The sequence below is a fragment of the Amblyraja radiata genome, chromosome 29 (genome assembly GCF_010909765.2).
Source record: "Amblyraja radiata isolate CabotCenter1 chromosome 29, sAmbRad1.1.pri, whole genome shotgun sequence".
Taxonomy (NCBI): Eukaryota; Metazoa; Chordata; class Chondrichthyes; order Rajiformes; family Rajidae; genus Amblyraja; species Amblyraja radiata.
The window spans coordinates 27,213,841-27,285,929 of NC_045984.1; the positions used below are offsets into that span (position 1 = coordinate 27,213,841).

The 72,089-nt window shown below is 46.8% G+C and overlaps 1 protein-coding gene across 2 annotated transcripts; it reads right to left on the minus strand.

Moving 5' to 3' along the window:
- Window positions 1–1,765: 1,765 nt before the first annotated feature.
- Window positions 1,766–30,732, minus strand: LOC116989530 (cartilage oligomeric matrix protein). Of its 2 annotated transcripts, none has more exons than XM_033047001.1 (19): window positions 30,415–30,732; window positions 28,011–28,093; window positions 27,619–27,670; window positions 26,149–26,321; window positions 23,053–23,190; window positions 22,767–22,844; window positions 20,244–20,396; window positions 19,040–19,144; window positions 18,804–18,911; window positions 16,421–16,580; window positions 15,143–15,261; window positions 14,372–14,424; window positions 12,973–13,166; window positions 11,291–11,469; window positions 9,130–9,178; window positions 7,525–7,721; window positions 4,254–4,426; window positions 3,164–3,303; window positions 1,766–2,391 (listed from the first exon to the last, which is right to left on the minus strand). In XM_033047001.1, the coding sequence occupies exons 1-19, from the start codon at window positions 30,488–30,490 to the stop codon at window positions 2,342–2,344; spliced, it is 2,280 nt and encodes a 759-aa protein (XP_032902892.1). In that variant the 5' UTR covers window positions 30,491–30,732; the 3' UTR covers window positions 1,766–2,341. The 2 variants fall into 2 exon arrangements, with proteins under 2 accessions (XP_032902892.1, XP_032902893.1); XM_033047002.1 differs by lacking the exon at window positions 30,415–30,732 and adding an exon at window positions 29,581–29,602.
- Between the last annotated feature and the right edge of the window lie 41,357 nt (window positions 30,733–72,089).

Consider the following 72,089-nt stretch of genomic DNA (forward strand, 5'->3'; position numbering starts at 1 on the left):
CGCCAACGGCAGGTACTCGGGAAGACTCGCTAACGGCAGGTAAGCACGGGAAGACTCGTGAAGATTTTTCAACATGATGAAAAATGTCCACGAGAGCCCCGAGTACCGACGAGTGGCCATTACCGTAAATCTCCGAGTTCGAATCAGGGCAGACTCGGGAGAACTCTTGGAATGAACTCGTGCCGTGGGACAGGGGTTTAACTCAGTGGGTCAGGCAGAATCTCTGGAGAACATGGATGGGTGATGTTTTGGGTTGAGACACTTCTTGAGATTGATTATTGTAGGGGGGAGAAAGCTGGTAGGGAGGTGGGGGTGGGACAAAGCCTGGCAAGTGTTTGGTGGATACAGGTGGGGGGGGGGGGGGGGGGGGCGGGGGGGGGGACGGGGACGGGGGGGGGGGTGAATGGTTGGACAAAGGCCAGAGGAATATAGGTGGAAGGCACTGGGGTGAGGAGAAATGTGCGCAGGAGAGAGAGGGGAAAAGGGGGTGGGGGTTGTTTACTTCCATTTGGAGAATTTAATGTTCATATCGTTAGCTTGTAAGTAACCCAAGTGGAATACGAGGTGCCGTTCGTCCAGTTTGCGTGCGGCCACACTCAGGCAATGAAGAACAAGGTCAGTATCGCAACCATTTCTGTCCTGGGCCTCCTCCAATGCCAGTGAGGCATGAAACTGGAGGTCTATATGGTTGCTAACCATTTTAGCTCCCATTCCCATACTGATATTGCTGTCCGAGGCCACCTCCATTGCCAGAGTGAGGCCACACGCAAATTGGGGGAACAGCACCTCGTATTCCACTTGGGTGGCTTGCAACTCCACGGAATGAAAATTAAATTCTCCCCCCCCCCCCTTCATTGGGACCACCTGATAGTGCACCCATTTCTCCTCTTTGCCCTCCCCACCTATCATCCTTCATCTGGCTTCACATTCCACACTTCCTCTATCCCTTAACTTACATTCTGACGTTGGTCCGACCTGCTGCTAACCCCCTCCTCACCCACATCCACCTATCACTTCCCAGGCTTTGTCCCGCTCGCACCTATCTTTTCCAGCTTTGCCACTGCCCCCCTACTTCAGTCAGTCTGAAGAAGGGTCCCCACCCGATATGTCACCCATCCATCATCACCAGAGATACTGCCTGACCCACTGAAAAATGAGGTTAGCTAGTATACGCAGTTCCTTGTGTCTTCAACAGAGCAATGTTGCCAGGCAATGATGAGCTTCAGCTATGAGCAAAAATTGGAACCATACTCCATGTACCTCATATAGGAAATGTTTAAAAAATAGGTTTTGAGAATCCCATTGACTCTGGCCAGTAGATTGAAAGCCCAAGATCTAAAGTCATTACCAAAAGTGTCAGGCTGGAGATGTTTCTCATTTGGTTGTCAGAAACTGAAATCTCCCTGAAAATGTGGAAGCTGAATACAGAAATAATTTTAAAAGGGAGTTTACACTCTGGAGTTTAGAAGTATGAGAGGGGATCTCGTTGAAACATATAATATTGTTAAGGGTTTGGACACGCTAGAGGCAGGAAACATGTTCCCGATGTTGGGGGAGTCCAGAACCAGGGGCCACAGTTTAAGAATAAGGAGTAAGCCATTTAGAACGGAGACGAGGAAACACTTTTTCTCACAGAGAGCGGTGAGTCTGTGGAATTCTCTGCCTCAGAGGGCGGTGGAGGCAGGTTCTCTGGATGCTTTCAAGAGAGAGCTAGATAGGGCTCTTAAAAAATAGCGGAGTCAGGGGATATGGGGAGAAGGCAGGAACGGGGTACTGATTGGGGATGATCAGCCATGATTACATTGAGTGGCGGTGCTGGCTCGAAGGGCCGAATGGCCTACTCATGCGTCTATTGTCTATTGTTGGAAAGATGTGGGAACGAGTAGGTTACTGACCAAAAGCAGTGGTGTGGATTAAGCATCATTGCTGTCTTGAAGAGCCAGCACAGGTAAGTCGGGCACAATGGCCTCCACCTGCACTGTTAGTTTCTACAAATCCACTTTGGTATAATTGAGCAGAGTTCTGAAACTCTGGCTAAAATCTGTTTCTCTTTGCTCTGCCCTGCTCCTGCTTCACCCCACTGCTGCCAAAACATCTCTTGAGATGGTGTTGTGAATGTGATCACCTCAACACAGAGGAATCAACTGAAGAGAGAAGTCACGAGTCAGATCAGTCTTCATCCCGGGCCTGGTGTTTGCCACACTCCCAGGTCCAACTGATGCTGACTAAACCGTGGGGAAGGAGCAGAAAAAACATTGATTCAAGGCTGTGATGAGAGATTGCCACTTGTCAGGGTTCAAGGGTCAATGGTTCTTGAGGATCAGGAGTTCAGAGGTCACCTTCAAAACTGCGACTGTGGTTGTGCTGGGCGGAAATCTTCTGGAACCGTGTCTGAGGAGAAAAGGTGAAGCGGTTGGAGTGAGTTGAAGGTGTTTGTGAGAACATAGTCACAGATGTGGAAACAAGCCCTTCGACATCTCGTGCTCATGCCAACTAAACACGCCCCATCTACACTCGTCCCACCTGCTCACGTTTGGCCCATGACTCCCTAAACCTGTCCTATCTACGTACCTGTCCAGTTGTCTCTGAAATTGCACTTGTGCTAGGATTATGCAATTTTTAAGAAACAATTAGACTGGTACATAGATAGAACGGGTTTAGAGGGATATGGGTCAAACAAGCAGGTGGGACTAGTGTAGATGTTGGCCGGTGTAGGCAAGTTGGGTGGAAAGGCCTGCGCTTGGTCCATATCTCTCCAAATCTGTCCTATCCATGTACCTGTCTAACTGTATCTTAAACGTTGGGATAGTCCCAGCCTCAACTACCTCCTCTGGCAGCTTGTTCCATACGCCCACCACCGTTTGTGTGAAAAAGTTACCCCTCGGATTCCTATTAAATCTTTTCCCCTTCACCTTGAACCCATGTCCTCTGGTACTCGATTCCCCTCCCCCCACCCCTCCCCTCCCCCCCTCCCCCCACACCTCCACTTCATCACCATCCCTCCCCTCACCTCCCCTCCCCTCACTCCACACCTCTGGGCAAGAGACTCTGTGCATCTATACACCCTTACTCCCCCTCTGGTCCACCCACACACCGCCCCCCCCCCCCCCCCCCTCCATCACGTCAGATCACCGCCCCCCCCCCCCCCCAACCCTCCCCTCACCGTTGCAACGGTAGCGTAGATTTGCCCAAATGATATTCTCCTGGGAGAAGCAGAAGACTCCGAGTCTCCCTCCGCGCATGGTGGTGTCAATGATCACCCTGGAATCGGCCACAATCTCCGGCCCCTCGTACAGCCGCACCCTGTGAGGGGAGGGGGAGGGGGAGTGGGAGGGACAAAAACCGCAGATGAACTCGGCCATCGCCTGCTCTTGTAGTCTCCCTCACTGCCAACCCCAGGAGAGGTGGTGACCCACGGTGCCGGCGGAGACGAGACCCACTCGATGGCCCATGGAGGTCAACGGTCAATGGCGTTTTTTTATCCGAGTGCAAGACGACACGTGGCCCTCCCGACATCCCAAAGCTCGGAGGTGGGACCCACCAGATGTCCCACCTCCGGGAGAGACCTCACCATCCTGACATCCCAGCCCAGGGGAGATGTGACCTGCCCGGTGTCGGGGTGCGAGATGACACGCGACCCACCCAAGGTCCCAGCCCCCCGGGGCGCTGTGACCCACCGCATGTCCCAACTCCAGGGAGACATGACCCAACCACATGTCCCGCCCTGAAGGGAGACGCGAGACCCTCCGGATATCCCAGTCCCCGGGGAGATGCGACCCGCTGGATGCCCCAACCCCAGGAGACACGCGGCACCTGCCTGATGTTCCACCCCAGGCAGACAGGTGGCCCACCTTACGTCAGGGTGACCCACTCGATATCCCAACTGTGGGGAAACCCGATCCAGCTGATGTATCTGACCCCAGGGAGAAATGACCCACCTCATGTCCCAGCCCCGAGGGAAATGTGACCCATCTCAGGTACCAGGCCAGGGGGGAGGTGATCCACCTGCTGGTGGGGGTGGGGAGGATGTGGGGGTAATCTGGACCGCCTAGTGGACCCCTGCCCGGGCGTGGTGAGCAAACTGAAGGCGGGGAGGGAGAGGCGGGGGGGGGAAGGAGAGGTGTGGGGAGGAGGGGTGTGGGGGGAGGGGTGGGGAGGAAGTGGAGGTGTGGGGGGAGGGGAGGGGGGGGAGGATAGTGTGGGGGAGGGGAGATGTGGGGGGGGGGGGGGGGGGCTGGAATGTTCTGACCCACCTGATGTACCCGACCTGTGGCCGGTGCTGCATGAACCAGCGATACGACGTCTTGTCTTTCCAGCCGATGTTCCTGGGATCCTTCCACAGGAGCCGGACCTGGTCATTAGTGTCTCCCGTGTGCCAGAGAGCATTCCGCAAGTGTTGCCCCGGACCCGTCTGCGACTTCACTGCCTGTTTACGGGAGTGTCACACTTCAGTTAGTCAGGACCGAAACAGATGGGATTTACTGAGGAAGTTGATTCGGGGATTCATTACCTCTAGATTTTAGCGATATAGCAGGGAAACAGGCCCTTCGGCCCACCCAGTCCGTGCCGACCAACTTCCAATTTTTCCAAAGAGTACAAACCTGTACATCTTTGTAGTGTGGGAGGAAACCGGTGCACCCGGAGAAAATGGGATAGTATAGGATTATTGGAGTTGGGTACTTGATGGGTAGTGAGTTGACCATCAGTGGGAAGGGCCTGTTTCCCTGCTGTGACTCTTTCAATGCATTCAGGGTCGAAAGTTCATGTTCATAAGTGATAGGAGGAGAATTAGGCCGCTCGGCCCATCAAGTCCACTCCGCCATTCTGCCTGAAGGGTCTCGACCAGAAACGTCACCCATTCCTTCTCTCCAGAGATGCCTGCCTGTCCCGCTGAGATACTCCAGCATTTTGTGTCTGCCTGCCATTTTCAATCATGGCTGATCTATCTTTCCCTCCTAACCCCATTCTCCTGCCTTCTCCCCGTAACCCCTGACACCCGTACTAATCAAGAATCTATCCATCTCTGCCTGAAAAATATCCATTGTCGGCCTCCACAGCTTTCTGTGGCAATTAATTCCATTCCACAGATTCACCACACCTTTGGCTAAAGAAACTCATTCTCATCTCCTTCCTAAACTAACGTCCTTTAATTCTGAGGCTATGACCTCTGCTCCTAGACTCTCCCACTAGTGGAAACATCCTCTCCGCATCCATTCTACGCAGGCCTTTCACTGTTCAGTACGTTTCAGTGAGGTCCCCCTCATCGTTCTAGCGAGTATAGACCCAGTGCCCTCAAATGTTCATCAAATTAAAACCTACAGGGGTTTTCTCCGGGTGCTCCGGTTTCCTCCCACATTCCAAAGACATGCAGGTTTGTAGGTCAATTGGCTTCTGTGGATTGTCCCTCATGTGTGGGATAGAACTAGTGTGGGTAATCCCTGGGGCGGCGTGGACTCGGTGGGCCGAAGGGCCTGCGTCCACGCTGCATCTCTACACTAAACCATCTGACACGGCTGTGTTTAAGAAGGAACTGCAGATGCTGGAAAATCGAAGGTAGACAAAAGTGCTGGAGAAACTCAGCGGGTGCAGCAGCATCTATGGAGCGAAGGAAATAGGCAACGTTTCAGGCCGAAACCCCAAGGAAATAGGCAACGTTTCGGGCCGAAACCCCTTGGGTTTCGGCCCGAAACGTTGCCTATTTCCTTCGCTCCTTAGATGCTGCTGTCTATCTAGCATGGCCGTCAGTCTGAGGACAGGAAGGAAAGCCTCCTTTGCCAAATCTTAAAACACAGTCCACAGATTAATTCTTCTCCTGTAACCATGCCAGCAGTGGTCGTGGCCTCCTCATTAACTCTCCACGAGAAAAAAATAGAGTCAGACTATTTTAAACCAGTCAAGTGGCAGCCTGGAGTTGATGTGGGCTCTACAGGTTTGTTACTGAGGTCCAGAATGCATAACCTGATCCTTGCCGTTCCTCAATTGATCTGAACGTACTTGTTCTAGAATCTAATTAAACTTCATAAAGGAACGCTCTTCCTCAGGCTGATGGAAAAGAAATCAAGATGGCAGAAACTTACAAGATTCTTAAGGGTACACAAAATTGCTGGAGGAACTCAGCGGGTGCAGCAGCATCTATGGAGCGAAGGAAATAGGCGACGTTTCGGGCCGAAACCCTTCTTCAGACCCTGGGGTCTTGTTACAGACCCTGGGATTCTTAAGGGGTTGGACAGGCTAGATGCAGGAAGATTATTCCCGATGTTGGGGAAGTCCAGACCTAGGGGTCACAGTTTAAGGATAAGAGGGAAGTCATTTATGTCCGAGATGAGAAAATCATTTTTTACACAGAGAGTGGTGAATCTGTGGAATTCTCTGCCACAGAAGGTAGTTGAGGCCACAGTTAATTGGCTATATTTAAGAGGGAGTTAGATGTGGCCCTTGTGGCTAAAGGGATCAGGGGGTATGGAGAGAAGGCAGGGATGGGATACTGAGTTGGATGATCAGCCATGATCATATCGAATGGCGGTGCAGGCTTGAAGGGCCGAATGGCCTCTACTCCTGCACCTAATTTCTATGTTTCTATGATACTGCCCAGTGACCCTGTGATAATCAATATCTATGTACAAGTACTCTGCATAGAAAGAATTGTTTGAAGGAGGAGTATGAAGAAGGGTCTCGACCCGAAACGTCACCCATTCCTTCGCTCCATAGATGCTGCCTCACCCGCTGAGTTTCTCCAGCATTTTTGTCTACCTTCGATAGTTCCAGCATCTGCAGTTCCTTCTTAAAGAATTGTTTTGTTGTTTTTCTCACTGACCCTATTTTACTGAGGGGGGGGGGGGGGGGGGGGGGGGGGGAGAGCTTTCAGAGAATGGAGCAATTATAATGAATGATAGCTGATCCCTTACTAGGGCTGATGCCCTCTGATGTATGGTGGAATCCCATCTTTAATCGGACTTTACTTGACTTCATCCTATTCCCAATCTACTGTATCTGTGCGCTGTGGACGGCTTTTCCCGCTGACGGGACAGCACACAACCAAAAAAGCTTTTCACTGTACCTGGGGTACTGATTGGGGATGATCAGCCATGATCACATTGAATAGCAGTGCTGGCTCGAAGGGCCCAATGGCCTACTCCTGCACCTAGTGTCTATTGTCTCATTACACGTGACAATAAACTAAACTAACAAACTAATTAACCAACCAGCCAACTAATTAACTAATCAACAAACATAGCTAGAGTGATAGAAACATAGAAACATAGGTGCAGGAGTAGGCCATTTGGCCCTTCGAGCCTGCACCGCCATTCAATATGATCATGGCTGATCATCCAACTCAGTATCCTGTACCTGCCTTCTCTCCATACCCCCTGATCCCTTTAGCCACAAGGGCCACATCTAACTCCCTCTTAAATATAGCCAATGAACTGGCCTCAACTACCTTCTGTGGCAGAGAATTCCAGAGATTCACCACTCTCTGTGTGAAAAATGTTTTTCTCATCTCGGTGGAGGGTGGATGTTGCCTACCTTGAGCTGGATGCCAGGCTCAGCCACAGCGCGGAAGGGATTGGCCTGCCAGTAGGTTTGCTCCGTCTGTTTCCACATCACCACATAGAAGCTAGAGCTGTCCTGATAGCCGAAGATGAATCCAGCGTAATCATCATCTGTCACAGTGTTGACATGAAACGTTCCCTCAAAGTCCACACCATTGAAAGCCGTGTACCCTGCGGAGGAAGAACAGGCTGCTTATGAAGAGGAACAGGCAGCACGGCGAGGACACGGGCATTCACAGAGTCATACAGCACGGTAACATGCCCTTCGGCCCATCCCGTTCATGCCGACTGCACTAGTTCCACCTGCCCGCGTTTGGCCCATATCCCTCCTATCCAAACCTTTCCTATCCATGTACCAGTCCAAACACCTTTTAAATGTTCTCACAGTAACTGCCTCAACTTCCTCCTCTGGCAGCTCATTCCATATTACCCTCCATCTTCTGTGAAAACGTTGCCCCTCAGGTTTCTATTAAACCTTTCCCCCTCTCACCTTAAACCTATCTCCCCTGGTTCTTGAGACCCCTACCCTGGATAAAAGACTCTGTGCATGTACCCTGTAGATTGCCCTCATGACCTTATACACCTCTATAAGATCACCATTCATCCTCCTGTGCTCCAAGGAATAAAGTCGGAGCCTGCCCAACCTCTCCCCATAAGATTCAGATTCTCAGATTCAAACTTTATTGTCATTGTGCAGTGTACAGTACAGAGACAACGAAATGCAGTTAGCATCTCCCTATAAGAGCGACATAGAATATGAGCAATAAATAAATATATTTACGTGCATACAGTCATAGTAGTGCAATTATTTTTTTTCCTGGTGGAAGGAGTGTCCAGGGGGGGGGGGGGAGCATCATTCTCCTAAATCTCTGCGCTCTTTCCAGCTTACCAATGCCTTTCCTAATAACAGGGCGACCAAAACTGACCACAATATTCCAAATGCAGCTTCGCAAACGTCTTCTACAACTATAACATAACATTCCAACTTCTAGACAGAATATGGGCGGGAAGGAACTGCAGATGCTGGTTTAAACTGAAGATAGACACAAAAAGCTGGAGTAACTCAGCAGGACAGGCGGCATCTCTGGAGAGATGGAATGGGTAACGTTTCGGGTCAAGACCCCTCTTCAGTCACCCATTCCTTCTACATAAAATACCACGACTGATAGAAACATAGAAAATAGGTGCAGGAGTAGGCCATTCGGCCCTTCGAGCCTGCACCGCCATTCAATATGATCATGGCTGATCATCCAACTCAGTATCCTGTACCTGCCTTCTCTCCATACCCCTTGATCCCTTTAGCCACAAGGGCCACATCAACGCCCTCTTAAATATAGCCAATGAACTGGCCTCAACTACTGATGAAGGCCAATATAACAGAATGGCTTCTGGTTCACCCCATCTACCCGCAAAGTCACTTTCAATATATGGAGAGATAGAAGAACAAGAGTCAAGAGCGTTTTATTGTCCCAGAACATTGTCTTTCCGCAGACTGGTTAGCACGCAACACAAAAGCATTACACTGTACCTCGGTACACGTGGTAATAAACTAAACGGAACAGTGAACGTAATCACTTACCAACGGCGAGGCCTGGGTCACTGTTCATCGTCTGCACTATCTCCATCCCCTGCAACATTACATCAACCATGAGATACATCCCTTAAGCACCAACATGATGCATATTTTTGAAACTTTCAAAATGAAGTCTGTGGCACATCTGCAGTACAGGAACCACAACCCCAGCTGCACAAGTCTCAAAACCTCAAAGAAAGCAATTAGTAAACAGTTAAATATTTCACTATCTCGACACGATGAGGTGTGAGACACATCAGTGCAAAATCAGTTAAACAGGTCATAGAGTGATACAGTGTGGAAACAGGCCCTTCGGCCCAACACGCCCACACCGGCCAACAATGTACCAGCTACCCTAATCCCACTTGCCTGCCCTAGTCCAACAAACCTGTCCTGTACATGAACCTGTCCAACTGTTTCTTAAATGATGGGATAGTCCCAGCCTCAACTACCTCCTCTGGCAGCTTGTTCCATACACCCACCACCCATCTGTGTGGAAAAAGTCGCCCCTCGGATTCCTATTAAATCTTTTCCCCTTCACCTTGAACCAATGTCCTCTGGTCCTCGATTCCCCTACTCTGGGTAGAAGACTCTGTGCATCTACCCGATCTATTCCTCTATGAGCTCCACCACTGACAGAGGGGTCAAGAATCAGGGGGCAGTGAATGACTGGCAGATAAAACACAAGAGATGCGATGGAAGGTGCTGGGATCGTGTGTAGAACACAAAACGCCCGGTTACTCAGCGGGTCAGGCAGCATCTCTGGAGGACACGGGTAGGTGACATTTTGGGGTCAGGACCTTTCTTCAGACTGATTGTAGTGGGGGGGGGGGGGATGAAAGTTGGAAAAGAGGTAGGGGGCGGGATGTGAGGGAAGGGATTTTACACAGCGAGGAGTCTGTGTCTGAAATGCACAGCAGATTCATTCGGAGCATTCACTGAGAGGCAGCTGCGGGGCATTTGAAAGGTAAGGAGGGGAGAAGGTAGGGGGAGTGGGCGAGGTGGGTTGCTGTTACGTACAGCTATGGTGCGGCACGGTGGCACAGCGGTAGAGTTGCTGCTTCACGGCGCCCGAGACTCGGGTTCGATCCTGACTCCAAGCGCGGTCTGTGTGGAGTTTGCACATTCTCCTTGTGATCGCGTGGGGTTTCTCCAGGTGCTTTGGTCTTCTGAAGACGTACAGGTTTGTAGATGATTTGGCCTCTGTAAAGAGTAGTGTGCAGCACACAGAACTAGTTTACAGGTGACTACTGGTTGCCGTGGACTCAGTGGGCAGAAGTAGACTCTTGATTGACCAATTGATCCCTGGTCATTCACTAGTCTACTCCCTTTTGTAAAACTACAAATGCTCTCATACTGTTTATATGTTTCTTGCTACTGAACTCCCTCATTCTGTCTTGCCTTTGTTTTAAGTCAACTTATTGGTTGGCCTTTGCTACATTCTAAGAAAATAGACAATACACAATAGGTGCAGGAGTAGGCCATTCAGCCCTTCGAGCCAGCACCGCCATTCACTGTGATCATGGCTGATCATCCACATTCAGTATCCCGTTCCTGCCTTCTCCCCATATCCCCTGACTCCACTATCTATAAGAGCTCTATCTAACTCTCTCTTGAAAGCATCCAGAGAACTGGCCTCCACTGTTTTCTGAGGCAGAGAATTCCACAGATTCACAACTCTCTGGGTAAAAAGGCTTTTCCTCATCTCCGTTCTAAATGGCCTACCCCTTATTCTTATACTGTGGTCCCTGGTTCCGGACTCCCCAACATCGGTAACACGTTTCCTGCCTTTAGCGTGTCCAATCCCTTAATAATCTTATATGTTTCAATAAGATCTCCTCTCATCCTTCTAAATTCCAGAGTATACAAGCCCAGCCGCTACATTCTATCAACATATGACAGTCCACCATCCCGGGAATTAACCTCGTGAACCTACGCTGTATTCCCTCAATAGCAAGAATGTCCTTCCTCAAATTTGGAGACCAAACCTGCACAAAAGTTGCTCCCAATCCTCAGACCGACTGCTGTTTCTGACAACTTTATAAGCCTCTGGGGCCGATTTAACCTACAAACCTTCACTTCATTGAGTTATGGGAGGGAACTGGAGCCACAGTCACACCTCCGTGCCTGAAGACTCTATATGGCTTTGCATGGATAGATTACGCACCTGGTTTAAGACAATCCAGTTTGGGTCGATTTGTGCATCTCCCTCAGGGTCCAACACTATTGTCTGGAAGGCTCGGAAATCAGTGAGTGTAATCTGGGCGTTCTCCGGGCACACATCAATGACGTCAATCACTTTGTCATCGTCAAAATCTCCTTCACAGATGTCTCCAATCCCATTACCTGACAGATAGTTCACACAGTAGGTTTCTTGCAATAACTTCATGTTAACAGTGCTGCAACACCTTTCGTGATTACTCCAAACAGTTCAGGAGACCTACTGACCTTTAAACTTTAGAATATACAGTGCAGAAACAGGCCCTTCTGCCCACCAAGTCCGCGCTGACCAATGATCACACAAGCACTATCCTACACACCAGGGACAATTTACAATTTTACTAAAGCCAATTCACTTACAAACCTGCACTTCTTTGATGCATGGGAGGAAACCGGGGCACCCGGAGAAAACCCACGCAGTCACAGGGAGAACGTACACACTCCGTACAGACAGCACCCATAGTCAGGATCGAACCCAGGTCTCTGGCGTTGAAGGTAACTGCAGGTAGGCACTGACCAATGTTTCCAGCGTAGCGGGCCCGTTAAAACCCGCCGAAATTGTCAATTTTTACGCAGTAAATAATTATGGAAATCGGGATAAGCGTGAGAGACATTTGGCCTAATTCAGAATTCCAAAAGTCAGGAGAAATGACGGTAGATAGAAGCGAGAGCTGAAGGGACAACAACAGCCAGAGTGTTTGGCGAACATTGGTCGTTTGCTCACTGCATTTCATCAACAGCAAGGCATTATTTGTGTTTTTTCTTGATTCCATTGGCATCTAAAAAGTTTCAGAAGTGATAAATCTGGCTGTAAAATTTTAAAATCGCCCATGGTTCTCAAGTGGGTTTTGACATACAAAAGGAAAACGCATTTGAAGCAAAATTTACGGCCAGATTTATCACTTCTGAGACTTTTTAGATACCAAAGGAATCAAGAAAAACCACAAATAATGCCTTACTGTTTGATGAAATGCAGTGAGCAAACACGATCATTCCCAATATTTCCCATTTCCGATATCTGCACGGCCAATGTTTACCAGGCACTTTAGCTGTTGTTGTCCCTTCAGCTCTTGGTTCCCTTTACCTTCATTTCACTTCACATTTGGAATTCTGAAGTTGGGTATGACGTCTCTCACACTTACCCCAACTTCCACAATTTTTTACTGTGCAAAAATTCAACATTTTGGCCGTTTATAACAAGTAGGAAAGTACGCGTTTCTTGCATTAATAACATATGCCGGAAGTTACGGATGTCCTCCAGATGGATTGAGTGGCTCCGTGCGTCAAGCCCTTTGACCCGGTGACCTTACGTGCAACACCCCTATACAAGCAAGAAATCTCACTGTGCCTAGACATATGTGATTAAGTATTCCATCCCATTCTTCAGACGGATTCAAAAACCCACACTGCCCATTTCTCTCTCTCCCCCATGAGCCCTGCATCAATCACAAATTCAACTCTCGATCTGAAATATTGCAGCCTGCAATGTTAACTGTGTTTCTCTCTCCGCCTGTCGAGTGTTTCCAATAATTATATTAGGTTTCCGGAATCTGAACCATTTTGCTTCCCCAGCCCTCCCTCCCTCCATGGTCAGGCCATGCTCCAGTATTACTGGCAGTGCCAACTCACCATCCTGGTCCAGCTGGGTTGGATTGGCCACAAGCCGGCAGTTGTCTGGTCCTGGGGGCAGTTTGTCGGGAATTCCGTCATTGTCGTCATCATCATCACACTCGTCACCCAGCCCGTCCCCGTCTGTGTCCAGCTGGGCGCTGTTGATCACCATCGGGCAGTTGTCTCTGGTGTCCTGGTGCCCATCCCCATCACTGACGGAGCAGAGAGAGGGAGAAAGCTGCACATTTGCTGCACATGGCTCGATCCAGCTACATGGCCCATGGACCTACACACACACACACACACACAAACATTAACACACACGCTAACACACACGCAAACACACACACACACACACACACACACACACACACACGCACGCACGCACACACACACAAACATTAACACACACTCAAACACACACACACACACACACACACACACACACACACACACACACAAACATTAACACACACGCAAACACACACACACACACACACACACACACACACACACACACACACACACACACACACACACACACACACACACACTAAGGGCCTGTCCCACTGTACGAGCTAATTTAAGAGCTCTCCCGAGTTTAAAAAAAAAATCAAACTAGTGGTAAGCACGTAGAATGTACGTAGCGGGTACGTCGGAGCTCGGGACGTCTCTTAGCGGCTCGTAACGCTAACGGCAGGTACTCGGGAAACGCGGTAAGCTCGTGAAGACTCATGAAGATTTTTCAACATGTTGGAAAATGTCCACGAGAGCCCCGAGTACCTACGAGCGGCTATTACCGTAAATCTCCGAGTTCGAATCAGGGGAAACTCAGGAGAACTCTTGAATTAGCTCGTACAGTGGGACAGGCCCTTAACACACGAACATACAAACATTAACACACGCACACGCAAACACACACACACACACTCACAGACACACACACAGGTATGCACACACGCACACAGATACACACACATACAGACACACACACACACATACAGACACACAGGCACACGCAAACACACATAAACACACACAGATATGCACACACACAAATACACAAGCACATACAGACACACAACACACACATACAGACACACATACACACACACACACACACACACACACACACACACACACACACACACACATACCCACAACACACACGGTCAAACAGGTGCCCCATTCTTTTGCCCTATAGTCCTGTAAAAAAATCCCACTGTCCCGCTCTCCCAATGGCCTGATATCATTTCCAGCCTCATCCCACGTGGAATCACGAGCCGGTCAGCTTCAGTCTATCTGCCCCAGTTCCGAGTAGGGAATGTTGCACTCTCCCCTACTTCTATCTCACCCACCCACCAGCCTACACCCAATGCATTGAAGAGGTTTCAGTGTCTCTCCTCCTCCTCCTCACCTGTCAGTGTTGGTGTCACATGAATCACCCACCAGGTCCTGGTCAGCATCCAACTTGAAAAACATTAATGACAACATCAAGTCAAGACCAATCACCTTAACTATCGCAGATCATTAAAACCCATAACTGTGTCGTTCAGATCCCAAGAGAGCAGAGAGAGAGAAATGGCACAGAAATAGTCCCTGACAGAGACTAATGTCAGACAAGCAAACGGGAGAGATGGGGGGAGAGGGGGAGAGGGGGCAGGGCTGGATTAACCATTAAGCAAAATAAGCACGTGCTTAGGGCACCAAGGGAAGGGGGGGCACCACAGAAATGGTAGATAGTTTACGGCACAAAAGAAATCAAATAAAAAAAAGTAGGAGAAAACTTTACAAATATAAATAAAGTGAAAGTGTACAAAAATAAACATTATTTTCCATCTTACTGTTAGTTTTGTTTCATTTTGAAAAATAAAAAATTATTTTATGGTTTATTATTGTTTATATTTTGAATTACATATATATGGGGGCACCAAAATCTTTTAAGTGCTTAGGGCCTCTATGGGTCTTAATCCGGCCCTAGGAGGGGGGCTCAGTGACAGCGTGGCACTCCCTCAGTGCTGCCCCTTTGGCATGAAGCCAACATCTATCTCCAACCCCACTCTTTGTCCACTCCATACACCAAGAACATCAATCTGGAATTTGAGACCAGGGGTGATATGTGAATCAAGATTGGGACTGGAATCAGAAGTAAGCGCATGGCACACTAAGCCGGCTGCTGGAGGTTTACCTGGTCTGGGTTAGCGATGTCTGGGCAGCTGTCACAGGCATCTCCCACCCTATCCCTGTCCCGGTCCCTCTGATCCCGGTTTGGAACTCGCTCACAGTTATCCAAACTGTTCCGGATTCCTGGAAAATAGAGGAAATGATTGAAGTCACAGAGCGTTAGGAAGAACGAATCACTCTCACCCTGAGATGTAGAAGCAGATAACATTTCAAATGCATTTGGACAGGTGTATATACAGCAGGGGGGGTAGAGGGATGTGGGCCAAATGCAGGCAAATAGGACTATAGCCCAGAATGCCAACTTGGTTGGCATGGACATTGGCCCGAAGGATCTGTCTCCATGTTACTAGTTAGATAACTCTATAACTCTTTATGGCCCATTACCATCTTCCACAACAACCCAGGCAATCACTCCTGACCCATTCTGCCACACAGTTCCTGCATTCTGCATGCTTCCCGATCCCAGCCTTTGGCCCTTCTGCTCCTGCCCACCCAGCTGCCCCATCTATATGCCCTGGACCAGCAAAGGTGGCCGGATTCACACAAGCCTTGTTGGTCTGCTGAAGGCCACACCATCTTCTCTCCTCTCCCATCAGGCAAGAGGTACAGAAGTGTGGCAACTGACCCATTCGATCACCCACGAGAGAGTGGTCCCAACCCACCATCTACCTCATTGGAGACCCTCGGACCAACTTTAATTTGGACTTCACCTTGCACTAAACATTATGCATGCACAAAAACAGTTTAAGGATAAGGGGTAAGCCATTTAGAACGGAGACGAGGAAACACTTTTTTCTCACTGAGAGTGGTGAGTCTGTGGAATTCTCTGACTCAGAGGGCGGTGGAGACAGGTTCTCTGGATGCTTTCAAGAGAGAGCTAGATAGGGCTCTTAAAGATAGCAGAGTCAGGAGATATGGGGAGAAGGCAGGAACGGGGTACTGATTGGGGATGATCAGCCATGATCACGTTGAATGGCGGTGCTGGCTCGAAGGGCCAAATGGCCTACTCCTGCACCTATTGTCTATTATTCACTTTATCCTGTATCTGTACACTGTGGGTGGCTCGATTGCAATCATGTATAGTATTTCCATAGACTAGTTAGCACGCAACAAAAAAGCTTTTCACTGTACCTCGGTACACGTGACAATAAACTAAGCTCAGCTAAACTAGAACGAAACTAGAACGAAACTAGAACTGTTCCACTAGAGCAGCTCTTCAACACCATTTTAACACTCAGATAGTTATCTACACGAGGTTCTCACTGCTCTTCCGGGCTCGTACCATCTCCATCCATGTCCTGATCACAGACATCTCCCTTTCCATCGCCATCGATGTCCTTCTGGTTGTTATTAAAGATCAGTCTGCAGTTGTCGCACATATCCCCAAAGTTGTCCTGGTCGGTGTTCCTCTGGTTGACATTTGGTATCAGAATGCAATTGTCCTGCGGAAGTGAGATCGTTAGCAGTTATAGCACCAACTGTACTCCAGCTCAAGCCCTTAGCCCTCCATCACTCTATCTGCACCCTGGACCAGCTTTCTCCTCCTTCTCTACCGCCACAATGGCCATCGCTATCACCTCGTCCACATGGGCATCAATCCCTACCATTTCTACCACCACAATGGACCAGGGCGGTAGATGCATGGGAAGGTAGACAAAATTGCTGGAGAAACTCAGCGGGTGCGGCAGCATCTGTGGAGCGAAGGAAATGGGCAACGTTTCGGGCCGAAACGTCATAGGTTAACCTCATTCAGCATGAAGTTGCCTGGATAAGGGGAATATTGGCTACAATGAGTGGTTGGACCAATTTGGGTTGATTTATCTGGAGTGTCGGAGGCTGAGGGGCAACATGATAGAAGCATGTAAAATTATGAAACACACACACACGCATGTAGGTGCCTGGAACGCGCTGCCAAGAGTGGAGGTATTTGTTTAAGAGGCATCTAGATAGCTCCATGAGCATGCAGGGAATGGATGGATAAGGACCATGTCCAGGCAGAGAGGATCAACATGCAATACGATGCGATACAATAGAACTTTATTTATCCCAGGAGTGAATTTGATCTGCCAACAGTCATAAAACACAAAATGGAGAGGGGAGTCAGTCTACCCCACGACAGAGGGGGGAGGAGTTGTACAGTTTGATAGCCACAGGGAAGAAGGATCTCCTGTGGCGTTCTGTGCTGCATCTTGGTGGAACCCAGTCTGTTGCTGAAGGTGCTCCTCAGGTCGTCATGGAGGGGGTGTGAGCTGTATTGTCCAGGATGCCCCGCAGTTTGACGAGCATCCTCACCTCTAAGACCACCTCCCATGAATCCAACTCCACCCGCAGGATCATGGTTGTCATGGACATTGTGGTGTAGATCAGTGATTCCCAACCTGGGGCTATACGGCCCCAAAGGGACCATGGCAAATTTCAGAAAATTTGGGGGATTTAGCGGACTACAGGTTCAATGAAGGGGGCCACAGAGCTACAACCCTGTTGCCTCCTAAATTTAAGTTCTAATAAATTTAAATCTGTAGATGAAATATTTTTGATGTTTGTGGAATAGAATAAAAGAGAATATATGTGCAATTAATAGACACTGATATTTTTATGGAAGGTATAATATTGAAGTACTTTTTTTCCGCTAATAATGTCAGGGGGGGCCACAGAAAAATTAAAAGATCCCAAGGGGGCCATGAGCTAAAAAAGGTTGGGAACCACTGGTGTAGATGGCCTGTTGCCGTGCTGCATTGGGTTACGTGGAATAAAGGCTATATCTCCAGCTCCACTCAACACATCCAAGGGTGTTGGCAGCCAATGGATCACCTCTGAAATGTGCTAATGGCTGTAATGTAGGAAACATGGCAACAAATGTACAAATCTCCGACACGGCAACCTGATAATAGCTGGATAATCTGTTATAAATATATATCCAATAAATAAATATCATGCCAGATACTGAGGAGAAATAGTGCTCCAGGATTTTCACTTCCACCTGAGCGAGCAGGCAAGGCTTTTAGTCTAACGTCGCATGGGAAAGTTGCACCCGAGGTCAGGATCGAACCCGGGTCTCTGGCGCTGAGAGGCAGTGGCTCTACCAGCTGCGCCACCGTGCCGTTGCCTGGTTTATTGGCTCACATTTCCAGAATGTCAAGTCAAGTCAAGTTTATTCGTCACATACGCATACGAGATGTGCAGTGAAATGAAAAGCGGCAATGCTCGCGGATTGTGCAAAAAAACTACAAAACAGAATGGAACAGAATCAGTAATTACATATTTGAGGGAGAAAAAAAAAATCAAGTGACTCAAACCCAATAATGACACAGCGCCAGACACCCGGGTTCGATCCTGACCAGGGGCGCTGTCTGTACGGAGTTTGTACGTTCTCCCCGTGACCTGCGTGGGTTTGCTCTGGAATCTCTGCTTTCCTCCAACACTCCAAAGACGTACAGGTTTGTAGGTTAATTTGGTTGGTATAATTGTAAATTGTCCCTAATGTGTGTAGGATAGTGTCAATGTGCGGGGATCGCTGGTCAGTGCAGACTCGGTGGGCCGAAGGGCCTGCTTACCAACTGTATCTCTAAACTAAACCGTGATATTTTGACACAATGCATGGGTGCTGCCCCTATGGCCAATATTTCTGTTTAGCCATTGATGGCCCATTTAAATCAAGCACCAACCTCTTTGTTAAGAATGCCGTCTCCATCAGCATCATCATCACAGGCATCTCCAATCCCATCACCGTCCGCATCTTCCTGCCCAGAGTTTGGTACAGTCACACAGTTATCCTAGTAGAAGAACATAAGCACATCCATCAACCAATGTTCACCTGTGCATGCATTTCTCCCTTCTACTTACCTTTCCCGCTTTTCCCCTCCAGATCTCACCGCCTCTCCCTTGGCATATTCTACCGTACCTTGTTGCAGTCTCTGCCGCGGCAGTCCAGCGCGGTGTCAGGAAAGCCGTCGATGTCCGTGTCAGGTCCACAGACGTAGCCATTTCCAGCCCAGCCGATTCCACACTGCGGCAATGAGAACAGCAACGATGATTGCCATCATAGAAACATTGAAACATAGAAAATAGGTGCAGGAGGAGGCCATTCGGCCCTTCGAGCCAGCACCGCCATTCATTGCGATCATGGCTGATCGTCCCCAATCAATAACACGTGCCTGACTTCTCCCCATATCCCTTGAATCCACTAGCCCCTAGAGCTCTATCTAACTTTCTCTTAAATCCATCCAGTGATTTGGCCTCCACTGCCCTCAGTGGCAGGAAATTCCACAAATTCACAACTCTCTGGGTGAAAAAGTTTTTTCTCACCTCAGCCTTAAATGGCCTCCCCTTTATTCTAAGACTGTGTGGCCCCTGGTTCTGGACTCGCCCAACATTGGGAACATTTTTCCTGCGTCTAGCTTGTCCAGTCCTTTTATGATTTTATATGTCAATGTCTCAACTTTAACGCAGGATGTAAAAGCAACAATAAAAATCAGGTGGCGGCACAAGTGGGTCAAGAAGGCTTTCAGCACTTTGGCCTTCATCAGTCAGAGTGGTGAGTATAGAGGTTGGGAGGTCATGTTGCAGTTGTACAAGACATTGCTGAGGCCACATTTGCAGCATTGTGTCCAGTTTTGGGTCACCCTGTTATAGCATAGCTGGAAAGGGTGTAGAGAAGATTTACGAGGATGTTGCCAGGACTGGAGGGCTTGTGCTGTAGGGAGAGGTTGAGCTGGGACTTTATTCTTTGGAGTGCGGGGGGGGGGGGGGGGGGGGGGTGAAGGGTAATATTATAGAGGTGCATAACATCGTGAGAAATCGATGGGGTAAATGCAACTTAATGGGGTGGGTTAAATGAGTCTTTTACCAAGAGTAGTGAAAATCGAAAATCAGAGGACAGAGATTTAAGGTGAGGGAGGGACATTTAATCGGAAGGTGTGTTTACACAAAGGGTGCTAGGTGCATGGAACGAGCTGCCAGAGGAGATGGATGTGGCAGGTGGCTATCACAACATTTAAGAAGCATTTAGACAGGTACACAGATAGGATAGGTTTAGGGGTAAATGGGCCAAACGCAGGTAGGTAGGACTAGCGTAGCTGACGTCACATTACATTATCTGTCCTTACCGCACAGCTGATGCGGCCGTTCTGTGCCACGATGCATTGTGCGAACTGATGGCAGGGGTTTGGGGCTCCGTTTGAACAGTTCCTCTCCGGTTGGCATCCTCTGAACCGGTCTCTGACGTACCCGGCCTTACAGGACCCACAGCGGAAAGATCCCTGTGGGAAACGGAAGGCAGTTTGCAGTTAACATGCAGAACATGGAAATTTGGTATGGATTGGGTAAAGCAACGAGAGGCCCTGTGGTGTTACAAGTTTAGGAAGAAAGTCAAGTCAAGTCACATTTATTTATATAGCACATTTAAAAAACAACTCTCGTTGGCCAAAGTGCTTTACATTTGTTATAAGAATAGTGTAAACAAACAAACTACATACATATATACATATAGCCCTCGCTCAGTGGACGTCAGGAAAGACTTGGGAGTATAGATAAGTTTTTAGTCTTGACTTAAAGGAGTCGATGGAGGGGGCAGTTCTGGTGGGAAGGGGGATGCTGCTCCACAGTCTAGGAGCTGCAACCGCAAAGGCACGGTCGCCCCTGAGCTTATGCCTAGACCGCGGGATATTCAGCAGCCCCAAGTCGGCCGATCTGAGGGACCTGGAGGTGGAGTGGTGGGCGAGAAGGCTTTTAATGCAGGAGGGGGCAAGCCCATATGAGGGCTTTGTGGACATAGAGGAGGGTCTTGAAATGTATACGGAATCGCACAGGGGGGAAGTGGAGAGAGGCCAGGATCGGGGTGAAGTGGTCCCTTTTTCCGGTGCCCGTCAGGAGTCTCGCTGCGGCGTTTTGGACCAGTTGCAGGCGGGACGGAGAAGATTGGCTGATGCCAGTGTATGCCAGAAAGGTCTCCATCCGAAACGTTACCCATTCCTTCTCTCCAGAGATGCTGCATGTCCCGCTGAGTTACTCCAGCTTTCTGTGTCTATCTTCATGTTACAAGTTTAGTTTAGTTTGGAGATGCAGCGCAGATGCAGGCTCATCGAGTCCGCACCGACCAGCGATCCCCGTACACAAGCACTATCCTGCACGCTAGGGACAATTTACAATTTTTTATCAAAGCCTATTGTCTTTGGAATGTGGGTGGAAACTGGAGGAACACTCACTTGGTCACTGGGAGAATTCGGTACTAACTCGGTACGGACAGCAGCCGCAGTCAGCATCAACGTGACCTGCGTGGGTTTTCTCCCGGAGCTCCAGTTTCCCCTCCCACACTCCAAAGGCATACAGGTTTGCAGGTTAGTGTAAAATCTGTAAAATTCTGCTTCGGTAAAATTGCAAATTGTCCTCAGTGCGTGTAGGATAGTGCTTGTAGGAGCCATTTATGCTTAAGTTGGTTATTGTTCGTATATTATAGCCATGTCGAGATATTTCTAGCTGTATCTTTTTTTGTATGCTTGTGGGTGGGATGTGATACGTAGATGGGTGTGTCCACATCTTTGGAGGCTAGCGTAGCCACAGAGAGTGATTAATTGTTGGTCGGCGTGGACTCGGTGGGCTGAAGGGCATGTTTCCATGCTGTATCTCTAACGTAGGCAAAGTCTAAAGCTAGGGTACTGTCCGATTCACCTCTACCCCATTGAGGACTTTGAACATTGTGTCTGGAACTGATGCGCTACGATGCTGAGAACTATATTCTGCGCCCTTTGCTCTACCTATTGTACTTGATTTTGAACTCATTGTATCTATGAATGGTATATTTGATGGGTTTGGATAACACTCAAACGAAGCTTTGCACAGTACCTTGGTACATGTGACTATAATAAATCTAAACCTTAGCCAGTGTCCGGTCTCCCACTAAGGTCGATATTCCTCACATCCATCTTCACATAAAATGTTCAAGTTCAAGTGAGTTTATTGTCATGTGTCCCTGTATAGGACAATGAAATTCTTGCTTTGCTTAAGCACACAGAAAATAGTAGGCATTTACTACAAAACAGATAAATGTGTCCATATACCATGATATAAATATATACACACATGAATAAATAAACTGGTAGTGCAAATAACAGAAAGTGGTTGCTAATAATCAGAGTTTTGTCCGAGCCAGGTTTAATAGCCTGATGGCTGAGGGGAAGTAGCTATTCCTGAACCTGGTTGTTGCAGTCTTCAGGCTCCTGTACCTTCTACCTGAAGGTAGCAGGGAGATGAGTGTGTGGCCAGGATGGTGTGGGTCTTTGATGATACTGCCAGCCTTTTTGAGGCAGCGAGGAATGCTGGTTAGACAAAAAAAACACACACAAAATGCTGGAGGAACTGAGCGGGTCAGGCAGCAGAATAGGTGACGTTTCGGGTCATCTATTCAGACTGGGGAAGGGGTCCAACCCTTTCACATGAGATGCTGCCTGACTCAGTCCAGGTTACTCCGGCATTTTGTGTCTATCTCCTGTCTTGACATACTCGTGTTTATAGCACAGCGCTCACTGTGCTGGGTCATCCACAGCCTCCCCAGTGTCCGCCCCACACCCCCTTCTCTCCCCCCCCACACCCCCGCCCCGCCCCGGTCCATGTCAGATCTGTGTCCTTCTCACCAGGCTGTTGGTGCAGATGGAGTTTGGATCACAGCCACCATTACGCCCATTGTCACACTCGTTGATATCCGTGCACACCTGCAAAATAAATGTGAACGAGTCACCATCGCAGGTGAACAAGCATCACACCCACTCACAATCAGCGCTCACACCTGCCACCCAAGCCTACTCCGCACCCACACTCATCCAGTCCACACCTGTCCCCACAGCCCAGTCCAACCGCCACGGAGGTCGGGCTGCCACCGCCAAGGTCCACCAATGCCCAGCCCTCATGCAAGTTCCTTACCTGCTTGTGTGTCCGAGCAAACGTCTCCCCTGTCCCCTGGATTCTGGGGCCACTGAAGCCGCTCGGACAAGAGTCGCATTGAAAACCAGGGGATCTATTGATGCAACGGACTCCAGGGAAGCAAGGCTGTGTCTGGCACTGTAGGGGGGTGGGGGGGGGAGAGAAAATAATCAACATAGAACATTGAACAGTACAGCACAGGATCAGGCCCCTCCACCCAGTGTGTGTCTGCACCATACATATTGTCAGCTTTCCACTAGTGGGAGAGTCTAGGACTGGAGGTCACAGTCTCAGAATAAAAGGAAGTTCTATTAGGAAGGAGATGAGGAGGAATTTCTTTAGAGAGAGGGTGGTGAATCTGTGAAATTCTTTGCCCCAGAAGGCTGTGGAGGCCAAGTCAGTGGATACATTTAAGGCAGAGATAGATAGATTATTGATTAGTACAGGTGTCAGAGAATATGGGGAGAAGGGTGGAGAATGGGATTGGGAGGAAGAGACAGATCAGCCATGATTGAATGGCGGAGTGGACTTGATGGGCCAAATGGCCTAATTCTGCTCCTATCACTTATATCCGTGTGCCTATCTAAACGTGTGTGAAGCACCACTATTGTATCTGCCTCCACCACCACTCCTGGCAGCCCCGTTCAAGGCCCCCGCCATCCTTTGTGTGAAGCACAGCCCATCTCCATTAGACTTTGGCCCTCTCACCTTAAAGCTATGCCCTCTAGTTACGTCAAAATCTTGGTCAATAACTCTGAACACCCTTCAACCTCACTATGGAAAACGTTACCTCAGGACTTTTGATGAAGATTGAACGATGAACAAGAACGTTTAAACAATCCGAGCCCACTTTTATTTTTTTTTATTTTTTTTAAATTATTTTTATTAGAAGTACGGTAAATTACAATAACACACAACACATATATCTTGATACATTTTTTTGTACCGCTTCATTTTTTTTTAAGCTTTAAGAAAAAGATAGAAGTAAGGAAAGTAAAGAAGGTGCGCAAGAGTCGTGAAGTACAAGAGAGTGTTGGGAAAAGAAAGCCCCTTAGAAAAGAAGTTAGAGAAGGAAGTGAAGTAAGAAAGTAGACCCTAGAAAAGAAAGAAAAAGAAAGTAAGGACAATCGCTCTATTATAACAGTAAACTCCGCAGAAAGACTACCAACCAAGTCTGTTTTTGTTGTTTTACCTCCCATTGCCAGGTCCTGATACCATTTATTTATTTATTTATTTATAAAATTACTATTGCACCTCATGCTTTTAATAGGTCCATAAACGTAGACCACGTCTTTTGGAATTGGTTTGCTTTACCTGCTAAGAGGAATCTCATCTCTTCCAGATGTAATGTTTCAAACATATTTGATGTCCACATTTTTATTGTTGGTGTGGGCGCATTTTTCCAGAATTTAAGTATGAGCTTTTTTCCCATTATTAGCCCGTAATTGAGTAAATTCTTCTGATACACGTTTAATTCAGGGATACCTTCCGATATCCCAAAAATGATCCATTCTGGTTTTGGTACCAGTTTTATTTTAATTAATTTTGAAAAAATATCAAATATTCCATGCCAGAATTTTTGGATTTTTGTACAAAAAACAAAAGAATGCGCTATGGTAGCTTCTTGACACCCGAGCCCACTTTTAATTTGTGGGTTTAACTTCTATTGACGGGTTAGTATGAGAAACAATCAAATAATCTAATCTCACTATAGGTTTACTCCAGTCAGGAGTTACTACAAGGAGGGTGTAGCCAGGACACGTGGGCATGAGCGATAGGAAGAGGTTAAGCAGGCTGGGACTTTATTCCTCAAAGTGCAGGAGGCTGAGGGGTGATCTTATAGAGGTGTATACGATCATGAGCGCAATAGTCAGGGTTATTACACAGTCTTTTACCTAGAATAGGGAAATCGACAATAGACAATAGACAGTAGGTGCAGGAGTAGGCCATTCAGCCCTTCGATCCAGCACCGCCATTCAATGTGGTCATGGCTGATCATCCCCAATCAGTACCCCGTTTCTGCCTTCTCCCATTATCCCCTGACTCCGCTATTTTTAAGAGCCCTATCTAGCTCTCTCTTGAAAGCATCCAGAGAACCTGTCTCCACCGCCCTCTGAGGCAGAGAATTCCACAGACTCACCACTCTCTGTGAGAAAAAGTGTTTCCTCGTCTCCGTTCTAAATGGCTTGTTCCTTATTCTTAAACTGTGGCCCCTGGTTCTGGTCTCCCCCAACATCGTGAACATGTTTCCTGCCTCTAGCGTGTCCAAGCCCTTAACAATCTTGTATGTTTCAATGAGATGCCCTCTCATCCTTCTAAACTCCAGAGTGTACGAGACCAGCTGCTCCATTCTCTCAGCATCAAAAACCAGAGGACATCTATTTAAGATGAGAGGGGAAAGATTTAATAGGATCCCGAGGGTCAACTTTTTCCACACAGAGGATGGTCGGTGTATGGAACGAGCTGCCAGACGAGGTAGCTGGGGCAAGTATTGTATAGACACTAGGACAGGGGCATGGATAGGAAGGGTTTAGAAGGATATGGGCCAAATGCAGGCAGCTGGGACTAGTGTAGATAGGGCATGTTTGATCGGGCATGGAGGAGCTGGGCAGAAGGGTCTGTATCCATGCTGTATCAAGTTCAAGTTCAAGTGAGTTTATTGTCATGTGTCCCTGTATAGGACAATGAAATTCTTGCTTTGCTTAAGCACACAGAAAAATAGTAAGGCATTTACTACAGTACAGATAAATGTGTCCATATACCATGGACTCTATTAACGGAAGACCTGGCACCTAAATTATCCCCAAGGCTCACCTCCCCCACCCCCCTTCCCTCACCTCCCAACATTCTGCCTGTTGAGTCTGAAGGAGGGTCCCAACCCGAAACGTCACCTATTCCTTTTCACCAGAGATGCTGCCTGACCAGCTGAGTTACTCCAGCATTTTGTGTCTATCTGCGGTGTAAACACACAGCATCTGCAGTTCCTTCCTACACACTCTGCTGGGTTGTTGCTTGACTCCAGCTAATCGGCCCTGGATTCCTGACCCCACACGTTGTTCCTGCCCCCCGGCCGTCCTTGGCTCCGCCGGTCCTCACCTCGTCCATGTCAGTACAATAGCTCCCGTTGCCGGTGAGTCCGGTGGGGCACTGGCCGCACAGGAAGCCGCTGCCAGTCTCGGAGCACAGCACACCGGGGAAGCAGGGATTAGGGTCGCATTTTACCAGCGGGTAGACGGTGATCGGCGGCTGCTTCCCCTCCCGTTGGATGCCTGGAGGTTGGAACGAGAAAGAGGAGCTGAAATGTCAACTGGGGCTGAAACGTCAAAGGCTCCAGAGTCTTCACCCAGAACCACAGGTGCACGGTGGGCACAGCGGGTAGAACTGCTGCCTCACATCCCTAAGAGTCCCCCGTTCGAACCTGACTACAGGTACTGTCTGTGTGGACTTTGCACGCACGTTCTCCCTATGACCGTGTGGGTTTCTTCCAGGTGCACCGGATTCCTCCCACGGCCCAAAGACGTGCGGGTTTATTGGCCTCTGCGAATTGCCCCCCAGTGGGTAGGGAATGGATGTGAAAGTGGGATAACATAAAACTAGTGTGAGCAGCTGATCGATGGTCAGCATGGACTTGGCGGGCTGAAGGGCCTGTTTCCACCTTAGTTTTATCGTTTGAAAGATACAGCATGGAACCAGGCCAGGCCCGTCGACCCACCGAGTCCACGCCGACCATCGATCACATACAACAGTTCTATCCTACACACTAACGGGCTGAAATCTGCACGTCTTTGGAATGTGGGAAGAAACCCGGAGAAAACCCACGCGGTCACGGGGAGAACGTACAAACTCCGTACGGACAGCAGCCAAAGTCAGGATCAAACACAGCGACACTCCCTCACCAATGGTTATCTCCGGTGGCATTCCCACAGCCCCACCCCTCCCACACAACCCCTCCCTGAACCCCACCCCTCCCTGAACCCCACCCCTCCCACACTGCTGCACACCTCTACAGTACAATCAACCATCAGCTAAAATCAGGTGTTGAGATGCCCAGTGTGGGACTGGAACGAGGGACCTTCACGCCCCAAACTGTACACCTGACCAGACTGAGCAGACTCTCCCGTGTCCTGGCTCGGCACAAGTTCCTACCTCTCCAAACGCGCCGATAGTTTGTAGCGTTACATAGAAACATAGAAACATAGAAATTAGGTGCAGGAGTAGGCCATTCAATATGATCATGGCTGATCATCCAACTCAGTATCCCGTACCTGCCTTCTCTCCATACCCTCTGATCCCCTTAGCTACAAGGGCCACATCTAACTCCCTCTTAAATATAGCCAATGAACTGGCCTCGACTACCCTCTGGGGCAGGGAGTTCCAGAGATTCACCACTCTCTGTGTGAAAAAAGTTCTTCTCATCTCGGTTTTAAAGGATTTCCCCCTTATCCTTAAGCTGTGACCCCTTGTCCTGGACTTCCCTAACATCGGGAGCAATCTTCCTGCATCTAGCCTGTCCAACCCCTTAAGAAGTTACAGAGTTGTTGCTGAATGTCAGTGGGGTTTACTCACCACAGAAGTCACATTCTGCCAAGGTGTTCTTCAGAAAGATGGTCTCCTTTACCTGTGAGGCAATGGCAGCAGCGTTAGTGATGTGGCGGAGAACAATAGACATAAAAACTGTGACGACTGCCCATTAGATGGGGCCAGGGATGCAGTGGGTGTCACTTTTTTTTTTTTTTTTTTTTTAATTTTAAATTCTATTTTATTTTTAATATGTTTTATTATTTATTTATTTTTATGATACTGACTGTAAAGGGAAATTCATTTCGTTGTCTCTAATTGAGACAATGACAATAAATTTGAATACAATACAATACAATACTATTAAAGGGTTAAGGTTTGGGGTCTGGGGATGGGTAGGGGAGGGGGCACAGACTCGGGTTGGGGCGAGGATCCTTTACCTGTTGTTTGAGGAGCTCTTTAATCTCTGTCAGTTCCTGGTTTGTTAGCTTCATCTGAGAAAGCATTTGGTGGTTGAAATCTCCTAAAGACAGCGAAGAAAGCGAAGGGGTCACTCGTACTCCAAGCAATGGCAACAGCCAGCACCGTCACAGAGTCACGACACACAACCCCTCCCCCCCTCCTTGTATCACAGATTACTGATGGTAAAACTCAACGGGTGAGGCAGCATCTATGGAGCGAAGGAATGGGTGACGTTTCGACCCGAAACGTCACCCCTTCCTTCGCTCCATAGATGCTGCCTCACCCGCTGAGTTTCTCCAGCAGTTTTGTCTACCTTCGATTGTTCCAGCATCTGCAGTTCCTTCTTAAACTTTACTGATGGTAGTGTAGGTTTTGATTTATTTTTGCCACTTGTACCAAAGTCATAGAATCATAGTGTACGTAAACAGGCCCTTCAGCCCAACTTGCCCACACCGACCAGCATGTCCCATCTACACTAGTCCCACTTGCCTGCATTTGCCCATATCCCTCTAAACCTGTGCTATTAATGTACCTGTCTAAATGTTCCGTTAACATTGCGATAGTCCCTGCCTCAACTACCTCCTCCGGCAGCTCGTTCCATACACCCACCACCCTTTGCATGCAAAAAGTTACCCCTCAGATTCCTATAAAATCTTTCTCCCTTCTCCTTAAACCTATGCCCTCTGGTTCTCGATTCCCCCACGCTGGGCATCCACCCAATCTATTCCTCTCGTAATTTTAGAGTGAAATGCTTTGTTTTTGCAAGCTACCAAATAGATCAGACACAGTTTAGCTATTATCAAGCAACTGAATCATCCTATCAACAACTAGCTTTGGTCCTGACCAAAGATCCTATAGCGGTCCTGACCTCCCATCTACCTCATTGGAGATCCTCGGACTATCTTTAATCGGACTTTAATTGATGTTATCTTGCACTAAACTTCATTCCTTTTATCTGTACCCTGTAGATGTAAAATCATATATAATCTTTCGGCTAACTGTTCGGCACGCAGTAAAAAGTATTTTCACTGTACACGTGACAATAAACTAAACTAAACTTTTACTTTATTGTCACACGCAGAGAGACCTGCTGAGTTCCCACCACAGATGCTGCCTGACACACTGAGTTATTCACTGATGCTGCCTGACCCATTGAGTTCTTCCACAGATGCTGCCTGACCCGCTGAGTTCTTCCACAGATGCTGCCTGACTCATTGAGTTCTTCCACAGATGCTGCCTGACGCAATGAGTTCTTCCACAGATGCTGCCTGACTCATTGAGTTCTTCCACAGATGCTGCCTGACTCATTGAGTTCTTCCACAGATGCTGCCTGCCCCACTGAGGTCTTCCACAGATGCTGCCTGACCCACTGAGTTCTTCCACAGATGCTGCCTGATCCACTTTCTTCACAGATGCTGCCTGACCCATTGAATTCTTCCACAGATGCTGCCTGACCCATTAAGTTCTTCCACAGATGCTGCCTGACCCATTGAATTCTTCCACATATGCTACCTGACCCACTGAGTTCTTCCACAGATGCTGCCTGACCTGAGTTCTTCCACACATGCTGCCTGACCCATTGAGTTCTTCCACAGATGCTGCCTGAGTTCCTCCAGCACTTTGTGTTTTGCTCAAGATTCCAACATCTGCAGTTCCTTGTGTCTAAAAATAAGAAAGTTATTCACCAAAGAGCGAACGCGGGTCTCTACAGTATAGTCTCTTTACTATATAGTATTGTTATAGGTCTCTTGGTGTGAGGGGGATATTGACCTGGAACCTTCAAACAGAGGGGTATAATGGAGAATTTAACCACAGCGGGAAACACCCTGCAAAATACAAAACCACCCGCAAAATAAAAAGTGCTGGAGGAACTCAGCGGGTCAGGAAGCATCTGTGGAATGAATGGACAGACGAGGTTTCAGGTTTTGAACCCTTCTTCACGCCACATCGATCCGTCCGTCGCCTGCCCATTCCTTTCCACGGATGCTGCCTGACCCGCCAAGTTCCTTCGGCACTTTTGTGTTTTTGTTCAAGATCGCAGCATCTGCAGTCCCCCTTCTCTCTCCCCTCTCTCATTCTCTCTCTCCCGCTCTCTCTCGTCTCCATGTAGCGCTCTGACTATTTCTGGGCACCAGTTTTTTTTTCTGGGCGCTCCAGAAAAGTTTCAGAAAAAGTTTCAGGGAAACTTTCAGTAAAAGTTTCAGAAAACGTTTGCGCCATTCCGTGTGCTAGTTAGGACAGGGTCCCCCGCGTCTTGTCCTTTAAATGGTTGGGCAAAAAAAAGGGCAGGTTCGACACTAACTATCCAGAGCAACCGTGCACAATTGGAAAGAAAACTTTTCCCGTTTAATATCTTACTTATTGATCACCCATCTTACTTACCACCGGTCCGTTGGCAGGAGCTGGTCCGGTAACTGAGGTGCAAACTAAAGATGAGCAAGACGCTGCTGAGAATCATTTTGCCTTTGAGGGTTGTTGGAATAAACTCAAATCCCAGGCTGTGTGGGGGTAAACCAGGATCGCAGGCAGGCAGCCACCTTCTCTGTGTATCACCACCGCTCTTCTCTCTCTCTCTCACTCTCAACCCTTGCAGCTAATGTTTACTGTTCCTTAGCTCCCGGCGTTTTTAATCGCCCGATGGACCCTGCTGTGGAGTGACATCATGTGCTGGCGCTCCGACCCTGAATACCTTTTTAATCCCAAACAAAACACCAGCGCGCACGTTTGGTGCGTCTGAGACAGTGAGATAAATGTCCCCTTGTTTCCTGCCCCCCATCTCACCAGCCCCTTCTTCCTTCCTTTCGTTGCTGGCGCTCACATCTCTCTCCTTCTGGAAAACATTTAGGATTTCGTTTTATTTCCAATTTGCTTTAAAGTTTAAAAATGTTTGGTTTAAAAAAAAAATACAGCACCAGGAAGTTTATTCCTTGGATGAAGGGTGTTTTTTTTAATCGAGGTTTATAAGATCATGAGTGGAATAGATAAGGGTAAATGCACGAGTCTTTTACCCAGAGTAGGGGAATCAAGAACCAGTGGGTGGACAAAAATGCTGGAGAGAAACTCAGAGGGCGAGGCAGCATCTATGGAGCGAAGGAGTAGGTGACGTTTCGGGTCGAGACCCGGAAGGGTCTCGACCCGAAACGTCACCTATTCCTTCGCTCCATAGATGCTGCCTCACCCGCTGAGTTTCTCCAGCATTTTTGTCTGCCTTCGATTTTTCCAGCATCTGCAGTTCTTTTTCCAGCATTTTCCAGCATCTGCAATTCACCAGACTGATTCCTGGGATGTCAGGACTTTCATATGAAGAAAGACTGGATAGACTCAGCTTGTACTCGCTAGAATTTAGAAGATTGAAGGGGGATCTTATAGAAAGATTGTTCCCGATGTTGGGGAAGTCCAGGACAAGGGGTCACAGTTTAAGGATAAAGGGGAAATCTTTTAGGACCGAGACGAGAAAAATATTTTTCACAGAGAGGGTGAGGCCAGTTCATTGGCTATATTTAAGAGGGAGTTAGATGTGGCCCTTGTGGCTAAAGGGATCAGGGGGTATGGAGAGAAGGCAGGTACAGGATACTGAGTTTGATGATCAGCCAGGATCATATCGAATGGCGGTGCAGGCTCGAAGGGCCGAATGGCCTACTCCTGCACCTATTTACTATGTTTCTATGTCTATGTTTCTTGAACAAGAACCACAGGGTTTAAGGTGAGAGAGGGGGGGGGGGGGAGATTTAATAGGAATATGAGGGTTTTTTTTTTTTACAAATAGGGTGATGGGTGTATGGAACGAAATGTCAGAGGAGATAGTTGAGGCTGGGACTATCCCAATGTTCAGGAAACAGACAGGTACATGCACAGGACAGGTTTGGAGGGATATGGATTTACATGGATGTTGCCAGGACTAGCGGGTCTGAGCTACAGGGAGAGGTTGAGCAGGCTGGGATTCTATTCCCTGGAGTGCAGGAGGATGAGGGGTGATCTTATAGAGGTGTATAAAATCATGAGAGGAATAGATAAGGGCCAAACGCAGGCAGGTGGGATTAGTGTAGTTGTGACATGTGGGCCGAAGAGCCTGTTTCCACACTGTATAGTGTGACTCTAAGACTCTAAATGCAGGTCAATGTCGTTCCTCTAACCCTCTGTGTCAGGTCCCATGCATGTGGTCCACCTGCCCTGTGGAACAGCATCCCTCTGTGGAACAGCATCCCTATTCTCATCAGAACTGCCCCCTCCATCGACTCCTTTAAGCCTAGACTTAAAACCTATTTCTACTCGCAAGCGTTTCTTGAGGTCCTCTGAGGGAGCGCTGTCTGCATGTATTTATGTATGTATTGTTAGATCTATGTACCATTGTGTGTAGCACGTCAGTACCTCCACCAATGTAAAGCACTTTGGTCAACGAGAGTTGTTTTTAAATGTGCTATAGAAATAAAATGGACTTGACTTGACTTGCAGATGCAGAGGGAAGCTTGTCGCAGTGGTGCATGTTATGGATGGTGCAGATTGCAGGCACCATGCATTGGTGCTGGAGGGAATTACTGCAGCATTGGGTGTAGTTTACGCTGGACGGCATTCTGTCCCTTGGCTGGAGTTGGAGATGTACTTCAGGCATGAGTCTTTCATTATGCTCTCGGTCTACAGCATGCCTTGTAGTTAGGAAGGGTTTGGAAACCAGAGATGGGGAACTCATCGTTAACACCCTTGTGCCTCATTTATGTCTCCATTTCATCTCTAGCATTTCTACATCCATCTACCAAATAATCCCCCCCCCCCCCCCTCCACCAGTATCCACCTATCACTCACTGTGCTTTGACCCAGTCCCACCTCTTTTCCAGTTTAAACCCCCGCACTACAATCAGTGTGAATTAAGAAGGGTCCCAACTGGAACCGTTACCCATCCATGTCCTCTAGAGATACTCCCTGCCTCACTATATCCCCCTCCTGGGTCCCGTTTCCCAATGCACCAGTCTTGCCTCACCGTACCCCACTGTCACCTCCTCCTTGCCCCCTGCACTAATGTAATCCTCCTGGAAAGGCAAAGGGCATCGGCATCCTCCGCAGGCTACTTCCTAAGTTTATACTGTGGCGGCTCCCAATGGTCGTGCCATCATAGTGTCGAACCCCTCGGCACAGGAGTGGTTCAGTCCGGAGGCGGCCCTTAGCCAGAGGGTTTAAAGGCAGGGGTTTGGATGCCATCTTCCTCTCGTTTGGACTTCCCTACAACCGGGAGGAACATAATAAAAGGTGCCTCTCAAAACACTGTACATCGTGCCTCCTTTTGAGACCCACGCACTACAATACGTTCTAGAAGCAGGATTAGGCCATTCGGCCCATCAAGTCTACTCCGCCATTCAAATCGTGGCTGAGCTATCTTTACATCTCAACCCCATTCTCTCCATCACCCCTGACACCCCAATCAATTAATCAAGCATCTGTCAATCTCCAACTGGAAAATCCCCAATGACCATCTGTGGCAATGAATTCCACAGACACCACCATCTGACTAAAGAAATTTCTCCCCATCTTCATTCTAAAGGTACGTCCTTTTTTTCTGAGGCTGTGTCCTCTGCTCCTCTCTGCCTTCACTCTATCCAGGTCTTTCTGTAATCGATAAGTTTCAATGAGGTCCCCTCTCGTCCTTCTAAACTCCAGCGAGTGCAGGCCCAGTGCCGTCAGACGCTCATCATATGTTAACCCAATCATTCCTGGGATCAATCTCGTAAACCTCCTCTGGACCCACTCCAACACCAGCACATCCTTCCTCAGACTAAGGGGCCCCATTTCCCTCACTACCAGCTCTCCACACAGACTACTGATTCAGTCGTAGAGTCAGGGCAGTGGGTGGGAGACACTGGGAGTTCAGACGTACATCAGTGAGACCAAGCGCAGACCGGGCGATCGTTTCGCTGAACACCTAAGCTCAGTCCGCCTTGGCCAACAAGATCTCCCTGTTGCCGAACATTTTAACTCCCGTTCCCATTCCCAAACTGACCTTTCCGCCCTGGGACTCCTCCACTGTCAGAAGTGTTCAAGATGATGAAAGGAATATTGGAGGAACAGCGCCTCATATTTCGCTTGGACAGCTTACAACCCAAGGGTATGAATATTGATTTCTCTAATTCCAAGTAACCCTTGCAACCCCCCCCCCCCCCCCCCCCCCCTCATCATACTAGTTCCGCAGCACGCATCCATATATTACTTCGTTATCATCTCTCCTACACTCAACAACGGACCATTGTGGGCTCCACCTTGCCCTGGTCATCGGTGCCGGCTCTGATTTGTTCTGAACCTTTTCATACCTCTAGTTTCCCTCTCCCCTGGCTCAGTCTGAAGAAGGGTTCTGACCTGAAACGTCACCTATTCCTTTGCTCCAGAGATCCTGCCAGGCCCGCTGAGTTACTCCAGAATTTTGAGTCTATCCTATGCTTTTGCTTTGCCCATGTTTAACCTACAGCTCTGACCCACAAAGCTGAAACATAGAAAATAGGTGCAGGAGGAGGCCATTCGGCCATTCGAGCCAGCACCACCATTCATTGTGATCATGGCTGATCGTCCCCAATCAATAACCCGTGCCTGCCTTCTCCCCATATCCCTTGACTCCACTAGCCCCTAGAGCTCTATCGAACTCTCTCTTAAATCCATCCAGTGACTTGGCCTCCACTGCCCTCTGTGGCAGGGAATTCCACAAATTCACAACTCTCTGGGTGAAAACGTTTTTTCTCACCTCAATCTTAAATGGCCTTCCCTTTATTCTAAGACTGTGTGGCCCCTGGTTCTGGATGAGCAGTCCTGAACTACTACAGACCTCATTGGAGACCCTCGGACTATCTTCGATCGGACTTTACTGGACTTTACCTTGCACAAAACGTTATTCACATTATTCCCTTCATCATGTATCTGTACACTGTGGATGCCTCGACTGTAATCGTGTATTGTCTTTCTGCTGACTGGTTAGCACGCAACAAAATCTTTTCACTGTACCTCGATGCACGTGACAATAAACTAAACGCAACTCAACTCGGCGTAAGATTTGATGCAATGTGGGCCAAGACAGGGGGGGGGACATAGAAACATAGAAAATAGGTGCAGGAGTAGGCCATTCGGCCCTTCGAGCCATTCAATATGATCATGGCTGATCATCCAAAATCAGTACCCCGTTCCGGCTTTTTCCCCATATCCCTTGATTCCGTGAGGCATAAGAGCTAAATCTAACTCTCTTGAAAACATCCAGTGAATTGGCCTCCAATGCCTTCTGCAGTAGAGGATTCCCACAGAGACTCACAACTCTCTGGGTGAAAAAGGTTTTTCCTCAGCTCAGTCCTAAATGGCCAACGCCTTATTCTTAAACTGTGACCCATGGTTCTGGACTCCCCCAACATCGGGAACATTTTTCCTGTATTTACCAAGTCCTGGACTGGAGAGGAACGGATATATTTAATATCTGAAGCAATTTGAACGCAGGAGGAAGAGGATGGTGCAATGGATTGGAAAGTGGAGGTGAATCTAATGCTTCTAGCGCATCTGCGAAACCTTTCTGAAACCTAGTCTGCCTCAGTCCATGCCAGAGATTCCTGAGTGTTTAGCTGGGAGCTTGGCTGCTTTGCCCAGCGCCTCTTGGCCAATGCCTCGATCAGTTAATGAAGTTTCCAGAAACCTGAGGAATTTTCTGGAAGGAGTTTGCAGAGAGCGTCGAAGGACCCAGAATGGCCACAACGCGTGGGCTCTGTGTCTCTGACGTGCCCGCGAGACCGATAATTCCCAGGGCAGGAAGAGCCTGAAATTCCCCCTATCCGCTCGGCCAGTGGCGGGACCAAGCCGTAAACAGTCGGCAGCTGAATCCCCAAATCCCTCCGTACAGCCACAGTCCAATTAACCCCATGCAGCGGGTAGTTTATAACCCAATGGCATCAACAGTAACACCCCCTCTTATTCCCCCTCCACACCCCCAATGTTCACCACTATCCTAGTCAGAGTGACCCAGCATGGAAACAGGCCCTTCGACCCAACTTGCCCACACCAACCAACATGCCCCATCTATACTAGTCCCACCTGCCTGCATTTGGCCCATATCCTTCTAGATCCATCCTATCTAAATGTTTCTTAAACGTTGCGATAGTACCTGCCTCAACTACCACCTCCGGCAGCTCGTTCCAGACACTTATACCCACCATTTGTGTAAAAATGTTACCCCTTCAGGATCTTTTTAAATCTGTCTCGACTCACCTTTGACCTGTGTTCTCTGGTCCTCGATTCCCCTGTTCTGGGCAAATGACTGTGCGTCTACCCGATCTATTCCTCTCGTCATTTTGTACACAAATCCAGACCCCCGCCCCCCCCCTTTCCACCTATATACCTCCCTCTAACTTCACATTTCAATCCCCTTCTCTCCGTATCTGACACCCTTTTGTCTCCTTTACTTCTCTGGACTTTGTCTCCACATCTGTCAACCGACCAACCCTCCTCACCTCTATCCACCTATCACTTAACCAGAGGTTGACCCTGCCCCCACCGCTTTTCCAGCTCTCTCCCTCTGAATATCCAAATGTTTCTTAAATGTTGCAAACTTAATGGACTGAATGGCCTAATTCCACTCTTATAACTTACCAAATTATGAACTAACTTGGAGTTTCAGGTCAGAACCCTTCTTTAGACGGAGAGGCAGGGGCGAGGGAAACTAGAGGTATGAAAATCAGAGCCGGCAACCATGACCAGGGAAAGGTGGAGCCCACAATGGTCCATTGTTGGCTGTGGTAGAGGTGATATATGGATGCAAACAGCGAAACTAGCAGGACGACCAAGGTGGTTGAGGACCTTTCCAGTCTGAAAAGGTCCTGACCTGAAACATCTCCGGTCCTTTTTCCCCAGAGATGCTGCCTAACCAGCAGAGCTTCTCCAACACTAAAACCATCTATGTGTCTGCCTTTGGTATAAACCAGCATCTGAAGTTCCTTGTTTCTACTGATTGAAGGGTTTGGGCGGAGAGTGGGGGGGGGGGGGGCAGCAAGGAGATGTCCAGGGACATGGATGGTTTTGGTGGTCTACCAGGGTGCAGGGAGGGGATTAATAATGCAGGTACAAACATCTACAGTTCAGGTTTGGGGAGATATGGGCCGGGCAGAGGCAGGTGGATGTAGCTTGATTAAACAACTTGGATGGCACGGACAGGTTGGGCCGAAGGGCCTGTTTCCATGATAAGGGCATCACAAGAATGAAGCACTAGGAACGGATCATATATCAGCAATGGAGCACGATACAGAGACAGGTCAAGGTTCGGGAGGGAGGGGTCAGTGGGGGATCTGGGGTTGGCAAAGGGTTCGGGAGGACGTCTTAGTTTTCAGAGATACAGCGCCCAAACAGGCCCTTGGGCCCAACCTGCCCACACAAGCCAATATGTCCCAGCTACACTAGTCACACCTGCCTGCGTTTGGTCCATATCCCTCCAAACCTGTCCTATCCATGTACCTGTCTACCTGTTTCTTAAACGTTGGGATAGTCCCAGCCTCAACTACCTCCTCTGGCAGCTTGTTGTTTAAGAATGAACTGCAGATGCTGGAAAATCGAAGGTACACAAAAATGCTGGAGAAACTCAGCGGGTGCAGCAGCATCTATGGAGCGAAGGAAATGGGCAACGTTTCGGGCCGAAACCCTTCTTCAGACCGCTTGTTCCGTACACCCACCACCCTTTGTGTGCAAAAGTTACCCCTCAGATTCCTATTAAATCTTAAAAATAAAAATTACTACATTTATTCCTCTCATAATTTCATCCACGTCAGGGTGAGATTTTTGGCGGCAGGGTCAGGGAGGGGTCAGGGTCAGATCTGGAGGTCAGGGAGGGCTCGAGTTTAGAGAAGCTTCAGGAATCACAGTCTCTCTCTCTCTCTCTGACCCTTAGTTACTTTAGCTAGATAGTTTAGTTTATTGTCACAGATACCAAGGTACAGTGAGGAGTTTTTTGCTGCCTGCTATCCCGTCTGCAGATTTTTTTTTTAAACTACGCACGATTTCAATCCATGCTCTGGGTCAAGGGAAGAGTCAGCAGTGTTCTATTGTCATGTGTCCCAGATAGGACAATGAAATTCTTGCTTGCTGCAGCACAACACAATATGTACACAGAGTACATAACGGGTGAAAAAATAAAGGTCGAGTCAGAGATAGGGAGAGTTTGGGTTTAGAAAAGCTCCGTGGGTCAAGAAGGGGCCAGCACGCAAAATCCCATCTGCAAGAAATTAGTGGATTTAAAAAAAAACTCAGATGAAAGTCCCAGACACAACACAGCCTAACAGATGACTCACCCACTGCCTGTGTCACATCAACAGCTTTACCATCAGCTCAGTCCAATTAAAACACTGCGCAATTTAAGTTGTTTCAAAGCGCGTCTCCATTTCCTGAGCCCTGCTGCAGAATATCGGGTTCAGCCCTTAGAACATCCCGGGCTTTGTTGGTGACAATGGCTATTTAGAGGTGCGAATGCCAAATTTGACCCAAAAGCCTCTAAACATGTCCTATCCATGCTTCTTAAACATTGCAGCAGCACCTACCTCAACTGCCTCGTTCCATACACCCACCACCCTTTGTGTAAAGAAGTTACCCCTCATGTTCCCAATTAATTATCCCCCCTCACCTTAAGCCAATGTCCTCTGGTTCACGATTCACCTACTCTGGGTAAAAGACTCTGTGCGTCTACCCGATCAATATCTCTCATGACTTTGCACTCCTCTATAAGATCACCCCTCATTCTCCTGTGCTGCTAGGTATTTAAGTCCTAGCCCCAAATTATTTTGATGAAAGCAAATTGCAAATAAAATCAAATTATTAATATTTTCGAGAATGAAAGAAATTGAAGCATGATTGTGGTTTAAGAGGTGCCTTCCAAGTGAGGAGGTCGGCAGTAATGAAGGGGAGGGGGGGGGGGGGGGGTGGTGAGATGGGGCAGGCAACGTGTGGAGATTTCACTGTCCCAGACACACTAACGTGCGTGTAACAGCCTTTAACAGCGAGCTCCAGGTGTGATAGTGCCAGGCTTCTCAGGATGCTTGTAGCCCCGGCACAAGTGTAGTTTTACTGTTATCATGGACTCAGTGTATCCCTCGGTTCCCAACTAGTGTCGATGGGGCATGCTGGCCAGTATTGGCAAGTTGGGCCAAATAGCCTGTTTCCATGCTGTAAGGCTCTATGACTAAGTCTACTCTGCCATTCGATCATGGCTGGTCTATCCCCATAATGTCCGACACCCTCCATTAAGCCTCCAACAAAGGCCTACACAATCTCACCAAATCTTCCCCACTTTTGTGGTTCAACCCCTTTATACAAACGGCCCACATGGCGCCTGTGGTAGCAGCTTGCGAGATCTTTGTGTTTGCTTTCAACCAAACACTAAAATCCTTTTGAACGCAAATATTTACTAGTTCCTTTGCATGCGAATATCCTCACATTTTCGCACATTATCCTCCATCTGCTGTTCACACTCTCTATATCCATTTGCATCTTCCTCATGTCTCTCAGATTTTCATCATCGGCTAACTTGGGCTTATTGTGCAATGTATTTTCCGCTATTTACACTGTGAATAACTGAGGGCCCATCACTAATCCTTGTGGTATCCATTCGAACACAGAAGACGTAAACCAAGTCCAGATGATGTTACAAAATCCTCCTCACAACCATCTAGGAGTAGTGTCGATATTTAGAGTGCTGTTCCACAAACTAGGGTTGCACGGACCGATATAGTTATACTCACAGAAGCATCTGTATCGGTATGATGCATGGATAGGGTATGTTGAGAAGGATATGGGCCAAACGCAGTGTAGATGGGGCATTTTGGTAGGCATGGGCAAATGAGGCCAATGTCCTGTTTCCACGCTGAATTACTATCTCGGACAACAACAGCTAGGAGGCATTTATGCAGACACACGATCAGGCTGAGATTTGAGGGGAGAGTTTAGTTTAGTTTAGAGATACAGCACAGAATCAGGCCCTTCGGCCCACCGGCCATCGCTGACCAGCGATCCCCGCACATTAACATTATCCTACACCCACTACGAGAGACGATTTTTACATTTACCAAGCCAATCAACCTACAAACCTGCATGCCTTTGGAGTGTGGGAGGAAACCGAAGATCTCAAAGAAAACCCACGCAGGTCACGGGGAGAACATACAAACTCCGCACAGACAGCACCCGTAGTCAGGATCAAACCCGGGTCTCCGGCACTGCATTCGCTTTAAGGCAGCATCTCTACCACTGCGCCACCGTGACCGTCATTGCTGCCAAACTCTGCACAGACAGCACCCGTGCCCAGGATCGACCCCGGGTCTCTGGCGCTGTGAGGCAACAGCTCTACCGCTGCGCTACTGTGCAGCCCAAATTGTATTCATGTATTGCCTTTCCTTTGAATGGATAGGACACAAACAAAAGCTTCTCACTGTACCTCAGTACACGTGACAATAATAGACTGAACTAAACACACATTGAGAGTGTCAAGGATTACAGGCTACAATGGGTTTCAAAGCAATGTTTGATCGCATCGCTGTCAACAACAGATTCTTTCCCAGCAAGCCCAAGCATTGTATGTCCTCTTGGAACAGAGGGTCGATGGACAATGGTTATTTATTACCACATGTACAGACACACGGTGACATTCTGTTTTTGCGTAGAGTTATTAAACATACTTACTAATGCCATACTTACGCACAATCCTTGATAAGTACAAAATGCAAAGGAATAGTCTACTGAGACCGCATGCAAGAGTCGCCAGGTTTTGGCACCATTTTCAAAGTCCAGTCCGGGTCTCGTGGAGCGGCACCCGATCCAGGCGAGCTCCAGGCTGCTGCAGGGCCTCCAGCCATCGCCTCCGTCCAGATCCTCCAGTGAAGGTCAGCAGTGGGTGCGCCTGTGCCCACGGTCACGGTCATAGATGTCAGACCAGCACCTTCTGAGAGTGAACCCATGGAAACACACCGAAAGTGCAGTGAATTGAGGGGTATGGATCATGTACCGGCAGCTGAGATCTGTTTGCTCAGGCATTATGTTCGGCACATACATTGCGGGCCGATGGATCCCCTTACTGTGTTCCGTGTTTGCTCCATGCTAACGATACAGACTGGGGCATGTACTCCACACATACCTTTCACACAAAGGGCGGTGGGTGTATGGAACAAGCTGTAACATAGGAGGTAACATAGAAACATAGCCAAACATGTTTCTATGTTTGGTAACATAGAAACATAGAAAATAGGTGCAGGAGTAGGCCATTCGACCCTTCGAGCCTGCACCGCCATTCATTATGATCATGGCTGATCATCCAACTCAGTATCCCTGTACCTGCCTTCTCTCCATACCCCCTGATACCTTTAGCCACAAGGGCCACATCTAACTCCCTCTTAAATATAGCCAATGAACTGGCCTCAACTACCTTCTGTGGCAGAGAATTCCACAGATTCACCACTCTCTGTGTAAAAAATGATTTTCTCATCTCGGTCCTAAGAGACTTCCCCCTTATCCTTGAACTGTGACCCCTTGTTCTGGACTTCCCCAACATCGGGAATAATCTTCCTGCATCTATCCTGTCCAACCCCTTAAGAATTTTGTAAGTTTCTATAAGACCCCCCCTCAATCTCCTAAATTCTAGCGAGTACAAGCCGAGTCTATCCAGTCTTTCTTCATATGAAAGTCCTGCCATCCCAGGAATCAGTCTGGTGAACCTTCTCTGTACGCCCTCTATGGCAAGAATGCCTTTGAGGCAGGGAATACCCCAACGTTTAAGAAACAATTAGACAGATACAGGGATAGGACAGATTCGGAGGGATATGGGCCAAACGCAGTTAGATGGAACGTGTAGCTGGGACCAGTGTGGGCAAGTTGGGCTGATAGATCAATACAGCGTGGAAACAGACCGATGACTATGACTATGACTCCACCCGCGCTTCCTGAAGTCGATAACAAACTTCTTCGATTCCCTGACATTGAAAGAGAGGTTGTTTTCTTGACACCAAGTTAGTCTTTTCCCGATTATTTTTCATGCTACTAATTCGCTGGTGATGTTGATGGTACTTCCTAGCACTATACAATACTAATGAGAAGCTCCCTCTGAAGACAGTCTGCCAACCTGTAACACAGCACTCATCCCTAACTTTAACTAACTGTCTATTCGTACTGGAAACAAGGAACCGCAGGTGCTGGTTTACCAAAAGTAGGCGCAGCGTGCTGGAGTAACTCAGCCGGTCAGACGGCATCCCACGAGGTTCATCAAGTGGTGAATCTCTGGAACTCTCTGCCACAGAAGGTAGTTGAGGCCAGTTCATTGGCTATATTTAAGAGGGAGTTAGATGTGGCCCTTGTGGCTAAAGGGATCAGGGGGTATGGAGAGAAGGCAGGTACGGGATACTGAGTTGGATGATCAGTCATGATCATATTGAATGGCGGTGCAGGCTCGAAGGGCCGAATGGCCTACTCCTGCACCTATTTTCTATGTATCTATGTATCAATTCTTGGGAGTAGAATTAGGCCATTTGGCTCATCGAGTCTATTCCGTCATTCAATCATGTCTGATCTATCTTTCCCTCTCAACCCCATTCTCCTGCCTTCTCCCCGTAACCCCCACTACTCAAGAATCTATCAATCTATACTTTTCTTCTTGTTAAAGAAGGAACTGCAGATGCTGGAAAATCGAAGGTACACAAAAATGCTGGAGAAACTCAGCAGGTGCGGCAGCATCTATGGAGCGAAGGAAATGGGCAACGTTTCGGGCCGAAACGTTGCCTATTTCCTTCGCTCCATAGATGCTGCTGCACCCGCTGAGTTTCTCCAGCATTTTTGTGTACCTTATACTTTTCTTCTTCTTCTTCTTCCTTGTCCACCTTCCATGTTTCAAATGTTGACCTCGCTGTCATCGTCCGTCTTGAGAAGGACGCAAGCCTCCGGCGACAATCAGTGGGAGCCATCACTCGTTGCAATAGATGATGGTGGTAGCAGAATTAGCTCGGGATACTTTCAGTTCCCAGCCCCGTGATGTGGGCGCTTCTGCTATGGGGCCAAATATACACTTCAAAAATATCCATTGACTTGGCCTCCACAGCCGAACGTGGATAGGCGGGATTTCAGGTCGCCTAAAATCTTCTTCAGATTGCTGAAACAATGCCTGTCCATGTTCCCCTGGGATGCTGCCCGACCCGCTGAGCTCTTCCAGCACCCTGTGACTTCGCTAACCACACTCATTTGTTACCCCAACTTCTTTTTTTATTGTATAAATTTTTATTAGAGGCATCTGCATATCATAATTCAAACCAGTACAGACTTTGTTTAACGGTTACATATTAAATACCCAGGTTTCCCGGGACCCAGTTACCAAAGTAGCTGGGATCCTCCTTTATCAGTTACCTATTAACATTGCCTCTAATTATTTATTTCTATTTATAGATAGAAAAAAAAATAAAGAAAGAAAGAAAGAAATTAGAAAAATAGAATAAATTATCAATAATACAACTTGGGAGATAGGTTCGTAGGTCAGGGAACATAACTGTTCATCGAGTCCTGGGTTCAGGCTTCAGTCCGGCCTCCGTGCCGGTCCTGATCTACCCCTTCAAGTAATCTATAAATGGAGACCATATTCTAATGAATAATTCTGGTTTGTCAATTAAGACATATCTAATTTTTTCCAAATGCAAGATCTCCGACATCTCCATAATCCACATCTTGATTGTGGGGGTTGTTGGGTTTTTCCAAAATTTTATTATCAATTTTTACCCCAACTTCTGTGAGTGTTTGTTTTATTCAGCGGCCTTTTATTTGACCATGAGGAAAATGGTATTTGAAGATCAAGGCTTCAAACCCGGCACAAAGTTCGTGGTTTACTGGGCCGAGGTTTTCCTGCCCTTCTTGTCATTATTTTCTTGTGTCGTGGACTACTAACAGGTACGTCAATACACTGACAAGAGATACCGCCTGTCTGGCAGCACAAAATCCTTCAGATACATTCAAGCTGGGACGGCAAAATGGTGGTAGAGTTGCTGCCTCATCGCACCAGAGACCCGGGTTCGATCCTGACTACAGGTGCTGGCTGTATGACATGGAGAGGAAAAGACTACAAAAAGTAGTAAACACTGCCCAGTCCATCATCGGCGCTGACCTTCCTTCCATCGAGGGGATTTATCGCAGTCACTGCCTCAAAAAGGCAGGCAGTATCATCAAAGACCCACACCATCATGGCCACACATCTCCCTGCTAGCTTCAGGTAGAAGGTACAGGAGCCTGAAGACTGCAACAACCAGGTTCAGGAATAGCTACTTCCCCACAGCCATCAGGCTATTAAACCTGGCTCAGACAAAACTGATTATTAATAACCCATTATCTGTTATTTGCACTTTATCAGTTTATTTATTCATGTGTGTATATATTTATATTATGGTATATGGACACACTGATCTGTTTTGTAGTCAATGCCTACTATGTTCTGTGTGCTGAAGCAAAGCAAGAATTTCATTGTCCTATACAGGGACACATGACAATAAACTCACTTGAACTTGAACTTAGAAACAGGCCCTTTGGCGCCCCGAATCCACTCGTTCTATCCTACATACTAGGGACAGGTTAAAATGTACAGAAGCCAATTAACCGACAAACCTGCACGTCTTTGGGATGTGGGAAGAGACTGGGAGAATGTGCAAACTCCACACAGACAGCAGCCGAGGTCAGGATCGAACCTGGGTCTCTGGCGCTGTGAGGCAGCAGCTCTGCCCACTGTGCCTCTGTGATGCCCTCTTGACATTGCCTTAGTGTGGGACCTGGCGGTGACTATAGCATTCCACCTGAGCCCTAACCAGTAATTTCTACAGGATAAGTATAACTTGTATTCTGCATCTGTGTTATTAAAGCACAAGATCCCACGAACCTCTTTGACAGCCTTCTCAACCTATTCTGCCACCTTCACCGATTTGAGTACATACGCCTCCAGCTCACTGTTCTTGGCAACTATTTTAAAACCGTACCATTTAGTTTATTTTGCTCCTCAACTTCCTTCTGACTGATATAAATCGCTTCACACTTTCCTGCATTTGAATTCTTGTGCCATCTGTCGTTTCGCCAGTCTATTTGATCATCTCCATTGTTTACTACGAGTTTCATGTCACCTGTCAAATTTGAAATTATGCCTTGTGTACCGAGTGCAGTTATTCATTTATAAATCAGAAGAGACGCGATTCCTAATGGTGACTCTGGGGAACACAATTGTGCATCTCTCTCTGTCTGAAAAACAACCGCCCACCACCGCTCCAGCTTCTGATCCACAGCCAATTCTGAATCCACCCTGCCACTGCCCGTATAATATTATGAGCTCGAATTTTGCTCATGTCTGCTCTGTTATTTTAACAAAGGCCTTTAGAAAGTCCAAGCACGGAACATCAATAAACTGCGAGAGAGAGAGAGAAAGAGAGAAGGAAAAAAAGGTTAAAAAAAGACAAGTGGCTGGCTATTAACGGAGACCAAGGTCAAAGCATTTCCCAGCAGACTGCTGTACAAATCCAGCTCTAATTTCCAGAGCAGAAACAAACTAAAAACATACTACATTCCATTCCATGCCCATGACATACTGTCAGGAGGAAGTGAGTAAGAAGTGCAGGTAATTCTCAAATGCTTGTGGTTCCCGTAAGTTGTTTTTGCACAATGTCTGATTTCCCTACTCCCCAGGAGCATATAAAAGACTGTCTCGTTTCTACGCGCGTTGTTCGCTGATTTATACTCCGTGCCCATCAGATTCCTAACTCATTGAATAGGCAAGATTCCGGTAAACGGAGAGCCGTACACCACGACATTCCTGAACCATCATTCATCAGTCGATATTCCTCATGGAAACCCCATCAGTAGCTTTGATCGCTTTGATCGGAGGGGCTGTACTGAAGGTACCAGAGGGTGACTTGTTGAGAGATGTTGCATGAAGTAGCAACTGAAGGCGGCACGGTGGCGCAGCGGTAGAGTTGCTGCCTCACAGTGCCAGAGACCCGGGTTCGATCCTGACTACGGGTGCTGTCTGTGCGGAGTTTGTACGTTCTCCATGTGACCACGTGGGTTTTCTCCTGGTGCTCCGGTTTCAAGAGTCAAGAGTGTTTTATTGTCACGTGTCCCAGATAGAACAATGAAATTCTTGCTTGCTGCAGCACAACAGAATATGTAAACATAGTACATAACGGGATAAGAAAAAAAGCTCAGTGTGTGTATACACATGCACACATACTCAATCTCAATAAATAACAGATATAGTGCAGTAATAGTCTGTTGCAGTTCAGAGCTTATTTGTTGTCGTGTTTAATAGCCTGATGGCTGTAGGGAAGAAGCTGTTCCTGAACCTGGACGTTACAGTTTTCAGGCTCCTGTACCTTCTTCCCGATGGCAATAGGTGAAATGAGTGTGTGGCCAGGATGGTGCGGGTCTTTAATGATGTTGGCTGCCTTTTTGAGGCAGCGACTTCGATAGATCCCTTCGATGGTGGGGAGGTCAAAGCCGGTGATGGACTGGGCAGTGGTCACAACTTTTTGCAGTCTTTTCCGCTCCTGGACGTTCAAGTTGCCAAACCAAGCCACGATGCAACCGGTCAGTATGCTCTCTACTGTGCACCTGTAGAAGTTCAGGAGAATTCTCTTTGACATGCCGAATCTCCGTAATCTTCTCAGGAAGTAGAGTCGCTATTGTGTCTTCTTTATAATTGCATCAGTGTGCTGGGTCCAGGAAAGATCTCCTCCCATATTCCAAAGACATGTAGGTTTGTAGGTTAATTGGATTCAGTAAAAATTGTAAATTGTGTAAGATAGTGCTTGTGTACAGGGGTGATTGTTGGTGGGTGCGGACTCGGTGGGCCGAAGGGCCTGTTTCCATCCTGTACCTCTAAAATCCAAAGGGAGTTTTCACTGTCAAAGGGGAAGTACTAAAGGATCGCCAAGGCAGTAATGGGTGATTCCTCAGTAAGTGTCTACTTTGGTGTCCCGCTACTTTGATGTGTTGGAGAATGGTAGTAGAGATGTAATGCCCTCCTAAGGAGAGAGAGCATTGAAGGGGAGCACTGCGAGGGGAACATTACAAGTCAGAAAGGTAAGGTTAATGGAGAACTACTCCAAAAGAGCAACTATATTGAGAGATTGCTGCAACGTCGGAAAGGTAACACTGGGGGGGGGGGGGGGGGGGGGGGAGTGCTGTGCTGTCGGAGAGTCAACATTGAGGACATGGTGCTCCATTGGAGAACACTTTAGCCTTAGAGAAACATAGAAAATAGGTGCAGGAGGAGACCATTCGGCCCTTCAAGCCAGCACCGCCATTCATTGTGATCATGGCTGATCGTCCCCTATCAATAACCCGTGCCTGCCTTCTCCCCATATCCCTTGACTCCACTAGCCCCTAGAGCTCTATCTAACTCTCTCTTAAATCCATCCAGTGATTTGGCCTCCACTGCCCTCTGTGGCAGGGAATTCCATAAATTCACAACTCTCTGGGTAAAAATGTTTTTTCTCACCTCACTCTTAAATGACCTCCCCTTTATTCTAAGACTGTGGCCCCTGGTTCTGGACTCGCCCAACATTGGGAACATTTTTCCTGCATCTAGCTTATCCAGTCCTTTTATAAGTTTCTATAAGATCCCCCTCATCCTTCTAAACTCCAGTGAATACAAGCCTAGTCCTTTCAATCTTTCCTCATATGACAGTCCCGCCATCCCAGGGATCAATCTCGTGAACCTACGCTGCACTGCCTCAATCACAAGGATGTCCTTCCGCAAATTAGGAGACCAAAACTGTACACAATACTCCAGATGTGGTCTCACCAGAGCCCTGTACAACTGCACAAACATAGTGAAGGAGTCTGAAGAAGAACCCCAACCCGAAACGTCGCCTGTCCACTCCCTCCACTGCCTGACCTGCTGAGCCCCTCCAGGACTTTGTGCTTTACTCAAGGTTCAAACATCTCCACAGTGACGGCACGCTGTATTATCAGGAGACCATTAATGGGGAAGATTTGCATCGTCTGACAACTGCAGAGATAGGCTGGTATAGCCATTAAGTTCTGATTAAAAAATCGTTATCCTGAAATGTTAACTCTGTTTCTCTCTCCATAGATGCTGCCTGACCTATTGCGTAACTCATCATTTTCTGATTTGCAGCAGCATCTACACATTTGTTCCTGGGAACACATTTAAGTTCCTGGGAACCATCATCTCCAAGGACCTTAAGTGGGGGGCTACCATCGACTCCACAGTAAAAAAGGCACAACAGAGGATGTACCTCCTGCGGCAGCTGAGGAAGCACAATCTACCACAGGCAATGATGGTCCAATTCTACACGGCCATCGCAGAGTCTGTTCTCACCTTCTCCATCATGGTCTGGTTTGGCTCAGCTACGAAGCACGACACCTGGAGGCTGCAGCAAATCGTCCGATCAGCAGAGAAGATTATTGGCTGCAACCTTCCCTCCATTGATGAACTGTATATTGCAAGGGCCAGGAAGCGAGCGGGCAAGATCATCTCTGACCCCTCTCACCCTTGCCACAAACTCTTTGAATCACTTCCCTCTGGAAGGCGACTCCGGACTGTCAAAGCTGCCACAGCCAGACATAAAAACAGTTTTTAATCCACAAGTAGTTGCTCTACTCAACAGCCAAAAATCTGTAGCCTCCCTTTGATCTGGTATTTTGTTGGTTCACATGCTTGATCAATGGAGTTTTATCATTAATGTTTTATTATTAATGTTTAGTGTTTTCTGAGTCATTCGTAACTGTCACTGTGGTTACTTGTGGGCGGAGCACCAAGACAAATTCCTTGTATGTGAATACTTGGCCAATAAACTTACTTACTTACTTGTTTTGCTTTTATCCTGGGGTGATATTTATTACTCTGAGCATTATTACAGTTGCTTCATCTCAGACTTTCATCATTTCTTTCTGTTCTATTGCTCCTTACAGGTCCATTTAGTTTCAAATACGTTAAATTCATGTTTATCCAACATCTGCAATGGCACATTCCACATTTTCACCACTTCCTGAACAAAGAAAATAACTGACTTGCAAATGCCATGCCAACGTTTGCTCGCAATTGTGATTATCTCGCCCCAGGCCCACCGCTAATTTTAAAGACTTCCTTTAAAGAACAAACCTTTGGAAAGGAGACAAGGAGGAATTTCTTCAGTCAGAGGGTAGTGAATCTGTGGAATTCATCGCCACAGAAGGCTGTGGAGGCCAAGTCAATGGATATTTTTTAAGGTGGAGATTGATTCTTGATTAGTAAGGGTGTCAGGGGTTAGGGGGAGAAGGCAGGAGAATGGGATTGAGAGGGAAAAGATAGATCAGCCATGATTGTTTAAGAAGGAACTGCAGATGCTGGAAAATCGAAGGTACACAAAAATACTGGAGAAACTCAGCGGGTGCAGCAGCATCTATGGAGCGAAGGAAATAGGCAACGTTTCGGACCGAAACCCTTCTCCAGACATGATTGAATGGCGGAGTAGACTTGATGGGCTGAATGGCGTCATTCTGCTTCTACAATTTATGGACTTATAAATGGCCCAAAAGTATTTGATAGCTCTAACTTCCAAGTACTCACATTATTCTTATCAACTTTTCCATTGCGTGCTGGGCCGAAGGGCCGAATGGCCTACTCCTGCACCTATTTTCTATGTCTCTATGTGCGTGCATGTGAGTGACCAGGACTGTGTCCGATTCTGTAACATCGCCTGACCATTATCCTACATGTTTAACAAGATCACAGCTGCCCCATAGTTTACATTGAAAAGTAAATTGTGGTGCCTTGAATTCAATGTTGACGTGTATTGGCATCACAGGTGTAACTTTGAATGACTCTTTTCCCCTGTTCACCTCAACCCCTCTCTCCTTCGTTCGTTATTTTCTGAGAGGTTTTGTTTTATTGCCCCTCACATTCGTCAGGATTAAAGTTCATTTGCCACTTAACTGCCCAAGAAGTTTGGAGAGATTTGCCAGGGTCAGCCGTGGCCGACATTAATCATCACTACTTGGGACGACAGATGGCACAATGGGCTAAGTGTTCGGCTGGCAACCGGAAGGTAGCCGGTTCGAATCCCGCTTGGAGTGCATACTGTCGTTGTGTCCTTGGGCAAGACACTTCACCCACCTTTGCCTGTGTGTGAATGTGTGTGAATGTGTGTGTGATTGGTGGTGGTCGGAGGGGCCGTAGGCGCAGATTGGCAGCCACGCTTCCGTCAGTCTGCCCCAGGGCAGCTGTGGCTGCAGAAGTAGCTTACCACCACCGAGTGTGACTGAGGAGTGAATGAATAATGCGATGTAAAGCGCCTTGAGTATTAGAAAGGCGCTATATAAATCCCATCCATTATTATTATTATTATTAAACACGGCAACTGTTCACTGTTGTTACAGGGTCATGCTGTGCACAAATCGTCTACATGACTGTAACTACACTTCGAAAATAATTAACGGTGAAACAAATAGGGATATAGTTTTTTACGTGAATGAGATACATGAATGTAAGCTGATAGGAACTGCAGGAGCTTCTTGTTTCCTTAATCTTATTCCGTCAGTCAATTCAGTTTAGTTTACCGATACAGCGCAGAGCCAGGCCCTTCGGCCCACCGAGTCCGCGCCGACCACCGATCCCCGTACAATAGCACGATCCTACAAACTACGGAAATTTGCAATTTTTACCGTAGCCAATCAACCTACAACAGTTTATGAATAAGGAGTAAGCCATTTAGAATGGAGACGAGGAAACACTTTTTCTCACTGAGAGTTGTGAGTCTGTGGAATTCTCTGCCTCAGAGGGCGGTGGAGGCAGGTTCTCTGGATGCTTTCAAGAGAGAGCTAGATAGGGCTCATAAAAATAGCAGAGTCAGGGGATATGGGGAGAAGGCAGGAACGGGGTACTGATTGGGGATGATCAGCCATGATCACATTAAATGGTGGTGCTGGCTCGAAGGGCCGAATGGCCTACTCCTGCGTCTATTGTCTATTGTCTACAACTCTGCACGTCTTTGGAGTGTGGTAGGAAACCGGAGCACCCAGAGAAAACCCACGTGGTCTTTCTTTCTTTTAAAATCTTTTTATTGTTTTTTTTTCAAAAAACCCCAAAAATAAAACATAAAAAACAGAGCAAAAAGAATAATGATAAACATAACAATGGTATTGATACATAGGGATCGGGATTACATTAATAACAGGTATAACCTAATATGAGACCAGTGGCAAAATACACAATGAATATAGACCTCCCGGTCTCTATGTAAATATAGTTAAATCTTTAAAAGGAAACATATAAATGTAGGAAAAAAACACAAAGATAAAAAGACAAAAACTGGTCACGGGGAGAACGTACAAACTCCATAGTCAGGATCAAACCTGGGTCTTTGGCGCTGTAAGGCAGCAACTCTACCACTGTGCCACCTTACCGCCCCCAGTCAGCAATTTAGACGTGATTAGATTAACTAATCTAATCTCCTCTCTTTATGAAGGCCAACATGCCATTAGCTTTCCTCAATGTCTGGTGTATCTGCATGCTTACTTTCAGCGACTGATGTACTAGGACACCCAGGTCTCGTTGCACCTCCCCTTTTCCTAACCCGACACCATTCAGATAATAATCTGCTTTCCCGTTCTTGCCTCACATTTATCCACATTGTACTGCATCTGCCATGCATCTGCCCACTCACCCAACCTGTCCAAGCCATTCTCCATCCTCATGGCATCCTCTTCACAGTTGACATTGCCACCCAGCTTTGTGTCATCTCCAAATTTGCTAATGATACTTTTAATTCCTTCATCTAATTCATTAATGTATATTGTAAATAGCTGCAGTCCCAGCGCCGAGCCTTGCGGCACCCCACTAGTCACTGCCTGCCATTCTGAAAGGGACCCGTTAATCCCTACTCTTTGTTTCCTGTCTGCCAACCAATTTTGGAGTACATAGGAAAATGTTAGTGTAAAGGGTGATCGCTGGTCCGCACGGACCCAGTGGGGCGAGAGGCCCGTTTCCGCACTGTATCTCTAAACTAAAACGAAACTCTTCGTCAGATGCATGTATATCACTTTAACTGATTCTTCTCCTTTAGTTTTTTTTTGCTACCTCCTCGTTTTATTAGGTTATGCGGGTTAAATCAATCTTTTACAAATCCACACCATGGTTTTCATTTTATCAAATAGCAACCACTTCCTCCACCATAAATACTGAAAGTAACCACTCAACATCTGTTACTTGTTTATTTTCATCTGTAATATCACCAGGTACACATTTTAAGTGCCTCCTTCACCCACCCCCCCCCCCCCCCCTCCCCCTCACTATACACCTTTTCATAATGCAAAATATTTTTTATGTTGACTTGGATAAATCTATTTACATCCCCTGTGGTAGCTCTCACCATCTCGATTGCCACCTTTCTATTCTCTGTACCCTTCTCACTCACAAGGACCCACATTCGTTTTTTTGTTATTTAGCGTGCTTTTGCTTTAGGTTCTATATTTCTCCCTTATCTTTTTTGGATTTTATGTGTATCTATTTTGTCAAGTAGAGATAACGCCCTCTAGGGATATACATTAGTCCTCTAGCAGTTTTTTCCCCTTGGGTTGGGGAATGGTTTAAAAGTGAGAGGGAAAAGAACGTGGAGGCACAACTTTTCCACACAAAGGGTGATGGGTATTTGGAATGAGCTGCCTGAGGAAATGGCTGGGGTAGGTACAAAAACATTTCAAAGATAGGAATGGTTTAGAGGGATATGGGCCAAACGCAGGCTGGTGGGACTAACTTAACGTATGGGTTGTTGTGGTCGGCATGGATTCAGTGGGCCGAATGGCCTGTTTCCAAGCTGTAAACTCAAATCTACTCACTAACCTCAGTCATGTTCCTTTTCTTTCCTGCAGATCTGACCGCAAAGGTACATTTATCTTCCGATCCCCAATGTCTGGTCGCCATGTTTCAGCGATGGTTACCATGTAGACTCCAAAACCTCACATCATTTGTTCCTTATAATTTGTGCATTTGTGCAAGTGCTTATTTGGGCTGCACACTTTAATCTGCCAGGGATATGTGGCTGGTTTTCAGACGTCTGACACAGACAGTTTCTACTGCAATTACAGCTATAGGAACACCACATGTAAAATTCCTCACTGTTTTTCCCCACTACACTGTAATTGTTTTCAACTGAAATTAAATCTCCTTGAAAAATGCTGCCACAAGGCATGAATGTTTGAAAGGCAGGTTTGTTTTAGGGCGGTTGATAATGATGGGGACACTCTGAGCTATTGATCAACACATTCCTCTTGTCCTAGTCTCTGTTCATGATCATAAGTAGTGTAACTATCCTTGCACGTCATATAACCATTCACTGTGTGAAACATTAGGGTACATTACAGCATGTACATAGGGGCATTGGCAAGCAATCGGGGTTAGGTTTATTACACTCACAGACCCTTTGGCCCACTGACTAGCAATCACCCGCACACCAGGATTATCCTACACACTAGGAACAATTTACAATTTTTACCAAAGCCAATTAACTTACAAACCTGTACGTCTTTGGAGTGTGGGAGGAAACCGGGGCACTCATGTGGTCACAGGGAGAGCGTACAAACTCCATACAGACAGCACCCGTAGTCAGAATCAACCCCGGGTCTCTGACGCTGTAATGGCCCTGTCCCACGGCACGAGTTCATTCCAAGAGTTCTCCCGAGTTTGCCCTGATTCGAACTCGGAGATTTACGGTAATGGCCGCTCGTCGGTACTCGGGGCTCTCGTGGACATTTTTCAACATGTTGAAAAATCTTCACGAGTCTTCCCGAGTTTACCTGCCGTTAGCGAGTCTTCCCGAGTACCCGCCGTTAGCGTTACGAGCCGCTAAGAGACGTCCCCGAGCTCCGACGTACCCGCTACGTTCATTCTCCGTGCTTACCACGAGTTTGATTTTTTTTAAACTCGGGAGAGCTCTTGGAATGAACTCGTACCGTGGGATAGGGCCATAAGGCAGCAAGTCTACCGTTGCGCCACTATGCCACCCTCGTCACTTATACAGTGGCAAGCTTTATTTTGCATGTTATCCTGTCAGATCAAATAATACTATACATAAGGAGCCATCTTGGGGAACGGCTGCTAACCAGCAGCCGTCCGTTTAATCAATTTTTGTTTCAGTTTCTAGTAAGTCTTGTCTTTCGTTTGTAGGAGAAATGGACTTCTTAATGTGGGGGGAAGGAGGTAATCTTACTTCTAGGTCCCTACCTGGTCGGTGAGGCAGCTTTTTCTCCGGGCTGCCCGTCGACCCATCCTCGTGGTCTACCAGCGGGCTTGGAGCGCCGTTTCCTGGTGGGGACCGCCCAGCACCTCGGCTTCGGTGGCAGCACAGCGCTGGAGCGCTATCGTGGTGCGGAGCGGGCGATGCCTTGCCAGGGTCGCCGCGCTGGATTGACGCGCTGGAGCTCCAGTGAGATGTGACCGCCGAGATGAACACCTCCGGGCTGCGGAGCGGAGCGGGCGGCGCCGTCTTTAACATCGGGAGCCTGGGAGCTCCAACCCGGTGCGTCCCTGTCGGCTTCGGAAACCGACAATCCCCTGCTAGGAAGCGGCCGTTCCAGGTGGCCCAGCCACTGTGAGGACTCTCCCGACGCCGGGGCAACTCCACCCGGCCAGAACGGCCAGGAACATCGGGCCTCCGTAGAGGCAATAGCGGTGGCCGCAAATAGGCCTGACTTCTGGGAGAACTGGGGTTGGGGACTGGACTTTGTGCCTTCCCCCACAGTGGTAACCATTGTAGGGGGATGATTTTTCTGTGTGTAGTTACTATGTTAGTCTGTGTCCAAGATGGCTGTCGGAAGAGAGAGTGGACGCTGGCGCGCTTTAGCTGCCGCTGCTCTCTTCACGTTGTGTTTTTTGATTTTTTTTGATTTTGTGTCTTTGGAGCAATTTCTATCTTTTATTTGTATATTGATGATGTCCTTATTATTTATTTTTCTCCGACTATATGTTTCTTTCTCTTCTGTTAATCTTTGTAAGGTGTCCTTGAGATTTGAAAGGCGCCCGAAAATAAAATTTATTATTATTATTATTATTATTATAAGTACAATCATCAAACTCAAGTACAACAGGTAGAGCAAAGTGGAAGATAAATAGTTCTCAGCATTGTAGTGCATCAGTCCCAGAGACAAAGTCCAATGTATTTGCCACTGTTCATCCCTTGATCAATCCCTAAGTCTATTTTACCTGATGCCAAATTAAACTGACCTGGCCTGCTTGTAGATGATCCATATTCCTCTATATCCTGCACTTCCATGTGGCTGTCTAAATGCCACTATCGTATCTGCTTCCACCACCACCCCTGCCAATGCGTTCAAGTGCTCTCTGTGCACTCTCTGTGCTCTCTGTGCACTCTCTCTCTCTCTCTACTCCCCGCACATCACCATCATGCACGACCCTCAGAAGAAACAGATGAAACGTTGCTTTAGGCTCTTCTGTAAGTATCTCTGAGAGTGCCGCACTCCCTCAAAACTACCCCTTTGGCCGCCCCTCAAAGCACTGCAACACCTTCTCAGTATCACAGCCCCTGGTATTTCTGCACCACAACACTGTGGCACAGTATCAGCACCAGCTCTCTGGCACTGCCTCAGCACCAGCACTCCATCACTGCCTCAGCAACGCTCTCTCGATAGTGCCGCCTGTCTCAAACGTACAGTGGGGATTAAGCTCGAACATAAGAGAACCAGAGGACGTGGGTTTAAAATCGAGAGCTAGAGGCCATAGGTTTAAGATGAGGGGAGAAAGATTTAACAGGAACCTGAGAGAGTAAACTTTTTTTAAAAAAACACAAAGAGTGGTGGGTGTATGGCCACTTCAACCTGGACTTCCACCATTACGCTGATGACACCCAGATCTACCTCGGCACCAAATCCCCCCACAACCCCCCCCTCTCCCATATCAACTCCTGTTTGTCAGCTATAAAAACCTGGATGCAACATAATTTCTTCAAACTCAACAGCGATAAGACAGAATTCCTCCTCATAGGCTCCAAAGCCACACTCAGCAAAATCAATAACCCCACTCTCACCATTGACGGCACCACTGTCTCCCCATCTCCCCAGGCCCGCAACCTTGGCGTGATCTTTGATTCCACCCTCTCCCTTGAGCCTCACATCCGCCATGTCATTAAAACCTCCTTCTTTCATCTCCGCAACATCGCCAAACTCAGACCCTCTCTCACACCTCCCGCTGCTGAAAGACTCATCCATGCCTTCATCTCCCGACTGGACTACTGCAACTCACTTCTCCTTGGCATCAGCTCCACCTACATCAACCGACTCCAACTGGTCCAGAACGCAGCCGCCCGACTCATCACCCACACCAAATCCTGGCATCACATCACTCCAGTCCTCAAACAACTTCACTGGCTTCTCATCTCCCACCGGATCAACTACAAAATCCTGATCCTCACCTACAAAGCCCTCCACCATCTGGCCCCCCCCATATCTCACTGACCTCCTCTCCCCCTACCAACCCTCACGGTCCCTCAGATCCACATCAGCCGGTCTCCTCTCCATCCACAAGTCCAACCTCCGCAGTTTTGGGGACAGAGCCTTCTCCAGGGCAGCTCCCATGCTCTGGAACTCCCTCCCCCAACTGATCCGCAATTCCGTGTCCCTCACCATCTTCCAGTCCCGCCTCAAGACCCATCTCTTCACCTCTGCCTATCCTTAGCCCCACATCCCCCTCCCTTTTCATCTGTGCATTAATTGCCTCATATTGTGTTTTGTATTGAATTCTGTCTTTACTTTGTGTACTAGTCATGCCTCTACTATTTATTTCATTCCCCTTACATGTTTTTCCTCTACCTGCTAAATTTTTGTAAGGTGTCCTTGAGACTCTTGAAAGGCGCCCATAAATAAAATTTATTATTATTATTATTATTATGGAATGAGCTGTCAGAGGAGGTAGTTGGGGCAGGTACTATCGCAACGGTTAAGAAACATTTAGACAGGTACATGGATAGGATGGGCTTAGAGGAATATGGGCCAAATGCAGGCAGGTGGGACTAGTGTGGCCGCAGTGTGTTGGGCGGCATGGGCAAGTTGGGCCGAAGGGCCCGTTTCCATGCTGTATGACTCGATGCTATGACTCTCACTTTCTAACTTGGAACTGGGAGCATTATTATTTACTCAGGTAACATTCCATGCTGCAATAATAACACTGCCCACAAAAATATCTCCCTAATTTTTTGAGATGATCCTCTATGTCCCTTGTACTGCTTAGCCAACAAATAGAATTGTACATCGTGTCCCCTGGCAAATGCTTTCAACATTTATATGCATCTCTCAACTTTAACCTTGTACTCTGATCTGCCTCCTCCAAAGCTTCCCAAGCTTTCTTGCTGCCTGCTCACAGTTTAGAGAGACAATTATTTGTTCAATTCCTACTGGAGTTGGAAGGATGTTCGTTGAATTTCATTACAGTCCTCCTGGGAGGAACAGTCACAGGAAATAATAAAGTCAAAGCTCCTTCAGATGAATTCCCATCGTCAAACGTAACGCCAAATGAATGCAATTTTCTGGCACTAATGGGTAATCAGATGTTCGATAACTGGAACTTATAATCAGATCTTTAGCTGCAGACGACAGCTGGAAACATGTTCAACAAAACAGACGATAAATGCTCTCCATTACAAACGCCAAATTCCAAAACATCGGTGAATCATGCTGAACTCACGGTTACCAATAGCAACCACATCCCTGCCTCCATACCTCACTTCTATCTTGACACGGAGTGCAGGTTTCAACATGTGCGCGAATGAACGTTACAGAGTTTGAAGTTTGCCCACCAAGTACCAACCGAGGGAAGAAGGGTCTCGACCCGAAACGTCACCCATTCCTTCTCTCCAGAGATGCTGCCTGTCCCCACTGAGTTACTCCAGCATTTTTGTGTCTAACGAACTAAAGCAGAACTAGCAGCTCATTGGGGTGGCACAGTGGTAGAGTTGCTGCCTTACAGCGCTAGAGTTCCTGGTTCGATCTTGATTACGGGTGCGGTCTGTACGGAGTTTGTACGTTCTCCCTGTGACACTGTGGGTATTCTCCGGGTGCTCCGGTTTCTTCCCAGACTCCAAAGACGTGCAGGTTTGGTTAATTGGCTTCTGTAAATTGTCCCCAGTCGGCAGGATGGAAATAGTGTATGTAGACAAAAATGCTGGAGAAACTCAGCGGGTGCAGCAGCATTTATGGAGCGAGGGAAATAGGCAACGTGTATGGTGATCACTGGTCAGCGTGGACACAGTGGGCCAAAGGACGTGTTTTCATGCTGTATCAATAAACTATACTGAACCTAAGGAAGATGGAGAAGCCAAGCATACCTACATCAGAATGAATCCAGACCTAAACAGAATGAAAGGGACTGTGGATTGTGATCTAATTGAGTTGGTTAAGATGATAAAGAAATGTAAGAGTTAGTAGAATGAAACAACCTCTTCCAAAGGAATAGCTCAGAACAAGGGAAGCTAACCTGAAGAAGGGTCCTGACCTGAAACGTCACCTATTCCATTACTCCTGGACCCGCTGAGTTACTCCAGCTCTTTGTGTCTATCTTCAAGATGATCTTCAAATTGGAGCCAAGTCATCAGGCTTGATGTCAAGAATTAGCCGTTTGCAAAAAGCAGCATGCAAACCTGTGTTTCTCTCCCTCAAAATATTGTGCTTACTGATACAAGTTTTGGGAGGATATGGATCAAGCACAGGCAGGTGGGACGAGTGTAGCTGGGACATGTTGGCTGGTGTGAGCAAGTTGGGCCGAAGGGCCCGTTTCCACACTGTGTCACTCTAAGAGTTCAAGACAGAGAGATTTTCATAACAATTCTGTGGGTTAAATTACATTCGTCAGCATAAAAAGCAGAGATGACATTTTGTGATGAGAACCTGTAGGCGGTTCCTGCGTTAATTTGTATTTTGTTTTTAGTTCAGAGATACAGTGTTTACAAGCGTTTGCTTTTGATGGTAAGTTTATTGTGTTAGCATACCACACTGTGGATTAAAACTGGATAAATGGATTTGAGGTACTGATCAACATGTTCCACTAATCGAAGCACGATCATATGAATTTGGAGCAGGAGTCTGCCACGCAGTTCCCCAAACTTGCTCAGCTCTTTAATAACATCAGGATAATCTGATCGTGATGCCAACTCTACAGCCGTCTACCCTCAGCAACCTTTCATGTCTTTGCTTATCAAGAATCTATTCCTTAAAAATATTCAGACTCTGCATCCACTGGCCTTAAGGTAATTTTGCAATCCTCTCCGCAAGAGAAAAACAAAATTCACTTTGACTCTCTGTAAGGTAGGACATTAGTTCTAGGGACAAGAGGAAATATCTTCTCCATGTCACTCGGTCAAGAACCCTCTGAATCTCATATGTATCAGTCAAGACATTTTTACTATTCAAATCTCCACTAGCTACAAGACTACCTTGTCTAATCTCCCTTCATGAGCAGAGTAGAAAGAGCAGAGAGTCGAAATGTTTTCCCAGAATGGAATAATCAAATACTAGGGAGCATAGCTTTTAGGTGAGAGGGGCAACGTTTAAAGGAGATGTGTAGGGGTATTTTTTTTTACCCCCACAGAGTGCCTAGAACGCGCTGCCAGGGATGGTGGTGGGGGCAGATACGATAGTGGCATTTAAGAGGCCTCTGGATAGCCATATGGATATGCAGGGAATGGAGGGATATGGATTATGCACAGGTGGATGTGATCGTCCTGGCATCGTGTTCTGCACATACATGTGGGCCGAAGGGCCTGTTCGTATGCTGTACTGTTCAATGTTCCGGAACCTGCCCATTCCTGCCATTAGTCATTGAAAATCTTCTCTGCACCCATTCCAATGCATTCACGTCCTACCTTGCGAAATACGTCCAATACCGTAGACAATACTCCAAATGTGTTCTCACCAATATTCTACATAATTGAAGCACAACCTCTCTATTTTTGTATTCAATTCCCCTGGCAATGAACAATAGTTTTCTAGAGACACATGAGACTAGAGAAACTGAAATCTTGAGGCAAAACAATGAATTACTGGCAGAACTCAGCAGGGCAGCCAGCATGGAGGAAAAGAGACGGATGACATTTTAGATCGGCACCCTTCTTCAGAATTACAGCATTCTGCGAACTCTCTTAATTAAGAATAATGAAACATAAGAAATAGTAGGAAATCTGTGTGCCATTTTCTACCTATGCTCAAACAATCCCTGGTTACATTAGTGGGGGTAGACCACTCTGCCCCGGACCACAATAAACGAGAAGCTGCCTGTCCTGCTGAGTTACTCCAGCATTTTGTGTCCATCTTCGGTGTAAACCAGCGTCTGCAGTTCATTCCTACACAAATTGCAGAGAGTGGTGTATGTAGCCCAGTCCTTCACACAGACCAGACTCCCCACCACCATCTCCATCTGCACTTCAAGCTGCCCCATGAAAGCAGCCAATATGCCTTCTCCATCCCCCTATCAACCAATATTGTCACTTTCAGGGAACTATAGACTTGAAACGCTGAAACCCTCAACACCAACATCTTTAGTGCCCCCACCATGTACTGTATACGTCTTAATTCCTCCCCATTTGCCTTTCCAAAGTTCTAGACTACTGGCATGTGCGGGTAGTCTATCTTCCCCTCTGCCATTAACTCTCCCTCTACTATTCCTTAAATATCCGCTCCAAGAGGCTGAGCGCTAGAGCTAGGGACTTGACGTCAAGTATCCTGACAAGCTTTGGAAGTGAGCTGCTTGCTGGAGACGGAGAGTAATGCTGGGAACAGGAGAACAAAGCACAGTGAAAAGCGGTCATGTGATCGACATCTGGTGGGGGCATAGCTGAAGATAACTTCATGGCTTTGCAGTACGGCCTTGAGAAGATAAGGCGTCTGGAACGGACATTTTGTAAGGATGTCAGGGGTTATGGGGAGAAGGCAGGAGAATGGGATTGAGAGGGAAAGTGAGATCAGACATGATTGAATGGCAGAGTAGGCTTGACGGGCCAAATGGCTTAATTCTGCTCCAATAACTTATATCATTGTAAAGTAATGAGGCCTCAGCAACAATCCATGTGGCACACCACTTATTGCATCTTGCCAAACAAAGAAACCTCACTTATGTCTTCTCTCTGTTTTCTGTTGGCGACTCAGTCTTCTATCCATTCCAACGTTACCACCTAGACCATGAAATATTATTTTCCACATTAACTCTCAATGTGACCCCTTAGCAAATACCTCGAAAGGTCTAAGAATAAAATGTGCACCCGTTCTCCTTTACCCACACCATATGTTATTTCTTCAAAGAACTCCAATAAATTGGTGAAATATGATATCCCTTTCACAAAATCATGTTGCCAAATTGCCTTGAATTTTTCTATAATATATTTAATAACAGCTTCTAACATTTTCCCTATGACGGACGGTGAGTTAAGTGCCCTATTGTTTCTCGCTTTCTGTGTCCCTGCCTTTTTGCATAAAGGAGTCATATTTGCAATTTTCTAGCTCAGTGGGACCTTCCCTTGATCAAAGGAATGTTAGTAAATTAAAATCAATGCATCAACAAACTCACTCGCTATTTCTTTTGAGATCCAAGAGTGAGATTTGTCAGTCCACAGTTCCAACAATTCGCTCAGTACCATTGTCCCTGTGGTATCATCATTGGTTTATTATTGCACCAAGATAGTGAAAATCTCTGCATGCTACCCAGTTAAACCATACTGGACATGAGCGTAATCGAGTCATGTACAGCTACAATAAGTACTGCTAAGAGAACCAAAGTGTAGAATGTAATATTACAGCATTATAGCGTTGTAGCTACAGAGAAAGTGTAGGTAACAAAAAAGTGCAAAGGCTGCAAGTAGGTAGGTTGGGAAATCGGGACTGCACCTTCAGTTTATGAGTGGGCCGTTCAGTAATCTGATAACATGGAGGGGAAGAAGCTGTTCCTAAATGTGGTGGTATGTGCTTTCAAGCTTTGGTATCTTCCACCCAAAGGTTGAAGAAGACGGAATGTCCGGGGTATAAATAATCCTTGATTAGTTCGCCTATTTACCCGAGGCAGCATGAAATGTAGATAGTCAAAGGAGATAGACACAAAATGCTGGAGTAACTCAGCGGGACAGGCAGCATCTCTGGATAGAAGGAATGGGTGACGTTTCGAGTCAAGACCCTTCTTCAGACCTGCACAAGAAGTTAAAGGGGTTGGGAGGAGTGGTGTGGGAGAGACCGGCTAATGTGATGGACTGGGCTTCATAGAAAACTCGCTGCAATTTCTTGAAGTCTTGGGCAGAGCTATTGCCAAACCAAATTGTGATGTACCCAGATACCATGCTTTCTACAGTACCTCTGTCGAAGCTGGTAGAGTCATTGGAGACATGCCGTATTTCCTTAGTAATCTGAGGAAGTAAAGGCGCCGCTGTCCCTCTTGGCCGTCGCTTCAATGCGGTTAGTCTGGGACAGGTTGATGGAGATGTTTACATTGTGGAACTTAAAGGCTTTAACTTAAAGCTCTATATTATTTTTCCATGTACCATCCACCCTACTATTTCCTGATCGAGAGCCCTTTCTGCTTTGTTAGTTATATCCTCTGAAGTGACGACTGATGCAAAATACCTGTCTAATTCAGCTGCCACTTCCTTGTCCTCTGTCAAATATTCTCCAGACTCACTTCCTGCATGACCAACAGCTACATTCACAACATTCAAAATGTCAACGGGAAATCTTTTAAATATATTTTTGGTTATGTTTAGGGAACATAAAACATGGACGAATACAGCACAGGAACGGGCTCTTCAGCCTATACCGTCTGTGTGTGCTGACCACAATCCCAATTTAAACTGCATACCTACATGCACATCAAGAGCGTTTCATTACTGAGACACAAAATGCTGGAGAAACTCAGTGGGACAGGCAGCATCTCTGGAGAGAAGAAATGGGTGATGTTTCGGGTCGAGTCCCTTCTTCAGACTGATTTTTTCCCCAGAGTGTTTTATTGTTATATGGCGCAGACAGAACAATGAATATCCCTCAATATTGGGATATGCCTCATATGCCTGTCTAAATGCCATGTAAATTTCTCTCTCTCACTTTAAACCTATACCCTCCAATGTCTGACATCCCCACCCACCCCCTGGGAAAAAGACATTGACTGTCTGTCTATGCCTTTCATTATTTTATATATTTCTATCAGGTTACCCCTCAGCCTCTAATGCTCCAGAGAAAACAATCCAAGTTTGTCCAACCTCTCCTTATAGCTCATACTCTGTAATACACGGTAATGCAGGCAACATACAGGTGAACCTCTTCTACATCCTCTCCATATCCTTCTTGTAATGCCATGGCCACAACTGCACACAATAGTCCAAATGTGGCCTAACCAAAGTTTTGTACAGCTGCAATATGACTTCCATATTCAACACCCCAACCAATGAAGGCAAGCATATAATACACTTTCTTTACCACTCGATCTACTTGTGTTGTGACTTTCAGGGAACTCTGTGATCCCTATGTATATCAATGCTTTTAAGGGTACTGCCATTAATTGTGTACTTTTGACCTCCAAAAATGTACCACCTCCATATGACCCTGGTCCTGACCCAAAATGTCATCTATCCATGTTCTCTGGAGATGCTGCCTGACCGACTGAGTTACCCCAGTACTTTAGTATATATTTTTTAAATGTCCTTTGAATGAGCTGTACTACCACCTGCTGGTTAAGTATAGAACAGTTTAGGTCTTATCCATAACATCTGCCAGTTATAATAATTGTTATTTGCACAGGCTGGAAATACACCGGCAGTTTCTTAACTTTGCAAAAATCCTAACATTTCACAAATGAAATATTCCTTATATTCAGAATTAATAAGTGCATGCGTACTCACACCCTCTCTTGGTGGATTAAGTGAGTTAGGAACCCTCTGCAGTAGTAGGAGAGTGTAGTGTGAAGTCCATTGTGGAGAAATTCACCAGCCATACACCAGATACATTAAAGTCTTGACTCTGGTGGTGCAGGAGACATACATACTCTCTCCATAGCATCTGTTTCTACTCAATCCAACACTCATTGTCACTCTCTTGCTAAATTAAATTCACCTGCTCACAATCACACACGCAGGCCACTATTATTGACCTCCCTGTCACCCCTAACTACTAGTCCTTTTATATTAATAATCATGTCAGTTAAATATCTGCTCACTTAGAAAACAACGGCAACAGTTCGTAAACAGAATTCACCAGCCATGACAATATCCTCATAGTCTCTACACTTATCATATAATTCCTGTAGCACATTGACAGAAAATGGCACCAGTCCTCTCTACGTGGCCTTGCTTGTGTTGGTTTTAACAGTCCTAAACATATCTGGGCCATTGTTTGGAGAGTGAACCGAAACGTCACACACGTGACCAGAGGGCATCACATAACGTAATACATTTAAAAAAATTCTTGTAAGAGATTAATCCAGCACAGAGCCCCGTGGAACCCCACTGCAAACAGCACTCTGGTCAATATAATTATTCTTGTCCATTACCTTTTGCTTTCTCCTACTGCATTAGATTTGCATTCAACTTGACACTTTTCCCAGGATCCATGGCATTTAACTTTTGTTTTGTTAAATCTGTCTTGTTAAAATGCAGGTAGGCTGCTCGTTAATGCTCCTTAATGCCTCATCAGTAGAGTTAGACTCAACAAATTTTCAAAGCATTTTTTTTTCAATAATACAAATCTCCTCAACAAATTTGTGCTACTTTCTTCGGTTAACATGTCTCCTTAAATATTGATTGATCGATCATGTCCCCCAGACTAAAAAATCCAACAAATGGCCACATTGGCATGAGTCTCGCTTGCCCACTGTTGCTAAATCTATCCTTCCGATCATTTTAATCAACAATACCTCGTCATCTTTCAGATTCCAACACCAACCTACCGTCAAAGAACTTCGGAAAGTGATAATCAAAGCTTGTTCTAATTCCTACATTGCTTCTTTAAGAGCCAGCGATACATTCTATTCAGCCCTACTGACTAAGCCACTATTTCCATCAATTTGTGCTTTCATTTCAAATTTCCAGGATCTGAACTATTTGGCTTTTATATTTTTGGGAACATCACTGCACCACATTCATCTCAATTGACAGTGTGTACACAAAGCCTCTCTTTGAACGAATTAGGCAGTAGGATTCATTTTGCCAAGCTCTCTCCTTAGAATCTGCAAATTTCTCTCCCTCGACTATTTACCCAAACCCTTTTCCAAGTCACTATCAAATCTGCTCTCATTCCAGGACACATTATCACAGCTTGCTACAAATTCTCATCTTCCCTCTGAATCTTCGGCCAATTATCTTAAAATAATTTGTGTGTCAGTATTTGTGAGCAAGTGTGTGGCAGAGTGGGTGCGTGCCTTTTTATATTTATTTAAAGGATCACAGGCAAGGCCGGTATTTGGTCCATTCCTAATTGCCGGAGGTGGTGGTAATGAGCCACCTTTTTTGAACTACTGTGGTGTTTCTGTTGGAGGCACTTCAACAATGCTGTTAAGAGGAACTTGGATCCAATGATGCAAAAATATCCACATCCAGATCATAATGAAGCTTTACTTTCGGGGAGTATGGAAGCGATGGCGTTCCCATGTGTCTGCTGCCTTTACTCTTCCAAGGGCTGAAAGTCTGGAAAGTGGCCCGATAATTGCTGCAGACATTTTATAGGTGGGGCGCGTTCCAAGTGCAATGCGCCAATGATGGGAGGAGGTGTGACTTGAATGTTCTTTGCCACCTTTCATGCCTGAATGTTGCCAAGGTCCTTCTGCTACATTTTCTGAAAAGCTGCAAAATGGAATTGCAAGTGGAGATTTGAAAGTGAAAACTCCACTTCAAATGGAGTCTGAAGAAGGGTTCCGACCCGAAACGTTACCTATTCATTTTCTCCAGAGATGCTGCCTGACCCGCTGAGTTACTCCAACATTTTGTGTCTGCTTTCAGTATAAACCAGTATCTGCAGTTCCTTCTTACATAATGGAATTGAATATTGAACAGTATCAGTGAAAGTTACACTACTGACCCCTCAAGGAATAAGAGCAGGATCCCCTTGAGCCAGATCTAGTATTTAATGATTTCATGCCTGATCGGATCTTCATGTCATAAGAAATAGGTGTAGAATTAGGCCATTCGACCCATTAAGTCTACTCCACCATTCAATCATGGCTGATCTATCTCTCCCTCCTAACCCCATTCTCCTGCCTTCTCCCCATAACCTCTGACACCTGTACTAATCAAGAATCTATCTATCTCTGCCTTAAAAATATCCACTGACTTGGCCTCAATGGCCTTCCTTGGCAAAGAATTCCACAGATTCACCACTCTCTAAATAAATGTCTCCTCATCTCCTTTCCTAGAAGAAGGTCCTTTAATTCTGAGGCTATGACCTCTAGTCCTAGACTTTCCCACTAATGGAAACATCTTCAACTGTGTCTCCAACTCCGATTTCCTGTCTGGAGTCATAACATTTGATTCTCCTCGATTCCAAAATGTTATCTCTCTTTGAAGTTCAACTACTTCAACTCCCTGGGATAAAGAATTCAATAGATTTAGAATTTTCTCAGTGGTAATTAAAAAATTCTCTTCACCTCTATCTTAAATAGGCAAATCCTATTTGAAATTGCACCCATGAATTTTAGATTGCCTGGAAGAGGAAACATCTACTCAACATCTACCCTGTTGAACCCCTTGTATGTTTCAATAAGATAACCGCTCCGCTTTCCAAATTCCACTGAGGATAGGCATGCACTCTATGCTAGGTGTGAACAGTAGGTCAGTGGATTGACATCACCTGTCCCACCAACTTCAGGTGCACCCGTACGCATGGTCACCATTGCAGAGGTCAGATTGACCTTCCTGAGAGTGATCCTGCAGAGAGTTATTGACTTGGATAGAGTCCGCGGCTGTATCCTCAGAGCCTGCATGGACCGGCTAACAGGAGTATTCATGGAAATCTTTCACCTATCCCTGCCCCAGTCTGAGATTCCCACCTGCTTTAAAACGATCACTATCATCCCAGTCTCAAAGGTAGCGTGCCCTAATTACTACCATTCTGAGAATCTGACATCCATCATCCTGAACTGCTTCGAGACATTGGTCATGCACACATCATCTCCAGCCACCCAGCCACCCTTGATCCACTTCAATTTGCCTACTACAACAGGTCCACGGCATGCCATCTCCCTGGACCTACAGTATCTCGTTAATAAGGATACCTATATCAAATTTATTTTACTCTCACTCTGCTTTTATCGCTATCATTCCAACCAAACTCATCTCTGAACTCCTGAACCTAGGACTTAGCACCATCCTCTGCAACTGTATCCTTGACTTCCTGACCCATAGACCGCAATCAGTAAGGATAAACAACAAAGCATCTTCCATGATAATTCTCAACACTGGTGCCCCGCAAGAATATGTTCTCATACCATTACTACACTCGCTATATACTCACGACTGTGCGGCCAAAGTCTGCTATAACTCCATTTACAAACTTGCAGGTGACTCAGCCTTAATGGGCAGGATCTCAAACAATGACGAGATGAAGTATGGGAAGGCTATAACGAGCTTAGAAGCATGCTATGAAAAAATAAATCTCTCCATTATTGTCAGCAAAGAAGGAGCTGGTTGCCAAGTTCACAAAGGTACACGCCTTGTTATTTATCGACGATGCTGAAGTGGCATTGTTCAAGAGCGTGAAGTAATTTGTCCTGGTCTGATCACATTGATGCTCTGGCCAAGAACGCACACCAACACCTTCACTTCATCAAAAATATGAGTAAATTTGGCAGGTAGACAAAAATGCTGGAGAAACTCAGCAGGTGAGGCAACACCTATGGAGGCAGCACCTATGGAGCAAAGGAAATAGGCGACGTTTCGGGTCGAGACCCTTCTTCAGACTGAAGAAGGGTCTCGACCCGAAACGTCGCCTATTTCCTTTGCTCCATAGATGCTGCCTCACCCGCTGAGTTTCTCCAGCATTTTTGTCTACCTTCGATTTTCCAGCCTCAGCAGTACCTTCGTAAGTAAATTTGGCATGTCTCCAACGACTCTTACTAATTCCTACACATTCACGGTGGAAAACATCCGATCTAGCTGCATCACAGCTTGGTACGGCAACTGCTCCACCCAAAACCACAAGATAGAGAGTCATGAACACAGCCCAGTGGATCAAGCAAACCAGCCTGCTTCCCACACGTCTCATTGACATTAATCATCAAAAGGGAGATTTTCTTGGTTGTTCCTCTCTATTTAACCTGTCAGTTAGTTATTGCACTTCCATTCATGACATAATTGAGAGATGATGTTATCTGTTTGTTGGGGGGGGTGCATATTTCTGTACATAGCTTGTTACTTTCAGTGCCTACCACTCAATAGTTGTGTGCTAGCTAGGCCTGCAGTTCAAATTAGGTACACTGCTAATGTTCCAGGCACACTCATCTGTGAAGCAAGGTGAGTCACATTGATTGCTGGTAATGATAGGGTGAGGTTTATGCCAAGCCTTGGGTGCACTTTTATCTCTGGTCACGAATAAGGAGAGGGGGGGCGGGGTGGGATTGGCATTTTAATGCAACCTACCAAATAATGAAAGGCCTAGATAGAGAAGATGTCGAGAGGATGTTTCCAGTAATGCGAGAGTCTAGAACCAGAGGGCACAGAGTCAGAATAAAAGGACGCAGCTTTAGAATGCAGATGAGGAGGTATCTATCTCACCCAGAGGGGCTGCTGAGGTTCCTTGGATGGAAATGTGAGAGGAGCTGTAGGTACAGGTGTTACATCTTCTGTGTTTGCAGGAGTAAGTGCCTGGGGAGGGAAGAGTAGGGTTTTTTCCCCAACCCAGATTGCGTGGAAATAAATGATCAAACCAAGGAGTTGTGGAGATTTGCATAGCAATCCTATGATTTAATGGTCACCAAACTAATGCTAGCTTTTATTCTAGATTTATTTAAAGCACTGATTTTAAATTCCTCAGCCATGGTAGGATTCAATCCCATGTCTCTGCATCATTAACCCTGGAGTACTGATCCGATAATATAATACACTGCAAAACTATTCCCTTAAGGCATTATCACACTGCAGTGAACAAATTAGCTGCACCATTTCCCATGTTATAATAGTCACATATAGGAACTTCACTGGCTCTTAAGTGCATGAGTCAAAACAGACCCTTCGGCCCACTGAATCCACACTGACCAGCGATCACCCAGTACACTAGCACTATCCTACACACTGGGGACAATTTACAATTTTATAGAAGCCAGTTAACCTTTATACCCATACTTCTTTGAACTGTGGGAGGAAACCAGAGCGTCCGGAGAAAACCCACGCGGTCACAGGGAGAACATACAAACTCCATACAGACAGCACCCATAGTCAGGATCGAACCCGGGTCTCTGGCGTTGGAAGGCAGCAACTCCAGCGCTGTGCCACTGTGAAAGGTTACAAAATAAATATTAGCACTGAAGGCCAGTCAGCTGCACCCTTTTGACAGGTGGGATGGCAGGAGGCTGAATTGTCTTGAGCAGATAGATGTTGGACTTCCTAGATTTCAAAGAATGATAAATTATAATCACAGAAATGATATCCTGTCCTGCTGAGTTACTGCAGCATTTTGTGTCTATCACAGAAATGTACAATCGTCTTATGGCACGTGGCAGGGTAAATGCAGGAATGATGTTTCCCCTGGTTAGCACGTCTAGAACCACGTCTAGCACGGTGGCGCAGTGGTAGAGTTGTTGCCTTACAGTGCCGGAGACCAGCAGGACCCATCAGCAGGCGCACTGACCCTGCAGTGGTGCCTGTGGTTAGAACAATGGACACCGCAGGAAAGACAGGAGTGCTCGGGGAACAAACAACACCCCCATCTTCTACCAGAACTAAAGGTCTCACCTGAATAATAAATTGAAATCGGTAGTCCAATGTTGCATCCAGGCAGTTCCCATTGGTGCCTTCAGCAAATAGACAATAGGTGCAGGAGTAGGCCATTCGGCCCTTCAAACCAGCACCACCATTCAATGTGATCATGGCTGATCATCCCCAATCAGTACCCCGTTCCTGCCTTCTCTCCATATCCCCTGACTCCGCTATTTTTAAGAGCCCTATCTATCTCTCTCTTGAAAGCATCCAAAGAACCTGCCTCCACCGCCCTCTGAGGCAGAGAATTCCACAGACTCACCACTCTCTATGAGAAAAAGTGTTTCCTCGTCTCCGTTCTAAATGGCTTACTTATTCTTAAACTGTGGCCCCTGGTTCTGGACTTCCCCAACATCGGGAACATGTTTCCTGCCTCTAGCGTGTCCAAGCCCTTAACAACCTTATATGTTCCAATGAGAACACCTCTCATCCTTCTAAACTCCAGAGTGTACAAGCCCAGCTGCTTCATTCTCTCAGCATATGACAGTCCCGCCATCCCGGGAATTAACCTTGTAAACCTACGCTGCACTCCCTAAGGTAGATTTAGTGCATGTGAATACAAGGAACTACAAATCCTGGCTTACAATAAGTTGACACAAACTGCCAGAGTAACTCAGCAGATCAGGTAGCACCTCTGGAGAATATCTTTAGGCATAGTTTCAGATTGGGACCCTTAATCAGACTGATTGTGGTAGGGAGAGAAAGCTGGAAGAGAGGTGGGGGCTGAAGAAGGGCCCCGACCTAAAATGTCACCTCTTCATGTTCTCCAGAGATGTTGCCTGACCCGCCGAGTTACTCCAGCACTTTGTGTCTTTTTTTGTAAACCAGCATCTGCAGTACCATGCGCTTACATTTAACAGCTCCACTGCGAAATCTCCTCAAGTTTAATACCTACTTTGAAGAACTCCTCTCTCCGACAGCCCCCATCTCTCTTCCAACTTTCTCTCCCCCTACTACAATGAGTCCAAAGAAGGGTCCCAACCTGAAACATCATCTATCCATGTTCTCCAAAGATAATGCCTGATCCACTGAGTTAGTCCAGCACTTTGGAACTTAAAAAAATTATTACATGCTTGATGGGTCCATTATTTTCTCTTTGGGCCAGCTTCACTCTTTCTTTGCAATGAATGTATGATTGAAAATGGTAATAGAAGCATTAGCTTTACACAACCATTCACTTCATTCCAAGTCTCGTGCAGGGATGTTGCTCACTTAAGTCTCATGATCCAACGTTTCGCTATGCAAGGTTAAAATTACACTCGGCAATTGATTTTACTCTACGGTACCAAAGTGAATAAAATAAAATGCATAATTGGCAGACTGATAATCACAAACTGCAGATGCTGGACATTTGAAAACAAAAAAGTGCTGGAAAGATTCAGCAGGTCAGACAGCACCTGTAGAACGAAAATTGGTTAAAATTTAGGTTAAAGACAGTTCTTCAGAACTATGAAGTGAACCGAGTAGGAGTGAACAAAGACTGTTCCACACATGCCATTGGTATAGCTTGTGCCTTTGAAAGTTCTCACAGATTTGATCTGGAGATAGTGAGTGGAGTTGAAGGAGAACTTGCTCAATGGTGTTGAGAGAAACAGTACTATGTGTGTTTTTTGTTCTATGTACCAAAGGAGGGATATACTTGCTTTGGAGAAAGAGCAGGATAACACTCTGCATCTCCACCTTTCCTCTTTCTATTGTACTGGAGTTTGACTGGATTGTATTAATGTATGGTATATCTGATAATATTTAAAATAACGCTTTTCACTGTACCTCAGTACACATGACAATAATAACTCATTCTTTTCATATTCGGGACAAGGAGATGGGTGGACACATTGATTATGAACGCCTGTACTTGAAAGGTGTGCAAAACAGGAGATCTCAATGAAACAACTTTGAAGAGAGAGTTAGATTTTGCTCTTAGGGCTAAAGGAATTAAGAGATATGTGGGGATAAGCAAAAATGGGATACAGATTTTAGATGTTCAGCCATGATCATATTGAATGATGTTGCTGGCACGAAGGGCCAAATTTTGTAAACTCAATGGAATGCAACCAAGTTTGCACAATCATTCCTAGATCAACGTATCCGTCCTGACACACGATGCCCGGACTTTATCGTAGCGTCTGCAGC

What these genes read in the sequence shown, in the direction of transcription:
- LOC116989530 (XM_033047001.1), bottom strand. Translation starts at nt 30,490, where the DNA reads ATGATTCTCAGCAGCGTCTTGCTCATCTTTAGTTTGCACCTCAGTTAC. An exon ending in CTCCTGCCAACGGACCGGTG is followed by an intron (nt 28,094 to 30,414) that starts GTAAGTAAGATG and finishes CGCTGTCTTTAG; the next exon opens with GAGATTTCAACCACCAAATG. An exon ending in TGACCCAGGCCTCGCCGTTG is followed by an intron (nt 7,722 to 9,129) that starts GTAAGTGATTAC and finishes CTTCCTCCGCAG; the next exon opens with GGTACACGGCTTTCAATGGT.